Below are 72089 nucleotides of genomic sequence, written 5' to 3'. Positions count from 1 at the left end.
TGAATTTCATTGAACAATGATGAGTAATAATTACAAAACATTATCGCAGTCGCATTTAATTTTCATATATTGTAATATCATAAAACTATATCAAAAATAGCAAGATTTAGTTTAGTTCGCTTTAGTGTGACTAAAATTACATTGTCTAATAAAACATGAATTATAATTATACATTTCTGCATGTGATATTTTTGCGTGTTAAGTAAAAAGGCGATAGGCTAATGGTATTTTGTTCCAAGCCTAGATAAGCTGTAAACGTTTAGAATAAGAGTATGTGAGTACGGAGCAAAATATATCTGACAGATCGTACATGAAATCCAGTCTGTCGTCCACACCCCCACCCCATTTTTAGTGCCACTGTCTCGATAATTTGCAATTCAATCAAACTCATGACCTTGTATTCCAAACTGCAAATGTTTTCAATTGAATGTCATGAGTTTGATTGAATGACAAATTATTTTACCCATCATTCTTGTCAATCCAAACAGGGCTGGATTTGGGGTTCGCTTCACATATTTGTAAATGATCTTAATGTTTGATCAGAATCTAAATACCTGAATACCCTTCCATAAATAAATAAATAAATAAATAAATAAATAAATAAATAAATAAATAAATAAATAAATAAATAAATAAATAAATAAATAAATAAATAAATAAATAAATAAATAAATAAATAAATAAATAAAAACTGGAAGCATTGCATTGTTATATATTAAGTTGAACATTACAACACTTGCAGGGCGAAAAATAAAACTACATGATTGTCGACATGTCTCCAGATCGTGCCATCATTACAGAAATAAATTATGACATGTATTACAGTACAACATTTAAACTTACCATGCGACTTGTGCAAAATAACAAATATGCTTCAAACATGAGAGGCTAGGCGATGATTTCATGTGTTTTTCCTCAAAATAGTGAATGTTGGCAGTCTACATCACGTGACCAATTATAAATAACCACATCACATTTTATGATATATTATGCATTTTGCAGGTTTACTTTGCTATGTCTGAAACAATATTTCGGTCCAAATTTGATCATTTGTTATGCTTACATTTAAAAAAAGACGCGCAACAAGCAGTGGCTGAATATACTGCCATACTTACCAGGCAAGTCAACAACTGGTTGCAAAAGCAGCTGTAAGCACAATGACAGATTCTTGCGTAAGTAAAATGTAAGAATTATTCTACACACACACACACCATGTTGAAACATGTCGAATTTCACATGCGCTAGTTTGGCAGTTTTAAGTAGGGCGCTATATGATTGGTCAACAAAACTCGTCGAAATTAGTCTTGTTGCATTGAGTCAGATGTGGTCACGGCGTCCAAGATACGATACATAAGTAAAGTAATATATTCATAAATAAACAAAAATATCAATAAAAAAAGGAAAGAGAACAAAGCAGGATATTCCGCAGTGTGCTCTCGCAATCGCGGACTTAGTCATTTTTACAAGGTTCGTCATTTTTGATGTCACGTGATAATTATGTAAACAATGACTGTCCAGTTTGTGCGAACTTGTACCTCTATACTTAGGCTTTTGAAATATATAAGCTAAATTACTGTTCTGAACGAGACAACAGACAGAGAATGTTTTATTCGAAAACGTCACAAAACCCTTCTCGCTACCTTAATGCAACTCCATTGTTCTTAAGAAATACGTGTCGGTGTGCCCGAAAGAAGAAAATTTAAAGGGATTTTATTTACAGCCCCTCCGAAAATACGAAGAGTCATCCAAAATCTGGTTCAGCAAACAACCACTAGGCCACAACTTATTGAAACTGATTGTACCGGAGTTATTTAAAGCTGCGGGGATAGATGGGAATTTTACCAACCACAGTTCATGAGCTACAGCGGCTACTAGTCTCAACGAAAGTGGTATTGACGAACAGCCCATTATGGAACATACAGGACATCGTTGAGTTGAAGGTAAATATACTTGTATTATATTACCAATTGCCAGACTTTCATGCACCGCCAGTTACATTCGTATTTAAAAAATGAAGTGATCAAAACGTATCGGAAACGATTCTATTTTTATCCAGTTTTGCTACTGGGCCACTTCCTATGAGACGGATAGAATTAGATAGAATTCTATTGTCGTGTAGTGGAGGGGGCGGCAGCATCTCAAACTTGTACGAGAATTAACTTTGTCCTTTTTCCAATAGGAGTTCGTAGCTATAAACGATCGTCCCAGAACTTGGAGAAGAAAGTCAGCAATATTTAAATGGTGCCAGCTCGTCTTGTTCAGATCAAGATGTTTCAGTTTCCAAGAAGATGAAAACCGACGCAAATGAAGATGAAGCACCGAATGTTTACATCGAAGAACTGTGTTTTCAGTATTATTAATATACACAAATCGATTGATTTCGTTGTTAGTTTCAAATCTATGTAACAATTATAATCAACCATGATGTAATAAATATTCATGATTGTTTATTTGCATGTTTATTCAGAGATAAGTTGCGATATAATTCCTAGGCTTTGCCGCCAAATGATATCACGACCGTTCCGACGGAGTGATAAATTCGAGCCAGGATATCAGAAACGAGATTATTTTCTGATATCCTGTCGGGTGTGGGGTCCTGACGGTTTCGATATCTTCGCCATGCAAGATATCTCCTTCAAAATATCATCCCAATACGTGGTCATTCTCGAAAATATCGCCCACCTTTTCTATTGTTAAATCACTGAGAGGAATCTATATATCATTAGAGACAATGCCAAGCTCGTACATTTACTTTGTACGCAATTATTATAATATGAAGTATAATAGTTTCGTTATTGTGACAAATGGCATAGGTGGAGTTGATCATAAATCAGAATCGCAACAGACAATCGAAACCAAAACAGGGAATCAAGATCAATATATTACCTACCATGTGCCTTCAAGAAAATTGTGTACCTTCCAGACACAAAAGACACAATGACCTACATTGTGCTAGACATCTGAGGGGTGTGCCTGAATTGCTTAATTTTTAGGTTTCGCAGATGTGTGTCAAAATCACCAGTCTGGTTTTAATAAATCATCACACGTTCAATCTTCTCTAAAGTGTTCAACTATAAACAAGCATTGTAGAACTTTTCTTCAATTATATCGTTTGGTTCATGTGGTGAATATTTTTGTACATAATTGAGGTGTTTGCCCATCATTCATAATAGCAATACTGTCAGTAAATACTTAAATGAGGAAATAAAAGCATACTGCAGAAAACATTCTATTAGTGACTGGGAATTGCATACAGATGACTGAATTCATGATGAAATGATTGGTGTCTAATTGTCAGTGACCGATGTCAAAAGATCGATTAGAAAAGTAATGAAGAATCAAATCAAAATCAATCTTAAGAAGACGAGATTGTCATATAAGGGAATATACTTAGTATATACTTATACCTAACTGTAGAACAACATTATGAAGTGCAATGGAAAGGCAAGACTATATAGTGAAACATTGTAATTCATGACAAGTTGTTCAAGCAGGAATTCGAGAAGATAAGTTTCTCAACAGTATTTCTGAAGGATTTTGTAGCATGAGATTGGAGATGATTAGATTTAGTGAATGATTTATTTTAACGGGTTTATGCTATCTTTACAGTGATACAAAGCTGCCTTAAAATATTGAAATCTACTTGGGAGTATTTTACAAGCGCAGTTACAGAAATAGCGTACATAATATCAAAACCGAAATGACTTTAATTTAGGAAGAGATATTAATATATATGTTTGCGTTATATAATTTTCTCTACAAATTCATTAATTTGTATCGATAACGCAAACTCTCTTGTTGCGAATATAGAAAAAAATATTGACTCATTTTAATGGGGAATATAAGTGCACATACAACTGGTTGATTGTGTTTCAATAATTATAGTAGTACCAATAAGCCATTCCACAAATACCAGTAGTCTAGAAAAAATATCCTGACAAAATCGATGGAAGCAAAACATCACTAACCCCCTCAAGGGAATCAGGTGCACGTGTAGGCTAAGCATCTGCTGCTGGCATGCCACACCCGTCGTGATGTTCCAAAGTCATGTCAGGAAAAAAAATGTCAACTCAAGTTTACTGGACAAACAACCACACCAAGTCACAAGGACAGAAATGACCACATACATCAATCAAATAACAAATCTGCAGTCATGTTACAGACAGAAATCCCATAGGAAGCCACCAAATCATGTTGATGACCAAACAACTTCTTAAATGCGCGTTAAAGTCGGAATCTAAATAACTAGAACCTGCTCTTGAGTGACACACAAGCTGTGAAATATAAACTCCATAAGCTGGAGATGTAGGAAAATTGTTATCAATATATATTGATATATCGACACAATAGTCCAAAAAACGTATGAAATTGACAATTTCAAAAATAAAATGAATGGTATAGTTTTAATATTTATGAAAATTCACATTTACCTTTTCTAAAATATTCAGAAAGGATTTTTAAGATGAACACATTTCCACTTAATATTTTGGTTGACATATATCTAAATATATCTACATGGAATCTAAAATTATCACAGAGATATCTCACACAATTGTGTCACTCCCGGTACATAATGATGCACGGAACATTTTTCCTTCGACCACTTCTGAAAATTACGTTATAGATTAATTTCAATTTCACCATATGAATGGAACATATGGAGTAGTAACTATCTAACAGGTGAATCTGGATTTAGTGTGTGCTTTGTCAACTAGTATTGGCCTGGTATACTGTAGAATTGATTACTGCTCTGTGGTGCCACTAAATAATCCCTGTATTCATATTTTATGTACCAGCAAAAATGGGATAATTGTGGGTATTTTAAATGGAAAACCACAAAAAATGTGATCTATCGTGAATAATTATAGAAAACGTTTCTATTTTTTTATTAATATTTATACAATTCAATTAAATATTGCATTACGTGCTAAGTATGAATAGAGATCCGTTTGAAGCACATTTTGACAAGCAAGAACACGGACTAAATAATAATTTCGCTTTATAAACCGTTATCAAAATGCACCAGACATATTGTGAAGGTTGAGCCACAAACAAAGCAATTATATTTTAACGAGCCTTGTGCCATTCTAACTACAGTCAATTTACCTAAGAATGTAACCGAGATAAAATCTAACATGTATAGTTTATAATCTAACTAAATATGTGGTAGTATGACATGTTTTTTCAGATGTATCCAGCAATTAGAAACTGTAGAGTAAATGAAATTATTTCAAATTTGAAGTATGATACCGAACTAACGTCATGATTAATCACAAGTAATGTACATTTACATTTTCATGCATAATAGTTCAAGCCCCGTTGATAATATAATTGTACAATGTCAACCTTTTTTTCAAAAACGTTATCTTGAATTTTCTTCTCACTCTATCGAAGATGGATTGATAATAATTACTCATATCTAAGTCCAATAAATGATTTTTGACAATTTGTGTTCGTAAAATTAGCTTACCGGTAATCCCTACACTGTCTATATTAACATAAAATTAGCATATAGTATGACATCCTTATCGCCCAGAATACCTTGAAATTCATTTCTGCGCAGGCGTACACAACTTTATTTTCATGTTTCACTGCTGTGAAATTTTCATGTTTTTGACTTCTGGGCAATTTATTTTAACGAAATGCGGGGAAAATGTCGTTGACAGTGATATTGATTGGGATTGGGATGACATAATTGAAGAAGGAATCCAGTATTTAGATGCAGGATATATGCATCGTCACCACCACCACCGTCGTCGTGTGTGGCTTCAAGTTGGCCTCTGACCACAAAGAAGAATGAATTTTAACTAGAAAAAACGAATGAAAATAAGAGAACCGCAATCGAAATAATATTTGCCATTTCTTGGGATATCTAACCTCCAAACGTCACTATGTATACGTCATCATCTCGTACTTCAAATGATTTCAACGCGTCTAGAACTGAAGCTGGGAAGATGCTGTCCATCAACACTCCTTCATAATAATATAATTTGTACATTTTGCTTTTCTAAAAACAAACAAACATACTAAGAACATATTATGCAAATAATGATTGTTGTTGTCAGAGAAAGCAAGGTCAGACCCATTTTATTCAAGTTATTTACATTTCAAGTATAGTGTGGGTCGGAAACGCAGTGATAATCAAAGTGATTTGCTTGTAAAATAATGTTGATATTATTTAGCAAGTCACTAATGTATATACGAACAGACTTATTTTTTACGTAACCACTACCGAGTTTATAAAACAATATTGGCTAAATTGACTTTCACAAAGCTCTCTAACGCTTCATTCACATTAAACCTTTCGATTACGTCGAAAGATCATGCAATTTATGTATTACTTATACCAACAAGTGTACTGAGCAATATTTAGCAATTTACACTGATGATTAGACCAAACAAGCAATTATCCCACGCGGATAAAGACGGAGGGAATCAAGGGACATGAAGAAAGCTTGGTCAAAGCAATGTATTAGCTGTGATGTTTTATCATCAATATTAGCTGTGTCTGCGGTTGCAAAGTACGACGCCTAATTAAAGTCATGTTAACTGACCATTTATATTAGGTTTAATTTGTTATTATTATTACAACAAGGCACATGGGTTATATACTGTTGCATGGGAGTTGAATTGTAACTCCAAGAATAATGTGTCACCCGTCCATTGCTTAGACAATTTCTACATATGTTAACCATATGAACATTATAATTGGTGAGAAATCGTGGATAAATAGACCAGTTCATCTGTAAAAAGGTGGCGAAAATCGTTGGTAAGGAGAACAGTTCAGTTATAGATATTTTTAATAATATGTTGTCCCACTTTTCGTGACACAATCGTAGCAAGCAAAGAAATCATATTATTTGAATGTAGATGTTTTACAAATTAACAAATAAAAAAATATAACCCTCAATTCGATAGTTTGTTATATCCCTTCGCGCCATTTCTTTCGAAAGATGCATACATGAATTTTGGTAGATGTTGTAGAAAATTAGCGTGACAACAATGCATCATTTCTAAATACCACACTGTCATTATTGTCACAGACGGTGGTGTCAGATATGGTACACAGTAATGAACGAAACTCATTTTTCTAGCCAAAATTAGGTCCTTAATTAATACATTGCTCTAAATAACTGCGAAAATTCATAAAATAGCTACCTTACAGGTGAACTGATAGGCTGTAATGCAGGAGACTGGTTTGTGGGGTCAATATATAGTTCCGGTACTGTATTTTATGTACATGCAAAAATCAGAAAATATGAATAATTTTAATCGGTATACGATTTGACACGCATCGGAAAATTCAGGTAACGGATAATTATACACCCACACTACTTCAAAAATAGTCAAAATATGACGTTATTTTAAATTAGTGGGCTGTGTCTTGCACTGTATGTGACAACATTTCTTGTTTGACAGTCAATTTATCATGTAAATTAATGAGTTCAAACGTTTCAGAAGGGCGTGGTGCCGAAGGCATATATTAGAAACCGATTTCGGATGGATAGAATTAGCAGGATGAAACTAATATAAATTTTCTGCGCACACTTATATGTTATTATGTTGCGCAAGTTATTTGAAACATCCACTATCATTAGACAATAGTAGTATGAATAAAATTATCCATAAGCTTAATGAATACATACAAGGAAAAGGAAATCTAGCAACACTGAATTGACAGTGTCCACGAACTAACAATTCAAAATATCACATGTCATGTGATTGCAGCATGGTTAAAGGACGGCAGTCAACGCGCCAATCTGATGCACTTTGTGCGATGACTCTTTCCCTTTTAAGTAAATGGTTCAAACTTCCATGAATTAATCATATTTATCTATAAAACGCAAAGGAAGAATGCAATACAATCACGTCAGAAGGTATCACGAGCACATTTCCAACTGCAAATCTATTTTTATAGTGAAGTAAAATTAAAATATAAACAGTATTTCCATTTTTTTTTCATTTTTATTTTTAAGTTTGTTAGGGAGTTAGCTTTATGTAAGATATGGCGCCCTCATCGTCCATACTGATAACCCGCTTGTTTATATACTTAATGTTTGCAGCCTCTTTCTGACCTCAGGGTGGTATATAAAATAGCGTCTTAGATATACTGTCAGTGTTCAGGCACTCGTCTTGTCATTAATTATCTTCAATGAACAGAACCCATCACATGGTGTCAGAAGTGGTGAAGTTTTGGGGAAAATAGTTTGGATCGCAGTAGAAAAGCCTGGATTACAACACAGCTACCAAAACGAAAACTACTCAGCAAAGAGAAAATACAAGACTGGCAAGTTTGACTCCGTACATGTGTTTGAGCACAGATCGTCGTTATTATTGTTGTGAACAGTTTGACAATATCACCAATTGAATATATGTGAGTGCAAACATTTTTTTGAAATATCCATCCTTCAAACTGACCCAGATGTGTGCAGCACAACACTTCAAAACCGTGAGTAAAATCAACATTTCTTGTCAGCGTTGACCCAAGTGATTGATCATGGCAACAAACAATTCCATTCCCGCTCCAGAACCAATGAAGTGTAATTGAAATATAGCAATAAATTGGCAGGCATATCATGAATCATATGAAGATTACAAAACAGCAACTGAGCTTGATAAGAAAGATAAGCCCATCCAAGTTGCCACTCTCAAGATGTTAATGGGTACAGAGTGTAAGAAAATACTGAAAATATTGCAACTCACAGATGATGAAATAAAGGAGCCTAAGACAATATTAGATAAGTTAGAAGCACACTTCGTACCAAAACGCAACGTTCTGTATGAAAGATATGTTTTTTTACAACGCAGAACAACAACCCAATGAAACCATGGACCAGTTCGTAATCCGACTACGTCAGTTAGCAGAACTATGCACATTTGGCACATTCGAAGATGAGATGGTTAGGGATAGATTGGTCCTTGGCTGTAAAGATTCCGTAGCAAGAGCAAGATTATTCAGAGAGCAAGCAAGTGATTTACAAAAAGTCATAGAAACACTTAGAATAGTCAACAGCTAAGTCAAATGGGAAATGATGTCACAGTCAACCCAGTCAACTATGTAAAGAAAGGAGGTGAACATACAGAAAGCAATCGGCATAAATATACTGAGCATCGCAAAGAAAGCCCAAGTATAAGCAAACGAAAGAAAAGTCCTCCCAGTGTAGATATTGTGGTAGCAACCATGAACGTGACAAGAACAAATGTCCAGCCTATGGTAAGACTTGCAGGAATTGTGGTAAGCAAAATCACTTTTAATCTGTACGCAAACAGAAGCGTCAAGTACAACAGAATCTACACCAGCTGCAGAATGAAGTATCAGATTCTGATGATTCCATATTAAAGATAGATACTATTGGTGCAGTTCAATGTGGAAATAGAAAGAAATTCTATATACCAATAACATTTCGTGATACGACTGGTGAAACATGAATAAATTGTCAATTATACACTGGTGCAACCTGTAATGTGATGACATATAATGACCACTGTGACATAAAGCAGCATGGTAAACCAGCATTAGAGAAAACAACAGCGAGATTGCAGCTGTATGACGATAGCATAGTAAATGCTATTGGTGATTGTAACCTGATCTGCAAAGTTAAAGATAAAGAATACACACTGAACTTCAAAGTTATAGCTGGAAAACAGAAACCACTACTATCTGGTGATACATGTACAAATATGGGACTGATTACTCTTAATGTTGTGAATAGTATTTCGCAAGATGCAACCCCTACATGTACACCTAAAGATAGCATCATCAAACAATACAATGATGTGTTTGAAGGTTTACATGCCTGGTGAATACAAAATTGAAATGGACTCAACTTTTAAGCCAGTACAGCATATACCAAGACGCATTGAAATTGAAAGCCAAAATAAATGAAATGGAAAGAAAGGCACCATAAAAGAAGTTACTAAATCCACAGAGCAGTATTGTAGCTGTTCTGAAACCAAACAAGTTGAGAGTATGTCTCGATCCCAGAAATTTAAATCGAGCAATTAAACGTCCCAAATATCATATGCCAATGCTAGACGAAGTTATCCGATGCCAAAGTACTCTCGATTTTAGATGCCAAAGATGATTTCCAACAGGTCAAACTGGATGAACAAAGCTCTTACCTGACAACGTTCTGAACACCTTTTGTCATGTACAGATATGTATGGATGCCATTTGGCATTTCATCAGCTTCGGAAGAATTCCAACGCCGCCTTCATGATACATTGGATAATATTCCTGGTATTGAATTCATTGCAGATGACATACTTGTGTTTGGATGTGGAGACACTTCTCAACAGTACATGGAAGACCATAACAATAAGCTAAGAAATTTACTGCAGAGAGCGAGAGAGGTTAACTTGAAATTAAACAAAAAGAAGCTGAGATTATTGCTCAAAGAAGTACCATTTGTGGGAGAGCTGATTACCACTGATGGACTCAATCCAGATCCTCAGAAAATACAGACGATACAGAATATGCCCAGACCAGATAGCAAGAAAGCAGTACAACGTTTACTTAGATGCGTCAACTACGTTAAGACGCTGAAAGAAGGCAAAGCTGTATTTGTATGGGAATCGCAGCAAGAAAAATCGTTCAGTCAAATAAAGCATCTTATCACACATGCATTAATTCTGAAATACTACGATGTAAATGAAGAGGTAACCATACAATGCGATGCTTCAGACAAAGGATTAGGTGCCAAACTTTTTCAAAACAGACAACCTGTGACATTTGCGTCAAGATCTTTGTATCCCACTGAGCAAAACTATGCCCAAATAGAGAAGGGATGTTTAGCAATCGTTTTCGCATGTGAACGATTTTATCAATACATACATGGAAGAGAAGAAATCACCATAAATTCAGATCACAAACCGCTTGTACCTATCTTCAATAAACTGATACACCGAACACCGAAACGGTTACAGCGCATGATGCTACGTCTTCAAATGTACAACGTCAAGGTACAATATAAACCCGACAACCAAATGCAAATTGCGGATATGCTCAGCAGAGCATATTTAACAGAGAAGAGTACTAGCTCCAACATGCCAGAGTATCAGTTATTTCAGCTGAAAATAGAAGACAAGTTGATTCAAGAAATATAGTCCATTAACCAAGCTTAATACCAACGTGTCAGTGATCCTACTCATCAGAAAATTAAAAAGCTAACACAAACAAATACAACTCTACAATATTTAATGACAACAGTATTAGCTGGATGGCCAGAAAACAGAGATGATGTTCCAATATGTGCAAGAGACCGTTGGACATACAGAGAAGAAATCACAGTACACAATGGAGTCCTATACAAAGGAAATCGAGTCATAATTCCAAAACAAATGAGACCATATATGCTCAATTGAATTCATTCAAGCCACTTAGGTGCTGAAGCATGTATACGGCGAGCACGTGACGTACTATTTTGGCCCGGAATGACAGCGGAAATAAAGGACAAAATCACCTAATGTAGTCCTTGCAAGGAGTACCTCAGTAAACAACAGAAAGAACCTTTTGTAAAATTGTGATTTTAAAATGTAAATAAACATGTTAATTTGTGAAAGACTAAAATACCCAAAGACATGTGACTTGTATTTTTAGTTTTCATGATCGACTCTGACTGTTTCATTGTTATTCGCTGATTATCCTGCAGTATTTTTTGCTTTTGATCTACTGGCTTTGAATGGTTGTACGTGTTATAACATAATGGATGTTTTCCAAACCTTTTGGTAGACCATGTGGTTCATCGGTGTGTAAGAATGTCAATTTCTGGCATTCATCTTGAAAGCCATCTTGGATCCTAAGGCTATCACAGTGAATTGAACAACAAGTTAGCATTGCTGGCAACATGAAAAAGCATACAAATATAGTGAGCATAGTAAATATAGTGAAGTTTACAATGGTACAATGAGAATGATTGATATGTTGGAACAGACTTTAGCTTATAAATAATCCCGACATGAATAGACCAGAATACCAGAACCGAGCAGATTTGGGAAATGTACAAACTTGGATGAGATGCCAGAAATATTTTAATACTGTTATGAGCAAAGCACAACTATTATACAGAGAAACATAATAAATAATTTACCAAATTGAATATTGAAACTGCAGTAACAATTGAGTTTTATTTTTTGCAACCCTTGCGTAATCTAGTCAACGTAAAAGCATTGTATTGACAAGATAAGATTTATTTCATGCCTAGTTGTTACTGACTTGGGAATGCTGTACAATTACTTAAATAATGGCATCCTGAAACCTTAAACTACAAATTTGCATGACAATACACTTTCTCGTTTAATTGATTCGTATACATATCTTCTAAAAAACGAGCAGCTATTGTTGAATTTCATTGAACAATGATGAGTAATAATTACAAAACATTATCGCAGTCGCATTTAATTTTCATATATTGTAATATCATAAAACTATATCAAAAATAGCAAGATTTAGTTTAGTTCGCTTTAGTGTGACTAAAATTACATTGTCTAATAAAACATGAATTATAATTATACATTTCTGCATGTGATATTTTTGCGTGTTAAGTAAAAAGGCGATAGGCTAATGGTATTTTGTTCCAAGCCTAGATAAGCTGTAAACGTTTAGAATAAGAGTATGTGAGTACGGAGCAAAATATATCTGACAGATCGTACATGAAATCCAGTCTGTCGTCCACACCCCCCACCCCATTTTCAGTGCCACTGTCTCGATAATTTGCAATTCAATCAAACTCATGACCTTGTATTCCAAACTGCAAATGTTTTCAATTGAATGTCATGAGTTTGATTGAATGACAAATTATTTTACCCATCATTCTTGTCAATCCAAACAGGGCTGGATTTGGGGTTCGCTTCACATATTTGTAAATGATCTTAATGTTTGATCAGAATCTAAATACCTGAATACCCTTCCATAAATAAATAAATAAATAAATAAATAAATAAATAAATAAATAAATAAATAAATAAATAAATAAATAAATAAATAAATAAATAAATAAATAAATAAATAAATAAATAAATAAATAAATAAATAAATAAATAAATAAATAAATAAATAAAAACTGGAAGCATTGCATTGTTATATATTGAAGTTGAACATTACAACACTTGCAGGGCGAAAAATAAAACTACATGATTGTCGACATGTCTCCAGATCGTGCCATCATTACAGAAATAAATTATGACATGTATTACAGTACAACATTTAAACTTACCATGCGACTTGTGCAAAATAACAAATATGCTTCAAACATGAGAGGCTAGGCGATGATTTCATGTGTTTTTCCTCAAAATAGTGAATGTTGGCAGTCTACATCACGTGACCAATTATATATAACCACATCACATTTTATGATATATTATGCATTTTGCAGGTTTACTTTGCTATGTCTGAAACAATATTTCGGTCCAAATTTGATCATTTGTTATGCTTACATTTAAAAAAAGACGCGCAACAAGCAGTGGCTGAATATACTGCCATACTTACCAGGCAAGTCAACAACTGGTTGCAAAAGCAGCTGTAAGCACAATGACAGATTCTTGCGTAAGTAAAATGTAAGAATTATTCTACACACACACACACCATGTTGAAACATGTCGAATTTCACATGCGCTAGTTTGGCAGTTTTAAGTAGGGCGCTATATGATTGGTCAACAAAACTCGTCGAAACTAGTCTTGTTGCATTGAGTCAGATGTGGTCACGGCGTCCAAGATACGATACATAAGTAAAGTAATATATTCATAAATAAACAAAAATATCAATAAAAAAGGAAAGAGAACAAAGCAGGAAATTCCGCAGTGTGCTCTCGCAATCGCGGACTTAGTCATTTTTACAAGGTTCGCCATTTTTGATGTCACGTGATAATTATGTAAACAATGACTGTCCAGTTTGTGCGAACTTGTACCTCTATACTTAGTCTTTTGAAATATATAAGCTAAATTACTGTTCTGAACGAGACAACAGACAGAGAATGTTTTATTCGAAAACGTCACAAAACCCTTCTCGCTACCTTAATGCAACTCCATTGTTCTTAAGAAATACGTGTCGGTGTGCCCGAAAGAAGAAAATTTAAAGGGATTTTATTTACAGCCCCTCCGAAAATACGAAGAGTCATCCAAAATCTGGTTCAGCAAACAACCACTAGGCCACAACTTATTGAAACTGATTGTACCGGAGTTATTTAAAGCTGCGGGGATAGATGGGAATTTTACCAACCACAGTTCATGAGCTACAGCGGCTACTAGTCTCAACGAAAGTGGTATTGACGAACAGCCCATTACGGAACATACAGGACATCGTTGAGTTGAAGGTAAATATACTTGTATTATATTACCAATTGCCAGACTTTCATGCACCGCCAGTTACATTCGTATTTAAAAAATGAAGTGATCAAAACGTATCGGAAACGATTCTATTTTTATCCAGTTTTGCTACTGGGCCACTTCCTATGAGACAGATAGAATTAGATAGAATTCTATTGTCGTGTAGTGGAGGGGGCGGCAGCATCTCAAACTTGTACGAGAATTAACTTTGTCCTTTTTCCAATAGGAGTTCGTAGCTATAAACGATCGTCCCAGAACTTGGAGAAGAAAGTCAGCAATATTTAAATGGTGCCGGCTCGTCTTGTTCAGATCAAGACGTTTCAGTTTCCAAGAAGATGAAAACCGACGCAAATGAAGATGAAGCACCGAATGTTTACATCGAAGAACTGTGTTTTCAGTATTAATATACAAAAATCGATTGATTTCGTTGTTAGTTTCAAATCTATGTAACAATTATAATCAACCATGATGTAATAAATATTCATGATTGTTTATTTGCATGTTTATTCAGAGATAAGTTGCGATATAATTCCTAGGCTTTGCCGCCAAATGATATCACGACCGTTCCGACGGAGTGATAAATTCGAGCCAGGATATCAGAAACGAGATTATTTTCTGATATCCTGTCGGGTGTGGGGTCCTGACGGTTTCGATATCTTCGCCATGCAAGATATCTCCTTCAAAATATCATCCCAATACGTGGTCATTCTCGAAAATATCGCCCACCTTTTCTATTGTTAAATCACTGAGAGGAATCTATATATCATTAGAGACAATGCCAAGCTCGTACATTTACTTTGTATGCAATTATTATAATATAAAGTATAATAGTTTCGTTATTGTGACAAATGGCATAGGTGGAGTTGATCATAAATCAGAATCGCAACAAACAATCGAAACTAAAACCAGGGAATCAAGATCAATATATTACCTACCATGTGCCTTCCAGACACAAAAGACACAATGACCTACATTGTGCTAGACATCTGAGGGGTGTGCCTGAATTGCTTAATTTTTAGGTTTCGCAGATGTGTGTCAAAATCACCAGTCTAGTTTTAATAAATCATCACACGTTCAATCTTCTCTAAAGTGTTCAACTATAAACAAGCAATATAGAACTTTTCTTCAATTATATCGTTTGGTTCATGTGGTGAATATTTGTGTACATAATTGAGGTGTTTGCCCATCATTCATAATAGCAATACTGTTAGTAAATACTTAAATGAGGAAATAAAAGCATACTGCAGAAAACATTCTATTAGTGACTGGGAATTGCATACAGATGACTGAATCCATGATGAAATGATTGGTGTCTAATTGTCAGTGACCGATGTCAAAAGATCGATTAGAAAAGTAATGAAGAATCAAATCAAATCAATCTTAAGAAGACGAGATTGTCATATAAGGGAATATACTTAGTATATACATATACCTAACTGTAGAACAACATTATGAAGTGCAATGGAAAGGCAAGACTATATAGTGAAACATTGTAATTCATGACAAGTTGTTCAAGCAGGAATTCGAGAAGATAAGTTTCTCAACAGTATTTCTGAAGGATTTTGTAGCATGAGATTGGAGATGATTAGATTTAGTGAATGATTTATTTTAACGGGTTTATGCTATCTTTACAGTGATACAAAGCTGCCTTAAAATATTGAAATCTACTTGGGAGTATTTTACAAGCGCAGTTACAGAAATAGTGTACATAATATCAAAACCGAAATGACTTTAATTTAGGAAGAGATATTAATATATATGTTTGCGTTATATAATTTTCTCTACAAATTCATTAATTTGTATCGATAATGCAAATTCTCTTGTTGCGAATATAGAAAAAAATATTGACTCATTTTAATGGGGAATATAAGTGCACATACAACTGGTTGATTGTGTTTCAATAATTATAGTAGTACCAATAAGCCATTCCACAAATACCAGTAGTCTAGAAAAAATATCCTGACAAAATCGATGGAAGCAAAACATCACTAACCCCCTCAAGGGAATCAGGTGCACGTGTAGGCTAAGCATCTGCTGCTGGCATGCCACACCCGTCGTGATGTTCCAAAGTCATGTCAGGAAAAAAAAATGTCAACTCAAGTTTACTGGACAAACAACCACACCAAGTCACAAGGACAGAAATGACCACATACATCAATCAAATAACAAATCTGCAGTCATGTTACAGACGGAAATCCCATAGGAAGCCACCAAATCATGTTGATGACCAAACAACTTCTTAAATGCGCGTTAAAGTCGGAATCTGAATAACTAGAACCTGCTCTTGAGTGACACACAAGCTGTGAAATATAAACTCCATAAGCTGGAGATGTAGGAAAATTGTTATCAATATATATTGATATATCGACACAATGGTCCAAAAAACGTATGAAATTGACAATTTCAAAAATAAAATAAATGGTATAGTTTTAATATTTATGAAAATTCACATTTACCTTTTCTAAAATATTCAGATGATGATGAACACATTTCCACTTAATATTTTGGTTGACATATATCTAAATATATCTACATGGAATCTAAAATTATCACAGAGATATCTCACACAATTGTGTCACTCCCGGTACATAATGATGCACGGAACATTTTTCCTTCGACCACTTCTGAAAATTACGTTATGGATTAATTTCAATTTCACCATATGAATGGAACATATGGAGTAGTAACTATCTAACAGGTGAATCTGGATTTAGTGTGTGCTTTGTCAACTAGTATTGGCCTGGTATACTGTAGAATTGATTACTGCTCTGTGGTGCCACTAAATAATCCCTGTATTCATATTTTATGTACCAGCAAAAATGGGATAATTGTGGGTATTTTAAATGGAAAACCACAAAAAATGTGATCTATCGTGAATAATTATAGAAAACGTTTCTATTTTTTTATTAATATTTATACAATTCAATTAAATATTGCATTACGTGCTAAGTATGAATAGAGATCCGTTTGAAGCACATTTTGACAAGCAAGAACACGGACTAAATAATAATGTCGCTTTATAAACCGTTATCAAAATGCACCAGACATATTGTGAAGGTTGAGCCACAAACAAAGCAATTATATTTTAACGAGCCTTGTGCCATTCTAACTACAGTCAATTTACCTAAGAATGTAACCGAGATAAAATCTAACATGTATAGTTTATAATCTAACTAAATATGTGGTAGTATGACATGTTTTTTCAGATGCATCCAGCAATTAGAAACTGTAGAGTAAATGAAATTATTTCAAATTTGAAGTATGATACCGAACTAACGTCATGATTAATCACAAGTAATGTACATTTACATTTTCATGCATAATAGTTCAAGCCCCGTTGATAATATAATTGTACAATGTCAACCTTTTTTTCAAAAACGTTATCTTGAATTTTCTTCTCACTCTATCGAAGATGGATTGATAATAATTACTCATATCTAAGTCCAATAAATGATTTTTGACAATTTGTGTTCGTAAAATTAGCTTACCGGTAATCCCTACACTGTCTATATTAACATTAAATTAGCATATAGTATGACATCCTTATCGCCCAGAATACCTTGAAATTCATTTCTGCGCAGGCGTACACAACTTTATTTTCATGTTTCACTGCTGTGAAATTTTCATGTTTTTGACTTCTGGGCAATTTATTTTAACGAAATGCGGGGAAAATGTCGTTGACAGTGATATTGATTGGGATTGGGATGACATAATTGAAGAAGGAATCCAGTATTTAGATGCAGGATATATGCATCGTCACCACCACCACCGTCGTCGTGTGTGGCTTCAAGTTGGCCTCTGACCACAAAGAAGAATGAATTTTAACTAGAAAAAACGAATGAAAATAAGAGAACCGCAATCGAAATAATATTTGCCATTTCTTGGGATATCTAACCTCCAAACGTCACTATGTATACGTCATCATCTCGTACTTCAAATGATTTCAACGCGTCTAGAACTGAAGCTGGGAAGATGCTGTCCATCAACACTCCTTCATAATAATATAATTTGTACATTTTGCTTTTCTAAAAACAAACAAACATACTAAGAACATATTATGCAAATAATGATTGTTGTTGTCAGAGAAAGCAAGGTCAGACCCATTTTATTCAAGTTATTTACATTTCAAGTATAGTGTGGGTCGGAAACGCAGTGATAATCAAAGTGATTTGCTTGTAAAATAATGTTGATATTATTTAGCAAGTCACTAATGTATATACGAACAGACTTATTTTTTACGTAACCACTACCGAGTTTATAAAACAATATTGGCTAAATTGACTTTCACAAAGCTCTCTAACGCTTCATTCACATTAAACCTTTCGATTACGTCGAAAGATCATGCAATTTATGTATTACTTATACCAACAAGTGTACTGAGCAATATTTAGCAATTTACACTGATGATTAGACCAAACAAGCAATTATCCCACGCGGATAAAGACGGAGGGAATCAAGGGACATGAAGAAAGCTTGGTCAAAGCAATGTATTAGCTGTGATGTTTTATCATCAATATTAGCTGTGTCTGCGGTTGCAAAGTACGACGCCTAATTAAAGTCATGTTAACTGACCATTTATATTAGGTTTAATTTGTTATTATTATTACAACAAGGCACATGGGTTATATACTGTTGCATGGGAGTTGAATTGTAACTCCAAGAATAATGTGTCACCCGTCCATTGCTTAGACAATTTCTACATATGTTAACCATATGAACATTATAATTGGTGAGAAATCGTGGATAAATAGACCAGTTCATCTGTAAAAAGGTGGCGAAAATCGTTGGTAAGGAGAACAGTTCAGTTATAGATATTTTTAATAATATGTTGTCCCACTTTTCGTGACACAATCGTAGCAAGCAAAGAAATCATATTATTTGAATGTAGATGTTTTACAAATTAACAAATAAAAAAATATAACCCTCAATTCGATAGTTTGTTATATCCCTTCGCGCCATTTCTTTCGAAAGATGCATACATGAATTTTGGTAGATGTTGTAGAAAATTAGCGTGACAACAATGCATCATTTCTAAATACCACACTGTCATTATTGTCACAGACGGTGGTGTCAGATATGGTACACAGTAATGAACGAAACTCATTTTTCTAGCCAAAATTAGGTCCTTAATTAATACATTGCTCTAAATAACTGCGAAAATTCATAAAATAGCTACCTTACAGGTGAATCTGGATCTAGAGTGTGCTTCTTTTACTTCTATGGCCTGATAGGCTGTAATGCAGGAGACTGGTTTGTGGGGTCAATATATAGTTCCGGTACTGTATTTTATGTACATGCAAAAATCAGAAAATATGAATAATTTTAATCGGTATACGATTTGACACGCATCGGAAAATTCAGGTAACGGATAATTATACACCCACACTACTTCAAAAATAGTCAAAATATGACGTTATTTTAAATTAGTGGGCTGTGTCTTGCACTGTATGTGACAACATTTCTTGTTTGACAGTCAATTTATCATGTAAATTAATGAGTTCAAACGTTTCAGAAGGGCGTGGTGCCGAAGGCATATATTAGAAACCGATTTCGGATGGATAGAATTAGCAGGATGAAACTAATATAAATTTTCTGCGCACACTTATATGTTATTATGTTGCGCAAGTTATTTGAAACATCCACTATCGTTAGACAATAGTAGTATGAATAAAATTATCCATAAGCTTAATGAATACATACAAGGAAAAGGAAATCTAGCAACACTGAATTGACAGTGTCCACGAACTAACAATTCAAAATATCACATGTCATGTGATTGCAGCATGGTTAAAGGACGGCAGTCAACGCGCCAATCTGATGCACTTTGTGCGATGACTCTTTCCCTTTTAAGTAAATGGTTCAAACTTCCATGAATTAATCATATTTATCTATAAAACGCAAAGGAAGAATGCAATACAATCACGTCAGAAGGTATCACGAGCACATTTCCAACTGCAAATCTATTTTTATAGTGAAGTAAAATTAAAATATAAACAGTATTTCCATTTTTTTTTCATTTTTATTTTTAAGTTTGTTAGGGAGTTAGCTTTATGTAAGATATGGCGCCCTCATCGTCCATACTGATAACCCGCTTGTTTATATACTTAATGTTTGCAGCCTCTTTCTGACCTCAGGGTGGTATATAAAATAGCGTCTTAGATATACTGTCAGTGTTCAGGCACTCGTCTTGTCATTAATTATCTTCAATGAACAGAACCCATCACATGGTGTCAGAAGTGGTGAAGTTTTGGGGAAAATAGTTTGGATCGCAGTAGAAAAGCCTGGATTACAACACAGCTACCAAAACGAAAACTACTCAGCAAAGAGAAAATACAAGACTGGCAAGTTTGACTCCGTACATGTGTTTGAGCACAGATCGTCGTTATTATTGTTGTGAACAGTTTGACAATATCACCAATTGAATATATGTGAGTGCAAACATTTTTTTGAAATATCCATCCTTCAAACTGACCCAGATGTGTGCAGCACAACACTTCAAAACCGTGAGTAAAATCAACATTTCTTGTCAGCGTTGACCCAAGTGATTGATCATGGCAACAAACAATTCCATTCCCGCTCCAGAACCAATGAAGTGTAATTGAAATATAGCAATAAATTGGCAGGCATATCATGAATCATATGAAGATTACAAAACAGCAACTGAGCTTGATAAGAAAGATAAGCCCATCCAAGTTGCCACTCTCAAGATGTTAATGGGTACAGAGTGTAAGAAAATACTGAAAATATTGCAACTCACAGATGATGAAATAAAGGAGCCTAAGACAATATTAGATAAGTTAGAAGCACACTTCGTACCAAAACGCAACGTTCTGTATGAAAGATATGTTTTTTTACAACGCAGAACAACAACCCAATGAAACCATGGACCAGTTCGTAATCCGACTACGTCAGTTAGCAGAACTATGCACATTTGGCACATTCGAAGATGAGATGGTTAGGGATAGATTGGTCCTTGGCTGTAAAGATTCCGTAGCAAGAGCAAGATTATTCAGAGAGCAAGCAAGTGATTTACAAAAAGTCATAGAAACACTTAGAATAGTCAACAGCTAAGTCAAATGGGAAATGATGTCACAGTCAACCCAGTCAACTATGTAAAGAAAGGAGGTGAACATACAGAAAGCAATCGGCATAAATATACTGAGCATCGCAAAGAAAGCCCAAGTATAAGCAAACGAAAGAAAAGTCCTCCCAGTGTAGATATTGTGGTAGCAACCATGAACGTGACAAGAACAAATGTCCAGCCTATGGTAAGACTTGCAGGAATTGTGGTAAGCAAAATCACTTTTAATCTGTACGCAAACAGAAGCGTCAAGTACAACAGAATCTACACCAGCTGCAGAATGAAGTATCAGATTCTGATGATTCCATATTAAAGATAGATACTATTGGTGCAGTTCAATGTGGAAATAGAAAGAAATTCTATATACCAATAACATTTCGTGATACGACTGGTGAAACATGAATAAATTGTCAATTATACACTGGTGCAACCTGTAATGTGATGACATATAATGACCACTGTGACATAAAGCAGCATGGTAAACCAGCATTAGAGAAAACAACAGCGAGATTGCAGCTGTATGACGATAGCATAGTAAATGCTATTGGTGATTGTAACCTGATCTGCAAAGTTAAAGATAAAGAATACACACTGAACTTCAAAGTTATAGCTGGAAAACAGAAACCACTACTATCTGGTGATACATGTACAAATATGGGACTGATTACTCTTAATGTTGTGAATAGTATTTCGCAAGATGCAACCCCTACATGTACACCTAAAGATAGCATCATCAAACAATACAATGATGTGTTTGAAGGTTTACATGCCTGGTGAATACAAAATTGAAATGGACTCAACTTTTAAGCCAGTACAGCATATACCAAGACGCATTGAAATTGAAAGCCAAAATAAATGAAATGGAAAGAAAGGCACCATAAAAGAAGTTACTAAATCCACAGAGCAGTATTGTAGCTGTTCTGAAACCAAACAAGTTGAGAGTATGTCTCGATCCCAGAAATTTAAATCGAGCAATTAAACGTCCCAAATATCATATGCCAATGCTAGACGAAGTTATCCGATGCCAAAGTACTCTCGATTTTAGATGCCAAAGATGATTTCCAACAGGTCAAACTGGATGAACAAAGCTCTTACCTGACAACGTTCTGAACACCTTTTGTCATGTACAGATATGTATGGATGCCATTTGGCATTTCATCAGCTTCGGAAGAATTCCAACGCCGCCTTCATGATACATTGGATAATATTCCTGGTATTGAATTCATTGCAGATGACATACTTGTGTTTGGATGTGGAGACACTTCTCAACAGTACATGGAAGACCATAACAATAAGCTAAGAAATTTACTGCAGAGAGCGAGAGAGGTTAACTTGAAATTAAACAAAAAGAAGCTGAGATTATTGCTCAAAGAAGTACCATTTGTGGGAGAGCTGATTACCACTGATGGACTCAATCCAGATCCTCAGAAAATACAGACGATACAGAATATGCCCAGACCAGATAGCAAGAAAGCAGTACAACGTTTACTTAGATGCGTCAACTACGTTAAGACGCTGAAAGAAGGCAAAGCTGTATTTGTATGGGAATCGCAGCAAGAAAAATCGTTCAGTCAAATAAAGCATCTTATCACACATGCATTAATTCTGAAATACTACGATGTAAATGAAGAGGTAACCATACAATGCGATGCTTCAGACAAAGGATTAGGTGCCAAACTTTTTCAAAACAGACAACCTGTGACATTTGCGTCAAGATCTTTGTATCCCACTGAGCAAAACTATGCCCAAATAGAGAAGGGATGTTTAGCAATCGTTTTCGCATGTGAACGATTTTATCAATACATACATGGAAGAGAAGAAATCACCATAAATTCAGATCACAAACCGCTTGTACCTATCTTCAATAAACTGATACACCGAACACCGAAACGGTTACAGCGCATGATGCTACGTCTTCAAATGTACAACGTCAAGGTACAATATAAACCCGACAACCAAATGCAAATTGCGGATATGCTCAGCAGAGCATATTTAACAGAGAAGAGTACTAGCTCCAACATGCCAGAGTATCAGTTATTTCAGCTGAAAATAGAAGACAAGTTGATTCAAGAAATATAGTCCATTAACCAAGCTTAATACCAACGTGTCAGTGATCCTACTCATCAGAAAATTAAAAAGCTAACACAAACAAATACAACTCTACAATATTTAATGACAACAGTATTAGCTGGATGGCCAGAAAACAGAGATGATGTTCCAATATGTGCAAGAGACCGTTGGACATACAGAGAAGAAATCACAGTACACAATGGAGTCCTATACAAAGGAAATCGAGTCATAATTCCAAAACAAATGAGACCATATATGCTCAATTGAATTCATTCAAGCCACTTAGGTGCTGAAGCATGTATACGGCGAGCACGTGACGTACTATTTTGGCCCGGAATGACAGCGGAAATAAAGGACAAAATCACCTAATGTAGTCCTTGCAAGGAGTACCTCAGTAAACAACAGAAAGAACCTTTTGTAAAATTGTGATTTTAAAATGTAAATAAACATGTTAATTTGTGAAAGACTAAAATACCCAAAGACATGTGACTTGTATTTTTAGTTTTCATGATCGACTCTGACTGTTTCATTGTTATTCGCTGATTATCCTGCAGTATTTTTTGCTTTTGATCTACTGGCTTTGAATGGTTGTACGTGTTATAACATAATGGATGTTTTCCAAACCTTTTGGTAGACCATGTGGTTCATCGGTGTGTAAGAATGTCAATTTCTGGCATTCATCTTGAAAGCCATCTTGGATCCTAAGGCTATCACAGTGAATTGAACAACAAGTTAGCATTGCTGGCAACATGAAAAAGCATACAAATATAGTGAGCATAGTAAATATAGTGAAGTTTACAATGGTACAATGAGAATGATTGATATGTTGGAACAGACTTTAGCTTATAAATAATCCCGACATGAATAGACCAGAATACCAGAACCGAGCAGATTTGGGAAATGTACAAACTTGGATGAGATGCCAGAAATATTTTAATACTGTTATGAGCAAAGCACAACTATTATACAGAGAAACATAATAAATAATTTACCAAATTGAATATTGAAACTGCAGTAACAATTGAGTTTTATTTTTTGCAACCCTTGCGTAATCTAGTCAACGTAAAAGCATTGTATTGACAAGATAAGATTTATTTCATGCCTAGTTGTTACTGACTTGGGAATGCTGTACAATTACTTAAATAATGGCATCCTGAAACCTTAAACTACAAATTTGCATGACAATACACTTTCTCGTTTAATTGATTCGTATACATATCTTCTAAAAAACGAGCAGCTATTGTTGAATTTCATTGAACAATGATGAGTAATAATTACAAAACATTATCGCAGTCGCATTTAATTTTCATATATTGTAATATCATAAAACTATATCAAAAATAGCAAGATTTAGTTTAGTTCGCTTTAGTGTGACTAAAATTACATTGTCTAATAAAACATGAATTATAATTATACATTTCTGCATGTGATATTTTTGCGTGTTAAGTAAAAAGGCGATAGGCTAATGGTATTTTGTTCCAAGCCTAGATAAGCTGTAAACGTTTAGAATAAGAGTATGTGAGTACGGAGCAAAATATATCTGACAGATCGTACATGAAATCCAGTCTGTCGTCCACACCCCCCACCCCATTTTCAGTGCCACTGTCTCGATAATTTGCAATTCAATCAAACTCATGACCTTGTATTCCAAACTGCAAATGTTTTCAATTGAATGTCATGAGTTTGATTGAATGACAAATTATTTTACCCATCATTCTTGTCAATCCAAACAGGGCTGGATTTGGGGTTCGCTTCACATATTTGTAAATGATCTTAATGTTTGATCAGAATCTAAATACCTGAATACCCTTCCATAAATAAATAAATAAATAAATAAATAAATAAATAAATAAATAAATAAATAAATAAATAAATAAATAAATAAATAAATAAATAAATAAATAAATAAATAAATAAATAAATAAATAAATAAATAAATAAATAAATAAATAAATAAATAAAAACTGGAAGCATTGCATTGTTATATATTGAAGTTGAACATTACAACACTTGCAGGGCGAAAAATAAAACTACATGATTGTCGACATGTCTCCAGATCGTGCCATCATTACAGAAATAAATTATGACATGTATTACAGTACAACATTTAAACTTACCATGCGACTTGTGCAAAATAACAAATATGCTTCAAACATGAGAGGCTAGGCGATGATTTCATGTGTTTTTCCTCAAAATAGTGAATGTTGGCAGTCTACATCACGTGACCAATTATATATAACCACATCACATTTTATGATATATTATGCATTTTGCAGGTTTACTTTGCTATGTCTGAAACAATATTTCGGTCCAAATTTGATCATTTGTTATGCTTACATTTAAAAAAAGACGCGCAACAAGCAGTGGCTGAATATACTGCCATACTTACCAGGCAAGTCAACAACTGGTTGCAAAAGCAGCTGTAAGCACAATGACAGATTCTTGCGTAAGTAAAATGTAAGAATTATTCTACACACACACACACCATGTTGAAACATGTCGAATTTCACATGCGCTAGTTTGGCAGTTTTAAGTAGGGCGCTATATGATTGGTCAACAAAACTCGTCGAAACTAGTCTTGTTGCATTGAGTCAGATGTGGTCACGGCGTCCAAGATACGATACATAAGTAAAGTAATATATTCATAAATAAACAAAAATATCAATAAAAAAGGAAAGAGAACAAAGCAGGAAATTCCGCAGTGTGCTCTCGCAATCGCGGACTTAGTCATTTTTACAAGGTTCGCCATTTTTGATGTCACGTGATAATTATGTAAACAATGACTGTCCAGTTTGTGCGAACTTGTACCTCTATACTTAGTCTTTTGAAATATATAAGCTAAATTACTGTTCTGAACGAGACAACAGACAGAGAATGTTTTATTCGAAAACGTCACAAAACCCTTCTCGCTACCTTAATGCAACTCCATTGTTCTTAAGAAATACGTGTCGGTGTGCCCGAAAGAAGAAAATTTAAAGGGATTTTATTTACAGCCCCTCCGAAAATACGAAGAGTCATCCAAAATCTGGTTCAGCAAACAACCACTAGGCCACAACTTATTGAAACTGATTGTACCGGAGTTATTTAAAGCTGCGGGGATAGATGGGAATTTTACCAACCACAGTTCATGAGCTACAGCGGCTACTAGTCTCAACGAAAGTGGTATTGACGAACAGCCCATTACGGAACATACAGGACATCGTTGAGTTGAAGGTAAATATACTTGTATTATATTACCAATTGCCAGACTTTCATGCACCGCCAGTTACATTCGTATTTAAAAAATGAAGTGATCAAAACGTATCGGAAACGATTCTATTTTTATCCAGTTTTGCTACTGGGCCACTTCCTATGAGACAGATAGAATTAGATAGAATTCTATTGTCGTGTAGTGGAGGGGGCGGCAGCATCTCAAACTTGTACGAGAATTAACTTTGTCCTTTTTCCAATAGGAGTTCGTAGCTATAAACGATCGTCCCAGAACTTGGAGAAGAAAGTCAGCAATATTTAAATGGTGCCGGCTCGTCTTGTTCAGATCAAGACGTTTCAGTTTCCAAGAAGATGAAAACCGACGCAAATGAAGATGAAGCACCGAATGTTTACATCGAAGAACTGTGTTTTCAGTATTAATATACAAAAATCGATTGATTTCGTTGTTAGTTTCAAATCTATGTAACAATTATAATCAACCATGATGTAATAAATATTCATGATTGTTTATTTGCATGTTTATTCAGAGATAAGTTGCGATATAATTCCTAGGCTTTGCCGCCAAATGATATCACGACCGTTCCGACGGAGTGATAAATTCGAGCCAGGATATCAGAAACGAGATTATTTTCTGATATCCTGTCGGGTGTGGGGTCCTGACGGTTTCGATATCTTCGCCATGCAAGATATCTCCTTCAAAATATCATCCCAATACGTGGTCATTCTCGAAAATATCGCCCACCTTTTCTATTGTTAAATCACTGAGAGGAATCTATATATCATTAGAGACAATGCCAAGCTCGTACATTTACTTTGTATGCAATTATTATAATATAAAGTATAATAGTTTCGTTATTGTGACAAATGGCATAGGTGGAGTTGATCATAAATCAGAATCGCAACAAACAATCGAAACTAAAACCAGGGAATCAAGATCAATATATTACCTACCATGTGCCTTCCAGACACAAAAGACACAATGACCTACATTGTGCTAGACATCTGAGGGGTGTGCCTGAATTGCTTAATTTTTAGGTTTCGCAGATGTGTGTCAAAATCACCAGTCTAGTTTTAATAAATCATCACACGTTCAATCTTCTCTAAAGTGTTCAACTATAAACAAGCAATATAGAACTTTTCTTCAATTATATCGTTTGGTTCATGTGGTGAATATTTGTGTACATAATTGAGGTGTTTGCCCATCATTCATAATAGCAATACTGTTAGTAAATACTTAAATGAGGAAATAAAAGCATACTGCAGAAAACATTCTATTAGTGACTGGGAATTGCATACAGATGACTGAATCCATGATGAAATGATTGGTGTCTAATTGTCAGTGACCGATGTCAAAAGATCGATTAGAAAAGTAATGAAGAATCAAATCAAATCAATCTTAAGAAGACGAGATTGTCATATAAGGGAATATACTTAGTATATACATATACCTAACTGTAGAACAACATTATGAAGTGCAATGGAAAGGCAAGACTATATAGTGAAACATTGTAATTCATGACAAGTTGTTCAAGCAGGAATTCGAGAAGATAAGTTTCTCAACAGTATTTCTGAAGGATTTTGTAGCATGAGATTGGAGATGATTAGATTTAGTGAATGATTTATTTTAACGGGTTTATGCTATCTTTACAGTGATACAAAGCTGCCTTAAAATATTGAAATCTACTTGGGAGTATTTTACAAGCGCAGTTACAGAAATAGTGTACATAATATCAAAACCGAAATGACTTTAATTTAGGAAGAGATATTAATATATATGTTTGCGTTATATAATTTTCTCTACAAATTCATTAATTTGTATCGATAATGCAAATTCTCTTGTTGCGAATATAGAAAAAAATATTGACTCATTTTAATGGGGAATATAAGTGCACATACAACTGGTTGATTGTGTTTCAATAATTATAGTAGTACCAATAAGCCATTCCACAAATACCAGTAGTCTAGAAAAAATATCCTGACAAAATCGATGGAAGCAAAACATCACTAACCCCCTCAAGGGAATCAGGTGCACGTGTAGGCTAAGCATCTGCTGCTGGCATGCCACACCCGTCGTGATGTTCCAAAGTCATGTCAGGAAAAAAAAATGTCAACTCAAGTTTACTGGACAAACAACCACACCAAGTCACAAGGACAGAAATGACCACATACATCAATCAAATAACAAATCTGCAGTCATGTTACAGACGGAAATCCCATAGGAAGCCACCAAATCATGTTGATGACCAAACAACTTCTTAAATGCGCGTTAAAGTCGGAATCTGAATAACTAGAACCTGCTCTTGAGTGACACACAAGCTGTGAAATATAAACTCCATAAGCTGGAGATGTAGGAAAATTGTTATCAATATATATTGATATATCGACACAATGGTCCAAAAAACGTATGAAATTGACAATTTCAAAAATAAAATAAATGGTATAGTTTTAATATTTATGAAAATTCACATTTACCTTTTCTAAAATATTCAGATGATGATGAACACATTTCCACTTAATATTTTGGTTGACATATATCTAAATATATCTACATGGAATCTAAAATTATCACAGAGATATCTCACACAATTGTGTCACTCCCGGTACATAATGATGCACGGAACATTTTTCCTTCGACCACTTCTGAAAATTACGTTATGGATTAATTTCAATTTCACCATATGAATGGAACATATGGAGTAGTAACTATCTAACAGGTGAATCTGGATTTAGTGTGTGCTTTGTCAACTAGTATTGGCCTGGTATACTGTAGAATTGATTACTGCTCTGTGGTGCCACTAAATAATCCCTGTATTCATATTTTATGTACCAGCAAAAATGGGATAATTGTGGGTATTTTAAATGGAAAACCACAAAAAATGTGATCTATCGTGAATAATTATAGAAAACGTTTCTATTTTTTTATTAATATTTATACAATTCAATTAAATATTGCATTACGTGCTAAGTATGAATAGAGATCCGTTTGAAGCACATTTTGACAAGCAAGAACACGGACTAAATAATAATTTCGCTTTATAAACCGTTATCAAAATGCACCAGACATATTGTGAAGGTTGAGCCACAAACAAAGCAATTATATTTTAACGAGCCTTGTGCCATTCTAACTACAGTCAATTTACCTAAGAATGTAACCGAGATAAAATCTAACATGTATAGTTTATAATCTAACTAAATATGTGGTAGTATGACATGTTTTTTCAGATGCATCCAGCAATTAGAAACTGTAGAGTAAATGAAATTATTTCAAATTTGAAGTATGATACCGAACTAACGTCATGATTAATCACAAGTAATGTACATTTACATTTTCATGCATAATAGTTCAAGCCCCGTTGATAATATAATTGTACAATGTCAACCTTTTTTTCAAAAACGTTATCTTGAATTTTCTTCTCACTCTATCGAAGATGGATTGATAATAATTACTCATATCTAAGTCCAATAAATGATTTTTGACAATTTGTGTTCGTAAAATTAGCTTACCGGTAATCCCTACACTGTCTATATTAACATTAAATTAGCATATAGTATGACATCCTTATCGCCCAGAATACCTTGAAATTCATTTCTGCGCAGGCGTACACAACTTTATTTTCATGTTTCACTACTGTGAAATTTTCATGTTTTTGACTTCTGGGCAATTTATTTTAACGAAATGCGGGGAAAATGTCGTTGACAGTGATATTGATTGGGATTGGGATGACATAATTGAAGAAGGAATCCAGTATTTAGATGCAGGATATATGCATCGTCACCACCACCGTCGTCGTGTGTGGCTTCAAGTTGGCCTCTGACCACAAAGAAGAATGAATTTTAACTAGAAAAAACGAATGAAAATAAGAGAACGGCAATCGAAATAATATTTGCCATTTCTTGGGATATCTAACCTCCAAACGTCACTATGTATACGTCATCATCTCGTACTTCAAATGATTTCAACGCGTCTAGAACTGAAGCTGGGAAGATGCTGTCCATCAACACTCCTTCATAATAATATAATTTGTACATTTTGCTTTTCTAAAAACAAACAAACATACTAAGAACATATTATGCAAATAATGATTGTTGTTGTCAGAGAAAGCAAGGTCAGACCCATTTTATTCAAGTTATTTACATGTCAAGTATAGTGTGGGTCGGAAACGCAGTGATAATCAAAGTGATTTGCTTGTAAAATAATGTTGATATTATTTAGCAAGTCACTAATGTATATACGAACAGACTTATTTTTTACGTAACCACTACCGAGTTTATAAAACAATATTGGCTAAATTGACTTTCACAAAGCTCTCTAACGCTTCATTCACATTAAACCTTTCGATTACGTCGAAAGATCATGCAATTTATGTATTACTTATACCAACAAGTGTACTGAGCAATATTTAGCAATTTACACTGATGATTAGACCAAACAAGCAATTATCCCACGCGGATAAAGACGGAGGGAATCAAGGGACATGAAGAAAGCTTGGTCAAAGCAATGTATTAGCTGTGATGTTTTATCATCAATATTAGCTGTGTCTGCGGTTGCAAAGTACGACGCCTAATTAAAGTCATGTTAACTGACCATTTATATTAGGTTTAATTTGTTATTATTATTACAACAAGGCACATGGGTTATATACTGTTGCATGGGAGTTGAATTGTAACTCCAAGAATAATGTGTCACCCGTCCATTGCTTAGACAATTTCTACATATGTTAACCATATGAACATTATAATTGGTGAGAAATCGTGGATAAATAGACCAGTTCATCTGTAAAAAGGTGGCGAAAATCGTTGGTAAGGAGAACAGTTCAGTTATAGATATTTTTAATAATATGTTGCCCCACTTTTCGTGACACAATCGTAGCAAGCAAAGAAATCATATTATTTGAATGTAGATGTTTTACAAATTAACAAATAAAAAAATATAACCCTCAATTCGATAGTTTGTTATATCCCTTCGCGCCATTTCTTTCGAAAGATGCATACCTGAATTTTGGTAGATGTTGTAGAAAATTAGCGTGACAACAATGCATCATTTCTAAATACCACACTGTCATTATTGTCACAGACGGTGGTGTCAGATATGGTACACAGTAATGAACGAAACTCATTTTTCTAGCCACAATTAGGTCCTTAATTAATACATTGCTCTAAATAACTGCGAAAATTCATAAAATAGCTACCTTACAGGTGAATCTGGATCTAGAGTGTGCTTCTTTTACTTCTATGGCCTGATAGGCTGTAATGCAGGAGACTGGTTTGTGGGGTCAATATATAGTTCCGGTACTGTATTTTATGTACATGCAAAAATCAGAAAATATGAATAATTTTAATCGGTATACGATTTGACACGCATCGGAAAATTCAGGTAACGGATAATTATACACCCACACTACTTCAAAAATAGTCAAAATATGACGTTATTTTAAATTAGTGGGCTGTATCTTGCACTGTATGTGACAACATTTCTTGTTTGACAGTCAATTTATCATGTAAATTAATGAGTTCAAACGTTTCAGAAGGGCGTGGTGCCGAAGGCATATATTAGAAACCGATTTCGGATGGATAGAATTAGCAGGATGAAACTAATATAAATTTTCTGCGCACACTTATATGTTATTATGTTGCGCAAGTTATTTGAAACATCCACTATCGTTAGACAATAGTAGTATGAATAAAATTATCCATAAGCTTAATGAATACATACAAGGAAAAGGAAATCTAGCAACACTGAATTGACAGTGTCCGCGAACTAACAATTCAAAATATCACATGTCATGTGATTGCAGCATGGTTAAAGGACGGCAGTCAACGCGCCAATCTGATGCACGTTGTGCGATGGCTCTTTCCCTTTTAAGTAAATGGTTCAAACTTCCATGAATTAACCATATTTATCTATAAAACGCAAAGGAATACAATCACGTCAGAAGGTATCACGAGCACATTTCCAACTGCAAATCTATTTTTATAGTGAAGTAAAATTAAAATATAAACAGTATTTCCATTTTTTTTCATTTTTATTTTTAAGTTTGTTAGGGAGTTAGCTTTATGTAAGATATGGCGCCCTCATCGTCCATACTGATAACCCGCTTGTTTATATACTTAATGTTTGCAGCCTCTTTCTGACCTCAGGGTGGTATATAAAATAGCGTCTTAGATATACTGTCAGTGTTCAGGCACTCGTCTTGTCATTAATTATCTTCAATGAACAGAACCCATCACATGGTGTCAGAAGTGGTGAAGTTTTGGGGAAAATAGTTTGGATCGCAGTAGAAAAGCCTGGATTACAACACAGCTACCAAAACGAAAACTACGCAGCAAAGAGAAAATACAAGACTGGCAAGTTTGACTCCGTACATGTGTTTGAGCACAGATCGTCGTTATTATTGTTGTGAACAGTTTGACAATATCACCAATTGAATATATGTGAGTGCAAACATTTTTTTGAAATATCCAGCCTTCAAACTGACCCCGATGTGTGCAGCACAACACTTCAAAACCGTGAGTAAAATCAACATTTCTTGTCAGCGTTGACCCAAGTGATTGATCATGGCAACAAACAATTCCATTCCCGCTCCAGAACCAATGAACTGTAATTGAAATATAGCAATAAATTGGCAGGCATATCATGAATCATATGAAGATTACAAAACAGCAACTGAGCTTGATAAGAAAGATAAGCCCATCCAAGTTGCCACTCTCAAGATGTTAATGGGTACAGAGTGTAAGAAAATACTGAAAATATTGCAACTCACAGACGATGAAATAAAGGAGCCTAAGACAATATTAGATAAGTTAGAAGCACACTTCGTACCAAAACGCAACGTTCTGTATGAAAGATATGTTTTTTTACAACGCAGAACAACAACCCAATGAAACCATGGACCAGTTCGTAATCCGACTACGTCAGTTAGCAGAACTATGCACATTTGGCACATTCGAAGATGAGATGGTTAGGGATAGATTGGTCCTTGGCTGTAAAGATTCCGTAGCAAGAGCAAGATTATTCAGAGAGCAAGCAAGTGATTTACAAAAAGTCATAGAAACACTTAGAATAGTCAACAGCTAAGTCAAATGGGAAATGATGTCACAGTCAACCCAGTCAACTATGTAAAGAAAGGAGGTGAACATACAGAAAGCAATCGGCATAAATATACTGAGCATCGCAAAGAAAGCCCAAGTATAAGCAAACGAAAGAAAAGTCCTCCCAGTGTAGATATTGTGGTAGCAACCATGAACGTGACAAGAACAAATGTCCAGCCTATGGTAAGACTTGCAGGAATTGTGGTAAGCAAAATCACTTTTAATCTGTACGCAAACAGAAGCGTCAAGTACAACAGAATCTACACCAGCTGCAGAATGAAGTATCAGATTCTGATGATTCCATATTAAAGATAGATACTATTGGTGCAGTTCAATGTGGAAATAGAAAGAAATTCTATATACCAATAACATTTCGTGATACGACTGGTGAAACATGAATAAATTGTCAATTATACACTGGTGCAACCTGTAATGTGATGACATATAATGACCACTGTGACATAAAGCAGCATGGTAAACCAGCATTAGAGAAAACAACAGCGAGATTGCAGCTGTATGACGATATCATAGTAAATGCTATTGGTGATTGTAACCTGATCTGCAAAGTTAAAGATAAAGAATACATACTGAACTTCAAAGTTATAGCTGGAAAACAGAAACCACTACTATCTGGTGATACATGTACAAATATGGGACTGATTACTCTTAATGTTGTGAATAGTATTTCACAAGATGCAACCCCTACATGTACACCTAAAGATAGCATCATCAAACAATACAATGATGTGTTTGAAGGTTTAGGGTACATGCCTGGTGAATACAAAATTGAAATGGACTCAACTTTTAAGCCAGTACAGCATATACCAAGACGCATTGAAATTGAAAGCCAAAATAAATGAAATGGAAAGAAAGGCACCATAAAAGAAGTTACTAAATCCACAGAGCAGTATTGTAGCTGTTCTGAAACCAAACAAGTTGAGAGTATGTCTCGATCCCAGAAATTTAAATCGAGCAATTAAACGTCCCAAATATCATATGCCAATGCTAGACGAAGTTATCCGATGCCAAAGTACTCTCGATTTTAGATGCCAAAGATGATTTCCAACAGGTCAAACTGGATGAACAAAGCTCTTACCTGACAACGTTCTGAACACCTTTTGTCATGTACAGATATGTATGGATGCCATTTGGCATTTCATCAGCTTCGGAAGAATTCCAACGCCGCCTTCATGATACATTGGATAATATTCCTGGTATTGAATTCATTGCAGATGACATACTTGTGTTTGGATGTGGAGACACTTCTCAACAGTACATGGAAGACCATAACAATAAGCTAAGAAATTTACTGCAGAGAGCGAGAGAGGTTAACTTGAAATTAAACAAAAAGAAGCTGAGATTATCGCTCAAAGAAGTACCATTTGTGGGAGAGCTGATTACCACTGATGGACTCAATCCAGATCCTCAGAAAATACAGACGATACAGAATATGCCCAGACCAGATAGCAAGAAAGCAGTACAACGTTTATTTAGATGCGTCAACTACGTTAAGACGCTGAAAGAAGGCAAAGCTGTATTTGTATGGGAATCGCAGCAAGAAAAATCGTTCAGTCAAATAAAGCATCTTATCACACATGCATTAATTCTGAAATACTACGATGTAAATGAAGAGGTAACCATACAATGCGATGCTTCAGACAAAGGATTAGGTGCCAAACTTTTTCAAAACAGACAACCTGTGACATTTGCGTCAAGATCTTTGTATCCCACTGAGCAAAACTATGTCCAAATAGAGAAGGGATGTTTAGCAATCGTTTTCGCATGTGAACGATTTTATCAATACATACATGGAAGAGAAGAAATCACCATAAATTCAGATCACAAACCGCTTGTACCTATCTTCAATAAACTGATACACCGAGCACCGAAACGGTTACAGCGCATGATGCTACGTCTTCAAATGTACAACGTCAAGGTACAATATAAACCCGACAACCAAATGCAAATTGCGGATATGCTCAGCAGAGCATATTTAACAGAGAAGAGTACTATCTCCAACATGCCAGAGTATCAGTTATTTCAGCTGAAAATAGAAGACAAGTTGATTCAAGAAATATAGTCCATTAACCAAGCTTAATACCAACGTGTCAGTGATCCTACTCATCAGAAAATTAAAAAGCTAACACAAACAAATACAACTCTACAATATTTAATGACAACAGTATTAGCTGGATGGCCAGAAAACAGAGATGATGTTCCAATATGTGCAAGAGACCGTTGGACATATAGAGAAGAAATCACAGTACACAATGGAGTCCTATACAAAGGAAATCGAGTCATAATTCCAAAACAAATGAGACCATAAATGCTCAATTGAATTCATTCAAGCCACTTAGGTGCTGAAGCATGTATACAGCGAGCACGTGACGTACTATTTTGGCCCGGAATGACAGCGGAAATAAAGGACAAAATCACCTAATGTAGTCCTTGCAATGAGTACCTCAGTAAACAACAGAAAGAACCTTTTGTAAAATTGTGATTTTAAAATGTAAATAAACATGTTAATTTGTGAAAGGCTAAAATACCCAAAGACATGTGACTTGTATTTTTAGTTTTCATGATCGACTCTGACTGTTTCATTGTTATTCGCTGATTATCTTGCAGTATTTTTTGCTTTTGATCTACTGGCTTTGAATGGTTGTACGTGTTATAACATAATTGATGTTTTCCAAACCTTTTGGTAGACCATGTGGTTCATCGGTATGTAAGAATGTCAATTTCTGGCAGTCATCTTGAAAGCCTTCTTGGATTCTAAGGCTATCACAGTGAATTGAACAACAAGTTAGCATTGCTGGCAACATGAAAAAGCATACAAATATAGTGAGCATAGTAAATATAGTGAAGTTTACAATGGTACAATGAGAATGATTGATATGTTGGAACAGACTTTAGCTTATAAATAATCCCGACATGAATAGACCAGAATACCAGAACCGAGCAGATTTGGGAAATGTACAAACTTGGATTAGATGCCAGAAATATTTTAATACTTTTATGAGCAAAGCACAACTATTATGCAGAGAAACATAATAAATAATTTACCAAATTGAATATTGAAACTGCAGTAACAATTACATTTTATTTTTTGCAACCCTTGCGTAATCTAGTCAACGTAAAAGCATTGTATTGACAAGATAAGATTTATTTCATGCCTAGTTGTTACTGACTTGGGAATGCTGTACAATTACTTAAATAATGGCATCCTAAAACCTTAAACTACAAATTTGCATGACAATACACTTTCTCGTTTAATTGATTCGTATACCATATCTTTTAAAAAACGAGCAGCTATTGTTGAATTTCATTGAACATTGATGAGTAATAATTACAAAACATTATCGCAGTCGCATTTAATTTTCATATATTGTAATATCATAAAACTATATCAAAAATAGCAAGATTTAGTTTAGTTCGCTTTAGTGTGACTAAAATTACATTGTCTAATAAAACATGAATTATAATTATACATTTCTGCATGTGATATTTTTGCTTGTTAAGTAAAAAGGCGATAGGCTAATGGTATTTTGTTCCAAGCCTAGATAAGCTGTAAACGTTTAGAATAAGAGTATGTGAGTACGGAGCAAAATATATCTGACAGATCGTACATGAAATCCAGTCTGTCGTCCACACCCCCTACCCCATTTTTAGTGCCACAGTCTCGATAATTTGCAATTCAATCAAACTCATGACCTTGTATTCCAAACTGCAAATGTTTTCAATTGAATGTCATGAGTTTGATTGAATGACAAATTATTTTACCCATCATTCTTGTCAATCCAAACAGGGCTGGATTTGGGGTTCGCTTCACATATTTGTAAATGATCTTAATGTTTGATCAGAATCCAAATACCTGAATACCCTTCAATAAATAAATAAATAAATAAATAAATAAATAAATAAATAAATAAATAAATAAATAAATAAATAAATAAATAAATAAATAAATAAATAAATAAATAAATAAATAAATAAATAAATAAATAAATAAATAAATAAATAAATACTGGAAGCATTGCATTGTTATATATTGAAGTTGAACATTACAACACTTGCAGGGCGAAAAATAAAACTACATGATTGTCGACATGTCTCCAGATCGTGCCATCATTACAGAAATAAATTATCACATGTATTACAGTACAACATTTAAACTTACCATGCGACTTGTGCAAAATAACAAATATGCTTCAAACGTGAGAGGCTAGGCGATGATTTCATGTGTTTTTCCTCAAAATAGTGAATGTTGGCAGTCTACATCACGTGACCAATTATAAATAACCACATCACATTTTATGATATATTATGCATTTTGCAGGTTTACGTTGCTATGTCTGAAACAATATTTCGGTCCAAATTTGATCATTTGTTATGCTTACATTTAAAAAAAGACGCGCAACAAGCAGTGGCTGAATATACTGCCATACTTACCAGGCAAGTCAACAACTGGTTGCAAAAGTAGCACAATGACAGATTCTTGCGTAAGTAAAACGTAAGAATTATTCTACACACACACACACCATGTTGAAACATGTCGAATTTCACATGCGCTAGTTTGGCAGTTTTAAGTAGGGCGCTATATGATTGGTCAACAAAACTCGTCGAAACTAGTCTTGTTGCATTGAGTCGGATGTGGTCACGGCGTCCAAGATACGATACATAAGTAAAGTAATATATTCATAAATAAACAAAAATATCAATAAAAAAAGGAAAGAGAACAAACCAGGAAATTCCGCAGTGTGCTTTCGCAATCGCGGACTTAGTCATTTTTACAAGGTTCGCCTTTTTGATGTCACGTGATAATTATGTAAACAATGACTGTCCAGTTTGTGCGAACTTGCACCTCTATACTTAGTCTTTTGAAATATATAAGCTAAATTACTGTTCTGAACGAGACAACAGACAGAGAATGTTTTATTCGAAAACGTCACAAAACCCTTCTCGCTACCTTAATGCAACTCCATTGTTCTTATTAAGAAGCATGAACTTCGCAATTTTGTTCAGGTTTCCAGAAGCGCAATAAGATTACAATGCCGAGCCGATGTCTAAGCTGGAGAAACTGTTTGCACAATTTCCACAGGTAATTACATAATCAAACTCGTTTTAATATAGGGTCTTGTCATATACTTTCAGCCCCTGAGGCCAAAGCCACAACGACTTTCTCACCCCTTTGCGTTTTTTCAACTACCATTACCTTTCATTCGATTTTGTGAATAGTTACGTTTAAACACACTATGTAAACAGTTCTGGTGGGTACTTTAGGGAAGGTCGTCGTTAGTTTAGTGAATGGCATCCAGATATACAGTAAGACGTAACGGCTAAACAATTTGTATTATATTATTTGTTTAACCACGCTTGCATTTCTTGGCCAGGTGGCTGGACGAGGCAAGTTGGATCCAGTGTTAGAAAAGTTTTATGAACCGGAGAATATTAGATGATTAGTAGTGCTAGCTGGTCAATAGTATATATCACCATCTGGCATTTGAACATTTAAAAAATATTTTAAGCTACTTGTCTACATTGCCACTCCTTTTACAGATGCCTCTTAATCTTGCATTTCCTGTGGCATATGGTTACCAAAAGAGGGCAACAAGTGATATTATGCAGTGATTAAAATGGAATGAACTATTTATACTATATACACTAGAGTGTATGAAAACTGCCGAATTTGCCTTTGAATAAAACATAACGAGTAACCATATTCTAGAGGCGATTATTGAGTTTTAAATCCTGTGGTTTCAGTGTAACAGAAAACCAATATATGGTCCTAAGGAAATAAATGTAATATAATAATTGATGGTCACGTCGTAGATTTGTTTGTACTTCTTGATAATTGATGCTGCAGTTTTTCCGACCCGCGGCAACAATGATGTATTGTTGATGTATTCATAGTAACATTTGTTATGGGCATGGGGGTATGACATAATGACATATGCCGTCTGGATTGTAATATAAAAAACGAATTACATGTTGACAAGTACAGAAAGTGTGTATTATTAAATGCCCTAGATGTCGCCACTGACGAGTATCCAGGTATTAAATGAACAGGTGCCTTTGGCCAATTAGTGATTGACACAGTAAACTGTGAGACGTCATGATATTTAAAACCTGATTTAAGTTCGTTGCTGCTCGAGATGTTGCCATGCTTTAGATGATCCTGAAATTATGCGAGTAGATCCATGTACTACCATAGCCAAACATACAAATGTACCGATGCTAACTGCCGATCAACTATACGATATACTTTGTTCACCTTGGGTCTGTGCCAACAAATCACCAACATTGAAGTTGAAATGACAATGAAATGCTGCTCATCAAGCACAACATGAAACACTGTCTCACATTTGTTATTAAAATGTCCGAGTCGTCACTGTCCCTGTACTCAAAGTTTGAAAAGTAGGCTATTACGGCTGAGGTAGTTTTTAAGATTAACACATTAACATATATGGTAAATACGGGTCGTCTGGATTTTAATAATTCGTAATTATACAGACATTAAATGGTGTGATTACGTCCACGTGTGCACGGGACGATTTCCATGCCTAGTTCAAAAAAATGTGAACTGTATTGTCAGGACCTGCACGTCACAGTTCTCAAGAGTTCGTCGTAAACCAGCATTTAATTATTTCATACACATATTTCACGGATATAATAAATCATTCACTAATTATTATTAAATGAAATTTAAAACGCTGGCTCTAAATTTTATATTTGAAATCAGTTTTGCGCTGTTAATTCAACGATCGATGTGCATTGCCCGCGTGATTATGTAGCTTTTAAAGGGTCGTTATATTTTGCGGAAACGACAAAAAAAGAAACTAAAAACGGAAATGGAAGGCGAAATGCTAAAACTAGCACATGGGACGAAAAACGACACATATATTTGATATATAATAATTTATATATAATAATGTTGTATATTGTTAAACATTTTACAATTAAGTATAGCAAAGTTTTTTTGTGCTAAACTGTATTGTATTTTTTTTAGTTCATAACAAATAAAGTTGTAGGCGGATGTAGTGGTTTTGGCCATTCTATATCAGATGTGGCAGATCAATCAGCGCATTGACCGATGCTGGTAATGGTGTGGAAATATTAGAAGGTGCAATAGAATAACTTTGGATACTGATCACATTTATTACGACGCCTTAGGTGGCTATAGATTTTATTCAGGTAACGTTTCGGTGTAGATGGTGTAAAAACCTTTATCAAACATACAGAAAAAATACATTACAACAGTCACTCTACTTACACGAAAAAATATCAAGGTCTTTATTGTCAAATATAGTAGTACAATTAGATAGTATTTCATCAAAATATATGAAATAGAAAGTACATATCGGCAAAACTGAAAATGCAATTTAATAGCGGAGTTTGGCTTGGGCAGGGTTTGTACTGGTTAAAAATTTACTGAAACTGCATAACGATAGGTGTGATGCTATATTAGAACAAAGATGGTTGATAGAAACTGTAAATAGTGTAGGGGTGGGTTTGTCACAATAGATGTTAACCCTTCAAATACATTGAGATAAAGATAATTACACATAAATCAGAACCTCATTATTCATCATTCAATCTATTTTATATTGAATTGTACATGATATTGCAACAAATTGTTGTTTTCATACGATTATGTTGTGGACTATATATCCCAAAATTACATGACGCACAGGTCAATGTGGTACGAGTAATGGTTAATATATTAATGTTGTAAATAAAATTAACCAAGAAGAGTAATTTATTTAGCAATTAAAACATATTCTAACAAAATATTGTCACTAATATACAAAACCTCCGACAAAAGATATTGAAGACAATGAAATAAAATCATTTATGAAACATTCTCGTCATACGATTTAAAAAATTACACATGCGGTTCATTATTCATTACTATCTGTTCGTCTTTCTTGCCCGCTACCATTTCTTTAATGTCCTCGAACATTTTATCAAGCCTATGTAGAAGATAGTAACAAATAAAGCGATTGAGTCACGTATTTTGAGCATTTTGTCACCTGCAAATAGTTTATGCGCTTTTGAGACAATACAGTAGTGCCTGGTTTATAAACTATCTTTCTCTTAAATGTTGATGTTGAAAGTCGACTTTGAAAATAAAGATAAACATATACTGCTATTCAATACAAAGAAGATCTTCGTGTTCAATGCATGCTCCGTCTACCAAAGTCTGGTAACAACTGTAATACTATTTTAATATTTACCAAGACGTTGTAGTTCTTACTATCATGAATATATTGTACACACTGATAATGTTTCATATAAACATGTATTTTCATGATTATTACTGATTTTGTCTCAACAACAAGCCACAATTTCTTCTTTCCTTGAAAACGATTATTAACAAGTATTAACAGTATTGATAAATTTGGATCATAAAGAAAATAAAACATTATGTATAGTATAGTCGTTTATTTTTAAGCACCTACATTCCACTGAAATCTTTGCAATGGATTTATGGTACGAATAATCTTAACAATGCAATATTTTGTTTTGTTCTTACCTGTCATCGGTATAGCGTATTATCAAACCGAGAGCATCATTTACATTCTTCGATTTTTTCACACGTGTAAAAAACCTAATAAAGTACAATATACTACCAATTATATTGCCAATATATAGTTTAGTGTGCGCAGAAATTGGGGTCGAGCGATTATGGAAATGACTCCATGCTATAAATGAGTTTAATAACAGGATTGATTGAGTACAATTTCTCAAGAAATAGAGTAGAAACTTGTTAGGGGTATTGTTACCTTTATAATGAATAGAATAACTAATGATATAATTACCTTTGTCCAGCGGAAGACGTAGTTTTCATCGTTAACTTTTTATTGTACTCATCAGTGCACTGTTTTTCAAACTTGTTAAGTCGAACATTTTCTTCATGGCTAAGATGACGTTCTGCAATTGTTTAATTTGAAAAATCAAAACTTTATAAAAACATCCATTAACCTGGTGAGCGTTTTAATGCTCATTTAGCAATTCACCGGGATATCTGATACATTCTTATACATCGGCTTCCTGGTGAGCCTGCCACGTTTAATTAAAATATAGCTACATTGTAGAAATTCTCGAATTCCAGGCTCGAATTTCTGGCTGTAGTTAAATAATTGTTTCAAACCTTTGCCTCATAGTTGTGACGAGCTGTTTAGGACACCCTTTGTAATTTTATTAGTATTTATCCATTACTAAAACCAAGTATTCCACCTCTACTTTCAATATGCCTGCAACGCTATGTGGCCGGAATTGATTGGCCTGGGGTCACACTGTCAGGGAAACCCCTATTCGGGCCTCCTCTCGACGATGTGTAACTCAGTCAATAACAGTTACAGTAAGCACAATCTTGGATCTAGACTCTACTAGTTTGCTAACACTCCCCATTTATGCCGGAAATTCGTGTCACATATTTTGGCGCCAAGGTCTAACATTATTTGTGCTAGACAGGCAGAGCCGGTTGTTCAACTGTAATGTTATTGATGTCATTGTATATTCAAGTATCGTATTAAAAATGTAAACCCACACGATTTGACAATGAATGTACAGTGCCAATGGATTAACAATATAATGCACCCTCTACAGGCAGCATACCCACCGTCACTATAATACACAAGAGTATGCACAACTGTAATATCAAGGCCAGCCACCCATTCTATACACCATGTCAGAATGTTTACCAGTGGCAACAACAACGCACTACCACCATGACAGTCAAAGCCATATTCCATCAATTCAGCCTGCCTGTAGTGCTAAAGCCATGGGTTGAACCACATTAGGTCATCATATTTACGATATTGCAACATTTGCCCGTAAACTCGGTGATGCATTTGCCCAATGGCCAACAGTTCGTGGAGGGCATAAATGATGCTGACATCTACAATAGAGCCAAAGCAAATGACATTCCAAAGTTTACAACCAGAACTCAGACAAATAGCCAGAGAGAAGAGAACCATACCTACTGCATAAGAGTCTGCCACAAAATAGTCACTACATGGATAAAAGCCCGACTATTTGCAATCATGCAGAGGTTACATCTCTACTACACAAGATAGTCTGAACGCAGCAATCCTGAATGTCAATCTGCGCCCGGCAAAGTAGACAAACCAGTTTCAAGCACTCGGTTATATAGTGCTGATATAGTTTGCCGTCGATAGGGACAATTTGAAGACATTGTGATTGGAAGTCGTAATACCAAAGCACCAAAGGAAGGTAACAAGCCTTTCAATTTGACTATTTGCGGGTGTCGCTAGAGTTTAAAACAACATGGAGTGCTGAGCCAGTGCAACAACACTGTATCAAAATTCAACGGCGTAAATTTGTCTATTTGATATGTTCAGTGCAAACAACGGACATTCACAATGTGCTGTCGTTATATACTGATCTTAAGGAAATAATATATCAAATTGCTTGATTTTTACTTTCATTGTAAATTGACGACAAAGGAAAACATCAATACTGTTCCTGTTGAGGGTCACTTTAAGGTTCATGATTTTGTTTCTAGAACCTTTTCCAGGGCGTAATCCCGTTTGTCCTTTGTGGAATTTCCTCGTTACGCAGATCATAGTGCAAAGCTTGTGATCGTCTCTACATTCTTCCTTCAATACTCAAGACCCCATTATTTCCGTGTCTTTTACTAGCATGATGTTATTTCTTGGCTTGCTTAATTTCTTCAAGAATTGGTGGTGGTTCATTCGTTCTTTGCCAGTGAGTTTTTAATGATACAAGTTCTTCATTTTCTAGAGTTTTAACAGCAATCTTCACTATCAGAGTATCGTAAATCGTCACCATTGATTGAATCTAAAAGTTGGCTGGTATTTCTTGACACCTTTATATGAATCCTTCGTAGGGTTTAGGAACAGTTTCTTTCTATTTTGTGACACTTGTTCTGCAGTATTTGTTCAATTGGAATTCTGCTGATTACAGATTGTTTTCTCTAACCTGTCCTTTGTTCAACTTCTTGTAATGTCTCATCTGAAACCTATTTGTTGGGTTCCCTTTTCTTATTGCTGATGGTTTCTTAAACAATTTTTAACATGATATTTACCCACTTCGAAAGTGTGTCTGAGAACAAAATACTCTTGATTACAAATGTTACGTAATTGTTTTTTTTTATAAAGTCTATAGTGAAAATATTTGTTTTCATGAACAACGAATTCGTTTAATGTCACGGTACATATGCATGCATGACATACATGGAAATTGTTTATGCTCAACGTAAATTATATAGTGGATATATTAAAACTTGCACATCATTTTATAGATGGATATATACCGTTCCCGATACATGTAAGTACAAAAGCATATGCCATATACCGTTAACGTAATGATGTGTGTGTCATTTCAGTTTTAACATAAAACTGCTTGTGTATTTGCATTTATGTTTCTTCCATCCGAAATCAATCAGCAGTTATTTAGAAGTATGCATTCTAAACGCAATGGTTACGTACGGTTTTACATCTTACTGAGAAAGAACATTCCCTCAACTTGATTATGATAATACCTCAACAATCCTAGACTAGATTCCATCCTAGACGAATACCACCGTCTCAGCAGAAGGCTGGTGCCAGCTGAAATCAGGTATACAATCCATGCCTAAATTGGGCATTCACGGATGAGTTCGCACCTTCAATGGATTGACAGCCAATAACCACCTCGTCTATTTACAGACAACTGCAAAGTTGTCACACAACAGGGCATCATTGGGTGTCAGATGGCAGGAAAACCAAATATTAAACAGATTTGAACAGTAGGACTATGATGATAATGAGCAATGGGACAGGCTTTATTATTATTATTTATCCATTACCAAAAGCCATGGATTGAGCGTACCACAACGGGACGAAATAATTTTAGATACACTTATATAGAACAGAGAAGTCTAGCTCTGTTCTATTTTCAATACTCCTGCAAAGGTATGCGGCCGGAAGTGATTTACCCGGAGTCACGTTGTTAGGAAAATCCCTTACCCGAAGCTCTTTATACTCGAAGGCGTACAACTCATGAGTCGTGCAACTCAGTCAATGAAATTTATACTGTATCTAGAATCTATTATTTTACTGAAATGTTGCTGGAATCCGTGTCACATTTGCAAAAACACATTGAACGAAAGGGAATAGTGTGTTTTTATTCTCTATTTTAACTAGGCATTCAAATTACATATATCCGAGGTTGTGAACATTTACTCTTCAACTTAAATATTATGTTTGATGTACTAGTAAAATTTCAGTGAAAACAATGCAACATTTGGTTCAGCATGTTCTAGCACACAAGCTCACAGAAACGGAATGAAAATGGAATGAATGTAAATATAATCTGTACATTGCAAAAAATGTGTACTTGACTCAGTTGTTACGAAAATACGATACGTTTGTGATATAATTAACTTATGCTTAATGTACTTAATATTGATGTTGTTATACGTTCATTGCATTTTACTGAGACCCCTTTATGACTATGGAAACGTGTACAATATATTTATTTTTTTCCAATATATACTACACATTAAACCATATGATTTATCAGTTTGTGACCAATCGATTTAAAAATGTTGTTGCTGTTAATCTATCAACCAAACGATATGGGCAACCATAATATTTTAATGCGCTTCGTGTGCAATCAATACTAGCATATTTTGATGACAGTATTAGTGGTTGAAAAGTAGTTGTAAATAGTTCATATTGCCTTTTTGTAAATTTAATATTGCTGCAGAAAAACGAGACAAGCTTTCAAAACACATTTCTACGACTGTGACTATAATGATGATTTGAATTTGAATATACATGTATACAAATGCATGTAGAAAAACAATATTCCGACCAAATTAAGTTATTTCCCAAAAATGAACTCGGATCAATTATTTTGCTATTTTTCGTGAAAATTCAAAAATAGCGGCAAAATTTCGACATAAAATATTTTGTTCGTAAGAAATTCCGAACATAAATACAACGTGTTTGCCATCGAAATGAAGGCATGTTAGGCTATCTTTTAGGTTGGTAGCTCATACACCAACATCAATACGACAAATTTATGTTAGTGCCTAATGTAAAAGTCATAGAAAAAGAAATAATCCTAATGATTACATGAACGTAAATTCCTTATTAAATAGGCAACATAATGGAAAGCATAACTTTAAAATGAACAAATAAACACATTTTGAGGAACTTACGTAGTGGATGCAACTTTTTTATTTCTGAAAAGTAAACACAAATTAATGAAATAAGTCTAACGAAAATGAAAATCAATAGTTATTAATATGTATAATGGAACTTTATTGCCATTAATAATGAAAAAAAAATTAATACAGAAATAAATACAGAAATACAGAAATAAATACAAAAATAAATACAGAAATACAGAAATACAGAAATACAGAAAGAAAGAAAGAAGGAAAGAAAGAAAGAAAGAAAGAAAGAAAGAAAGAAAGAAAGAAAGAAAGAAAGAAAGAAAGAAATACAGAAAGAAAGAAAGAAAGAAAAAAAGAAAGAAAGAAACACCAGAAAGAAAGAAAGAAAGAAAGAAAGAAAGAAAGAAAGAAAGAAAGAAAGAAAGAAAGAAAGAAAGAAAGAAAGAAAGAAAGAAAGAAAAAAAGACCAGAAACACCAGAAGGAAAGAAAGAAAGAAAGAAAGAAAGAAAGAAAGAAAGAAAGAAAGAAAGAAAGAAAGAAAGAAAGAAAGAAAGAAAGAAAGAAAGAAAGAAAGAGAAAGAAAGAAAGAAAGAAACACCAGAAACACCAGAAAGAAAGAAAGAAAGAAAGAAAGAAAGAAAGAAAGAAAGAAAGAAAGAAAGAAGAAAGAAAGAAAGAAAGAAAGAATGCTATTGCTTTAGTAACAATAATAGTTTTTCTTCAAGTTTGAAATATTTTGTTAACTTACCGTGTATACATCGGGAGGGATAAACAATAAATTCATATGCAACAGCAAATATGACTAGTGGAGCAGGAAATGGCGGTTTTTCAATGTACTCCTTGATCAGATCATAGCGATGAAAATACCAGAGAGTTCTGGAGTTCTCTAAAACTGTTTGTATTGAGTAGCTGCATTTAAAATATAACGATGAACACATTGTTCATTACCTAAAAATTGTGATACATGAAGACTTAATGTATTTGGGTCAGTGTTAAAGTGACGTATTTGTTAGATATGTGATGTATGGACGATGCATCGGCACAAGTGCAAATTTAAACTCTTTACCTGAAATCCTTACCTGAAAATTGCGATAATAAGATTGATCAGCAAAATATTGGAAAATAACATATACACGGCTGTTAGTACTGGTACAATCCAGGTATAACTAGGACAAGTGTCAATGAGCCTTGGGTCATCACCACAAGTTTCACTGTTCACTAAACCTAATAAAAATGAGAACAAAATGAACTGAGCATTTTATTATAAACGTGAGAAACACTTTGAGTGTTCGTTCTATGTACCTTTGCATTTATTTAATGTATTAGACAACAAAATACTTTAGGCAGCCCATATTTGCTTGCAGCAACTAGCCATACTTTGTTGGTGTTTTGCTTCATTAACCTTGCGAACATTTCTACTTATATTATGATGCGGGAAAATCATTGCTCCATTGAACAACGTCATGACAATTTACGAGGTGATAAGTAATTTATGACCGATATATAGGAATGAGAAGCCTACCTGCTAGGTTGTTTATTATGGGTGAGAATACCGCCAAAATTAGCTTGGTGTCATTATTCGAACATTTTTTAGTTGTTTGGTCTTTATTTGGAAACTTGTTTGGTTATTAATTGGTCATTATTCGGTTATTTGGTATTTATTTAAACATTATTTTGCGCTTATTTCATTATTGTGTTATTACTGCAGCATCGTATTGCTATTGTTTCATTATTTCAACTTTATTTCTCAATTATTTCATTATTGTGTAATTGCTACAATATTATTTTGTCATTGTTTCATTATGTTATAATTATGTCGTTATTTAGACATTATCTTGACATTCAATTGTCATAAGATTCGGTTATTTTCCCGCTAATTTTGGCGGTATTCTCACCCCATAGTTTATTAGCAAATTACACAATTAAAAGTTTACACATTATTGACAAGAGGGTAAATGTTGTGCAAGCACGATGAATACCAGTAATAACTAGGAAAGTACTTAAGTTGGTGAATTCCAAAACAAAAGTGCTAATTCCAGCTTATCAAAAATTGTAACTTCACGTTTCAAGCACTACATCAACTACTTCTACATACAAAAAAATCAAGCCATCCACAACTTTATTCGCAACAATATCCGTCAAGCTAATCGCTGTGTTCCATAATATGTGGCAAATTTAATATGACTCACATTGTACTTCAAGAAGAATGAAATAATAGTAGTTATACAGTAAGAATATTTAAAAAAGCTTGCAATGAACCAACAAATGCCTTAGAAAATACAGAGCGTATATACAGACTATATTTTTCCGTTTTCGATCATTTCATTTTAACTCTACACTACATTAGAATCAGTGTATATTGTGGATTCCATGAAGAATACTATCGAGTTTTTAAGGTGTTTGTAATATTCAGCAAAACAGTAGTCACAACTGCGTTTTATAGAATCCGAGCTTTATCAACATCTAATAATGCGTAAATGAAACAAATATTGTAGATTTCGTACACTGACCTTCAACTTCGTCCAGAAATATTTCTCCGTATAACTGCCAATATGGTTTATATAGTGCTTTCACAAATACCAATGGACTTGAGTCCAAGTTTGGATATAGTATACCCTCTATAGCAATACCGAAGCTTAGGATGAACACAGCCAATATCAGCATAAATGAAAGAAGGTCCTTTAACTGAACAAAGAATATATTATTACACTCGATTATGCAGAAATGAACGCATATTTCAGTTTCTCTGTAATAAATATTATAATAAAATGAACAACCCGTACTCTTTGTATTATTAGTCAACATACAATCGGTGTTACATCATCTAAAAATCTTGCTTTGAATGCGAACAAATTGATTCTAAGAATGAACAACTTACCATTTCATATATCATTATAATCTTAGGCCCAATATGCTTATGTACTAGTCCCATTTGCAAAAGCCGGAAATAAAATAACATCAGCGATAAACAGTAGAAGATTCTTGCAAATGTGAACTTGTCATTCGGGAGTACAAAACGAAGGGAAACAGCTAAAGTGAATGAGACAAACATGGAACAATCCAGGATATTCCATCCCTCAGAAATCCATTCTTCTAACATATGACGAGCACTCTGTGCATCGCGTATAACTAACTGAAAAAATAAAAATTTAGTTATTTTCACCAGAACAACGGTAGATGGGAAACCGACGTGTTACGTAGTTACGATTTGAAATGAAGACTGAAAAGTGTACTGTGTACTGATGTGTTCAATTAACTTGAATACATTGCAGATTTCCCAATGTGAGTATCGCTTTAATGGATTCATAATCATTTTGCCACTTTACCTGAAGGGTTAGTTATTTTCTGACGCGTTTGACGGACCCACTGTAAAGTGTTTTTACAGATGATAACGTTTGTTAACTGTCCCTTCACCAGCTATGTGTTGTTTTCTTGGGCAGCTAGGTGGGAATAACTTTCTTACAAAAAAATGAACATTTGTTCAAATGTTTCGGGTTGTATTTCATAAATATTTATGTATGCATTGATTTCTTTGTCGTTTTTTAACATTGCTCTGCTTACTCACTGTTTTGTCAAGTTGGTTAAAAACAAACACAAAAAAGGTGCACAATGGGAAGCCATATTAAAACACATCAGCTACACCAAATAACTATTATTTAACAAAACGGTTTTATTACTTTTTTGTTGCATGGGCGTCACTAGTACAAATAGTTTGCCAAATTTTGTCAACATTATAAATTCTGATTTTAATGAAACATTGTGGTTCAATCGTATTTTAAAATGGATTCAAGTTATTGGTTGGGAACTAATATTGATGTTCATCCTATATTGGTACTGCACATTGTTGTATATATCTAATACCGTGTGCGTGGTTATGCATAGCACCAAATATATGAGCTAGCAAGTAATTACTATATATTTTATATAAAATTTCATAATTCTTGAAAAAATGCAGATCGCAATAAAATCAAGACATTCACTTGCTAATAATGTACGGCGTCATAAAAACATTCCTATCAAGTAGATTTACCTGTCTGATTTCTTCTACAAACAGTGTACACACCCAAGCAATTACAATCCATTCTTTGATACTTGGAGAATTTGGTTCAGATACGGGTCGTAGGTCAGTCAAAATAAACCAACTAAATACACCCAATAAAATCAAATATGATATCTAAGAATAAGAACGTAGGGTTTATTGTCATTAATATATCTATGTTATTATTAGTTTACATATATTGTTGCTGAATGTGAATATGATTCAATAACTTCACACGACCTTAGATACGTTTCTGGGTAGCAAGTGATAGAAACTGAATATGTGCTTCAGTCTAATGGAATATGTAATTTACAATTTCCGCTCATACGCCAGCAGTGTATGTTACGCTCGATTTAAAAAAAAATGAATGCTGGTTAGCCACCCTTTTCTATGAATACCACAAGGGTTACATGGGTCGCTATTGTGCTTGCGTGTATTCACTCTAATAAGGTAAAATAAGAAAAACAAATGAAATGTTTATTCAATGATTTTTTTTACTCAGGCAGACAGTTTTATTTAGTAGAATACGTGCGCGTGCACGCAACGCTTCCTAATATTTTTGTTCTGATTGATACACGGAAATTTGCCATCTTTGTAACACATTGTATTGAGTCCACACATACAACTTACATTGTATTTATTTTCATTAACGTCGACGTACCGGGCAGCCTATGTTTCTGTTATAAGTGCAAGTCCCTCATCCAATGAAAACTCACACAAGTGACACGCGCATTCTTGCAATATGACTCAGCGACGACACACACACGATTGTTCACACCTGGCTAAAACTATCAGATCAATATCGAAACAGTAAATAAGTGTAACTTACACAGTTGTAGGCAAATTTGGTGATTGGTGAAGTAAAAAAACACTTCAACTTCCACATGACAGGATATCGATATTTTCTTTCTGTCTTTTCACCAGTGATTGTGATTCCGAAAACGAATATAATCGGAAAGAGTAGTGCCAGAAAGAACTGTGGAAAAACAGTTATTGTTATTGTGGTACCGTTACACAAAATATACTATTTGTTTCCCTTTCCCTCTCCCCTGTCAACGTTGACACACAATAAAACAGCTATGCATTTGGACTGTAATAATAGTTCAAACTTATTTTCGAATTATGATTATATTTCATAATAATAATGAACATAAATCACGACTTAAATTTTAACGTTATGTTCTCGTGATTACAAAACTTTGTGACATTACAGTGAGAATATGTAATACAGTAGCTTGTCTCGCCTTAATCCACTGAAAAGTGGTGTTTATAACTAATTTTCCTTTCCAATTGCTTTGCAAAAATACTTGACAACACTCATGCTCCACGAATCGCATCTGCTTGGAGACGTTGGCAATCGACAAGCAAGTAGTGTTATTCCACTGTTTTAGCTTGCGGACAAGCCCATCCTCTGATAACTGTCTTTTCGTACTGTAACATGTGTCTAAAACTCCAATAGCCAGGTCTTGAAAGTCACTAATAAGTGGAAAAATATGCGACACATTTATTTAAATAAACGTACAGTGAATTTCAATGTATTAAACGGTGCTTCAACTTATAATGCTGGTAAGTTTCATCATACCGTTCACCAATACTATGAGGGACAGATGCATAGGGATCATACACAATGTGAAATATACATCAAGTTCAAGTTAAAAAGGTAAAATTGTACCTATTATAATAATTATATAGTAAGGCCTGGCAAATATTACAGAATAAAAGACATGTTCACAAGAAATATGCATTGCAACCTCACATAGCATTCTACTTACTTAGCATTTTGCAACAGAATTTTACTTAGAGCATGTTCCTCAATATCATCGGCAGTTTCAGCCAAAGCGGTTAACATTCTGCTAGCAATTAGTGCTGCCCCTGAAACAAATACAGTTAAACTACTATAATGTATAATGTTATTCTGATACATAAATGGTTGAATCGAGTGACATCATGAATTCTTTTTATGTGATCTTCGAACATCTTAATTGGATTTGTTGATCCGGTTTTCTGTGCGTTTGAAAAGCATACAATGAATAGGTTACTTGTCATTGTTAATCAATTGATCGCCTCATTTGTCAACTAATTTTATTTTTGAGCTATTACATTTAAATTAGCACTAATTTTAAAATCAATTCACGTATTGGCATTTACATATTCCATGACAAAGTCTTCATTAGACTTCCGTGAAACACATCTTCTTCTTACGCGGGTAAGTTGAAATTTAGAAATATTCTGTAGTCACCTTAGCTGATATGTAAAATGGCCAGATATACTCAAATAATCCCCACACAAAAGATGTGAAACCACTGCACTGTCAAGGTATTTTCAGGATTATCCTTTGCTATATTATTATATTATCAGTGTGTCTGCATTGTACCATGCATATCACTCTAATTGTTATTTTGTAGTAGTGACAAATCAAATGTGAATACATATACATTGAACTGCCAGTATTCAGAGATACTCACCAATATTTCCATTATCTAATTCTTTCCAGAAACATAGGGCCATCCGTTGCCGATTCATTATCAAGGCCCAAAGAAATAAATCAGTTTCGGGGAGATCAGAAAGTTTGTTGTCCTTATATAGATCCTTATTTATATCATGTACAAGTTTCTTCATCACATTTCTCAAAGGCGTCAATCTATTATCTCTACTACCTGTACTGTTACTGAATATCTAATGAACAAGAATAATGTGGATATTAATAATAAGGATTAATAATATATTATATAGATCATTATACTATTAAAATATGACAATGTATATACTAGTTAACGTTGTTTAATTCCACTTTCTGACTAGAGTAAATTGTTATTAATATTATCACATTCAAAGCCATATTCTTTGTTGCTTATTCTATCAAAATATGTATGTTGTATATGATAGGTTTAATGTAAAAAATGATATGTAAATTTTAACCGATTTAATGGTCACAATTTTCATAGCGAATTCACACTCTGTTCAAACTCGAAATTAGAAAATAAATGGTAACTGTATTTTAAAATGTTCATGGAAGTGTGGTTAAGCACCTCCATTTAACAGTGGTAAGGTAAATATTAATTAAAATTTGCTCATGGTTTAATTCTGAATTTTAAATCCTGAAATGGCAGATTAATTAACCAGTAGTCAAGTAGTTTACCAGTCTGAGAAAAAAATCGATATCATTACTTCGAAAGATGGTTACTAAAATCATTTAAAGTTTTGGTAAAACTATTACAAATATAGACTTACCTTATAACGCTCTCTTAGAATACGTCTTGTGCTAAAACGAGCATTATTCTTTTCATTTGAATCTAAAGACTTGAAGAAATGACATAAGCATATATTTAGGCATTGTGTGATTTGTTTAGTATTATTTCCGTTATCTAATGATGTAAACGTAGGGTACCAATATGAATCATTTGTATTTATGTAAATCACTCATGTTAAGTCATCAATAAACACTATATATTCATTGTTTAGAAAATTGGTGACGTCATTAACAATGCTGAATACTACAGTTACAATAATAAGGATTTGGGTGACAAAGTTTTAGTCCCCATAACCAAAGACTGCACAATTGTACATTACATAAATGAGCTCAAATTTTCACAGTAAACTTGAAAACGGGTAATTACAGTATTTATTACGTAAAAAACAGCAAATGACGATACTGTATGGCGTGAAAGTTTGAGCGTTTCAAAGTTTCTTACTTGCTGAGCTGTTTGGGCAAGCCTGGACCCAATGCAAGTAGAGTTTTCTTGTTAAAACAACATTTGCTCCAAAATAGTTCTTATTCATTTTGTTATGACAGATGACTTTATTTGTCATATGTTTTGTACGTGTGTCATTAATTACGCTTATTGTATCGTATTTTAGTTATGATTCTAACATTCACAGCTTAGTTGTGTATGTTCCTCTTAAAACACATTCAACAACTTGTTATTAAACATCATTGCCATTGTCACACTCACTTGACTCAAATTGACGTAAACGAAAACAGTCTGCTCGATGAAACGTTATATTATTGCTATAATGTGACAACGCAGTGAGTTTTTAACTGCAATAAAACACAATTTTATGACTGCAATAAAATAACGTAATTTTGAAACGACTTTCAGTTTACTGCTATAATTTAATACTTACCTTTTTATACAATGTAACAAGGCGTTCGGGAGTCAAAAACTTTTTCAAATTTAATCCATCTTTCAGAAAGTGCTCAACTTTTTCCACTGAATTAGATACAAGTCTTGATTCCAATTTTGGGAAGTCTTTTTCCTGTGAGGAAAATATAGAATGAAAAAATATCTTTGAACCGCCATGTTTCAATAATTATAATAATAGTATCAATAATAATAATAATAATAATAATAATATAATAACTTACTTTAGCTATTGCGTCATCAATGGCAGATGATATATTTTCGCTATCAATGTCATTCTTTAATTGAAAGGACGTTAACTGTACAAGGGAATAATTGTACAAACGTTAGTAGTAGGCGTGGTGATATGTAATTCGCAATAGGGCAAGAGACGACGACGTTAAGCTGTATATAAGTCGATGTCAGGACAGTTTGATTAGAGAAAAGAATGTCAGTGATAACAGTTTGTTTATATGTACATTTTATAAAAAGGAAGTGCTAATGACACAAAAATGACGTGGCGGAGTAAGCTTAAATTTGAAGCTAAGTGCGAATAGCACAACAAAACAAATGTGGTATTTAGGCCATTACACGGTATTTAACAGTATTGCTCAGATCTTGAAGCATAATTTCCTCTACTAACTTATCTTTTCACTTACTTTGGAAGAAACCTTGTAAAATGTCTGTCTACAACAGAAATATCGGCGGTTGTGTTGATATTTTAGTTTGTAGTTAGACGAGGACAAATAAACAAAATAAAATATAGCAGTAGCGCTAGTAGTATTTAGTGAGACCCTCCGTATATTTTACATTTTGTTAATGAAATGTGAGCGTAAAACAATCAAGTACGTAATACAATGCAATTTATGTTGCCATAGCAACATAGATTGTTTGTCGAAATTAAGATATCATGTGATTACCTTGATTTACATCAAATTTACATATTACAAATTAAAATATAACCTTACATTAGTCTTGTATTCTTGTATATCATTCACCATTTCTTTAATTTTGTCGTTTTCTTCTTTGTTTTCAATTCCTCTTTTCTCTTCTATTATTTGCCCAATTGTTGCTTCATCACATGAACCCCTACCGTAATACAAACTTCATAATGAGTAAATTGTAAGTAAACAAATTATTAGAATTAACTATTGTACGAAAGTATGTAATGAAAAGAAATAAACAGCATAAACCAAAAAAACATGCATGAGCGTTGAGAAATGGGGATCGATATAATTAGTTATCCGGGCAATCATGATGCATTGCAAGCAAAAATTCAACTGCAAAAAATAATTATTTTGACTGAATGAAACTCACAAAATATCTAAATAACATTAGATTGTGTTTAGATATTATGATTCGGGTGACAACTCGAGTTTAGCAGAATAATCATATTAATAACATAATGTTAAACTCACTCATTTTGTAGGGTACGAGCAACTATGTCAGCTATCCCTCCACTTCCCTCAACAACAATGGCTGGTGTATGTTCACTTGCATGGTATAACAACCTATGTAATGTACTGCAATCTCCATTCACGACAATCAGTACAAGTGGAATCTCTAGGCAAACATTTTTTAGATTAAAATATTAATTGAGTTGATATAATTTGTTTTAAAGCATTTCAGCATCTATATACCAGTTCAAATATTAAATAATTAATTGTTGTATTTATGATTACAGAATATAAGTAATCATGTAAGAAAAAAAATCGCATTATTGGTTCGACCATGCGCTATTTTCGTTGTTAGCTATGAATGACCACTTTATCGCTGTCAAATCCCACCGTCATTATGGACATAAGTGTTATATACAGAATGATATAAATAATTATAAATGTTTAACGATTAGAATATGACGGAACGCTATTGAATCTTCCAGACGTTTGTGGGATATGACAGCTTGTATTTATTACATTGTCACGCCAACAACTTCCATACTCCACAAACGTCAATGAGGCTATAGCGTTCAGTTATTGTTACAAATGTTCTTGGACTTTACACAAATTGCCAGGAATGTCGTAACAACTTCATTTCCATATGAGTGCGCGTTATTATTAATTTTGAAATTCGGTTGAAGAGCCGATGGAAACCTCTTAAGAGAAAATAGCACAAACTCAAACATGAGACAATCCTGAACAACAAGTTTTCGACAGTTTTTTTTATTGTGATTGCTAGGCGGTAAAAACTACCGGATGTTCGAACCCGAGAATAAAATACAATAACCAGAGAATTACAAATCGCTCACGTTTTAAGTCACCAGGTCTATTAACCTCTATTTTTTCACGCTTACTCGGGTGGTATTTTACATCACCATCACCATCATCATCATCATCATCATCGTCATCATCATCAACGAGAATAAAATGTGTATGGTTCTCATCCAGTTTTACGCCACTGTCTTGGATTTGACCACCTTCATATTTTGCTGGCCACTGCCCAGTTCCCTTGAGAAAAAGACCGTTTAATTATAGCTAACTTGACGTAAAGGTCAAGTGACATGGTATTATCTGTTGTAAAATGTCATTCATCAGCCATCGTTGCATTTATTTATTGTGAGGTAGGTTAATTTTCACAAACACAAAACACATTGGACATTTTTACCAGCATAACCACATAATTGGACATATTTATTTCATTATTATCAAATAAACCAATGGCCAGACGTACTACAAAATATTAAATTGATCGGTTCAGGCACTCGTGTACGGCAACCATTTCAACAATTTATTTACATTTTGAAAATCCATTACTATTTTATAATCCATTTTTAATAACTATTCGTGGTTCTGACATCGATTATTAAAACCACACACGTTTATGTGATCTGTTTTCATTTTCGAAATCAGTTGTTAAAATCCATTTTCATTTTTAAATTCAATTTCATTTTTAAAATCCATTTTCGTTTTTAAAATCCGTTTTTATTTCTAAAATTCATTTACGTTTTTTTCTTTGAAGCAAATTTTCCATCAGAATTTACTTTTTTAATTTTTTTAATTTTAATTGTTGTTTCTCGTCTATTAACTTTTAACATAATAATTTTAATGAGATTCCCATTGAGATTCGTTTTTCGATATCATTTCAACTTTCAGTTTCAATTTGACCTGTGATCACGAAAAATGCATTGGACGTTACAGAGAAAGTCTAAAAATGAAGCGAAGAACCCTCTATCGACCCTAAAACACTGCGAAATCACCGTGAAAGAATGCTCATTCGTCGATTGTGCACTCTGTCGACAGAATGAAAAAAAATATTTGCTTTGAAAAAAAACAAACAGAGAAGGATAACTCGTCATTTGCAGAACGATCGCCTGTGAATAGCGCTAGATGCTATTTGTCAATAATGAAGATGGTGAAGAGCTTCTCTACTATAAACGGGGCATGATTTAAATCTCGTAAGAGCACTTTCGACCAACATGCCTGAATCAACATGTTCACTAACTGTGGTCACATTGGTACTGTGCTGTAACGTGGCAGCCATGGTCAGAGGAGCGCTCACAGCCCTCTTCTCCAGTCCCTGCTCATATGATAGCATACTATAAGCGTCTTTATTATTCCATTGAATCTGGCATTCCTGCAAACAAACTATTAGACCTAAATTTAAAGTGAACTAATCTATTAAATTGTGGAAAGTAAAGAACCGAAATTAAACAATATTTGCTATTATGCGGCTAGTTGCTGCGTAATGTTTGTTAACTAGCAGATTCGACTATGTCTCAGGAAACACTGAGTTGAGTCCTGTGATACATATCTCTTAATGCATACATGGCTATGATATGCATCTACAAATACCCATTCAGTCCCACTGGAATACAACAATATACACACACTTTATCCACAGAATAATCAGTGGTTGGGAACTAAATGCAGTTAGTGCAGAAAAATAAATTCAAAAAATAAATTTGTTTGGTGTTTACGTTGTAGATTCACAACTCGCGACTCGAAAATGTGTATCCTTGATTATACATCGTAAACGATCTTTATTACTGTGAATATTTCACTAGCCCTTGCATATTTTCAAACTCGATTTGCTTGAGCCAATTGGTCATTGCGAATGGCGCATGCGCATTTTGTTTTTGCGAGGAAGTATGGAGTTGCCGCCATGAGGTATCATTTATAACAATTAGAGGTTATAAACGGCACGCGAGGGTATTTGGTAATTAGCATATTTGGGGTAAATAATCACCGAGCGCAGCGAGGTGATTATTTCCCACCAAATATGCTAATTTCCCCCTGAGAGCTCTTATATCCGCTACCAAATACCCGAGCGTACCTTTTATCATCTTGAATTTTCAAGGTGAATGTTCCGGCGAAGCACTCCACTATCACCTTGAAGTATTTCATTGGGACTATGTGTATGTGACAATGCCCTCACGGTTTAGAATCAGTTTACCAACAGCCAATCATATTGCTTCTTTCTACAACGCGCTTGGAAAGCTCTCAAAATCTTCAAGGCGGGCAAAGTCACGAGACGCGCACCACTCTACCATGTATTTCTATGGGCTCTGTGCGAGCCGGTGAAAATAGCTAAAATCGAGGAAACAGCACAAACATAAATTTGAAGAAATCCTAAACAACCAAATTTAAATATGTTGCATATGTAGGGATAATCTTGTTACACTGTTCAGGGGGTGTCAACAACCGTCCCAAAATACCGTTTTCTGCCAGGCGGTGAAAATGCCTGACCTGAGAATGAATGTCGCTGCGCACAGTGGAAGCTTTTTTGGCTTGGATGTCGAGGCAATACAGCGACGACGTCCATACATCATGCAACTCACAGATATTCAGACCAAAGCTATTCAAACTATATACTTAGTGCCGAGTCTGATGTGTTTGTTTTTTGTCGCACTGGAAATAGTAAATCCTTATGTTATTATGGTTTACCGGTCTTTCGACCATCGAGCGTGGTAATAGTGTTGTCGCCACTGCTGAGTATTATAGAAGAATAGGTGTTATATTTCAAAGCTCATGATGTCACTGCAACATATATTGGCAGAAATGACGCCAAAGACATCGGAAACGCAAAGCTCCAAGCGCTTACTGGCAGTCATTGTAACAAAGCTTTCTATTGGTCGGTAAACTTTTTATCGCGCAACCACGTGACATACACGGTTATGAATAGAATTACCGCACGGTGTTGTAGAGGGAGGAATGTCCGAACGGAGCAACACCGTGCAGGCGGACGATGACCTTTTATAACCTCAGCGAAGAGCCGGTGAAAATTCGAGAAAACACAGGAACTCAACTTTGAAGTAATCCCGAACAATCAAATTTATATACGTTACACACGCAGGGGGTAATCTTGTTACACTGTTCAGGAGAGTCTCAACAACTATCCCGAAGTACCGTTTTCAGAGAGTTTTCGGCCTTTGTTTTCACCGTAATGGTTGCCATGCGGTGAAAATGCCCGGATGTCCACCCCCGAGAATAGAAATCACTCCGAGACACGTTCGCACAATCATGTAATTCCAAGATAAAATGATAAAACAGATTATTATAAAATTGCAAATGCTCAAGTTTATTACTTAAAGTACATCGTCAAAAAATAGAAAAGGTTTATACAAATAACAGAAAAAATATACACATGAATCGACATTATAAATATCGCGGATTAATACATTAACATTTGTTAAGAGTGGTAAACTTGAACATGGTGGTTTGAAATTTTCAAGTTGTCGTTTTTGAGGATTTTAGTCTGGTTTTGGAGAAATATAATTGCAAGTATACACATATACAGAACCTCCGAAATTGCAGTTTTGAACAGGTTTTCTGTGGCGACTGAGCTTGAGCATACCGTTTCACTTGTGGATACATTCTCTGACACTACTTGAGCCATGCCCGATGTTAACGGCCGAACGACATTGGAACTGGGGGCCATCGGAAGGTCATTTTTACCACGCTCATCGACGGTAGGAACACTAACTTTTGACATTAAAATGTCACTATATTGACGTTTTTGTTCACTAGAACTGTCGCTACAGTAACTCCTGATACACTATTAATTCCGTTGGCCACTTAAAATAATTATTATCCGTGTTGGTATTCCAGCGTCGTGCTGTATTCTTTCCCGTCTCTAGCCCTGATATTTCAATATTTTTGTCAGCTTTTGCACTTCCACAATTTCGAAGGCTGGGTCAATTTTCCGTTCAGAACACCACACTATACAAAAAAAAACCACATGATTTTAGTACGGAAATAGGGTCATCATGGGGTCAAACGTTCAACCCATTGTTTACAAACAACGACAATGGCGGCGTTCGCCGGTGCAATCTATAATTACGATAAGTTTTTTTTTTTTTAATTTTGACATTTATCACACTTACATTTGAGTAATTACACACCCCATTTTGTGGAGGCGTTAGTGTTCACCTCATTTTTCTTTGCTGCCAAGTTTTCGACCATTTTTTCAGAAAATTCAGGGAATTTTTGCCCTTCGGCAGATACCGGCATCTGTTGATCTGGCTCGTTATTACCGCCGGCGTTCTGTTGCTCCCATTCAATTGTAGCTTGAAGAAGTTCTTAATCAGTAGCGTCAATTTCATCCAGCTGGTCCCATTTGAAATTGAGATCAAAATTGATCTGAGGCTTGTCGTCTGACACAATTACTATGTGCTGAAGATTCCGCTAGTGACTTGCAGACGACAATATTTATCATATTTCAATCCAGTTTATTCCAGTTTTTGTTTTATTAATTATTCATGAAACAGAGCCCGAGTCATGTATTGCCAGATATAAACTCTGGCTTCAGTCAATCAAATGGCTAGATTCACACTGGTCATTTTATAATAGCCGCTTATTATGCCCGGATGTGTTGGGGATATCCCTTGTCTGAAGCTATTCCAGACGCACAATACAAACGATGGGACTTGTCATATAAACTTCTATAAAACATTTGGAAAATGGAAAATATAATAAAATAATTCAAAATTGTAATGAGTACAAAAAGTTTAGCTATTCCAGCAGCAAATTATATGAAAAAACAGCTTTAGTATCAGACAGCCACTTCACAATTGATTTTTCACTTTCTAATTTAATATCACCTTATGACTAATTTTACACGTTTTTATCATGTCTGCTGTTATTTCCCAAGCCTCTTGCATCTTGTTTAATTTCTGACGTTTTATTCATGTAAACAAATATAATGAGAAACAAGTTAGGAACAGTCGAAGTAATGACCGTTGGTGCTTTGTTACAGTTAGCGACGCATTTTGATTCAGGCATGCTGGTCGAAAGTGTTATTGTGGGTTCCGAATCATGCCCCGTTGATAGTTAGAAAAAAACTGAATCGCTATTGACAAATAACATTTTTGCGCGATTCACGGTCTGCATATGACGAATTTTTCTTCTGTGCCGCCATTTTTCGGAGCACTCAATATTTGTTTCAATTTGTCTACAGAGGGCGCATTCGATGAAGGTGCTTCGATTCCTCCAAATGCGAAGGCGTCAAATGGAATGGCTTCAAATGACTGACCACAGAATGCGATGACGTCAAATGGCATAACGCATTGTGAAATTGCAAAACAAATGCTCAAATCTCGTATTGTTGAATGTCATGACGCATTGTGGAATTGCAATACAAATGCTCGAATCCCGTATTGTGAATTTGCAATACAAATACTCGAATCTCGCATTGTGGAATTGCAATGCAAATACTCGAATCTCGCATTGTGGAATGGCATAACGCATTGTGGACATGCACTATAAATACTCAAATCTCGCATCATAGCATGGCAGGTTGATGCGTCAAATGGCATGACATACCATTGCATGGCATATTCTAATTTTGGCAGGAATACGGTGCCATAAACAACTATTTCGTTAGAAGTTACCTGTGATAATAACATACTCACATCAGTCCCCTCAAGACATTGCTTTCCAGACAAAATAGACCATTTTGCAATCCCTAGTAAATATATATATCCACAATTTTCCAAAGCCAGTGATCCATCAGTTATGATCCAAGCATCTGTACAATAAACACAATATTGAAGACGACATATCGAGTGTAATTGCAACACAAAAATACTTCAAACAAAAGTGTGAACATTTTATTGTCAATTAGTTTCACAGTCACGTTGACGTATTATAAGACATCTGGAGAAAATTTGGCTGAAATATGTTAACAATAAGTTCTATTTTTTCAGAACATTCCCCAAATACACATTTGCCGGAAAAATTGAAATCATATTTCTTGTTCAAAGAATTAGAGTGATTATAAAACCAAGTATAACAATGTGGCACAGTTAAATAAAAAAACACATTAACTCACGATTTTCTCTTGCTGTCTCAACTAACGCTTTCAGCAATGTTGTGTTTTTAGAATCTGATTCTCCAGATATCGAAATAAGCAATTTGGGGGTGTCCATTTGCCATATTTCAGTCATTAGCTTCCACATAAGTTCATCTTTAGTTCCACTGTGAACACGAATATACTACAGCAAAAAACATTCATTAAAAACAGATTCATTAAAATTTATATTGGAGTTGAATGTTTACGGTATACGGTGCTCATGCAAACTGAATGTGCATCATGTGACTAAATATTTTGAATCCAATGGCTATTCATATCATATTTCATCCAACTAAGAACTCTAAACGTAACACTGACACGTAATCTAGATTTCAAAGTAATAGTAAATATTGCCCATAGATTTGTCACAAATAATAGATGTTGAATTAAAAGAGGACAGTAGAATGATTCGAATGCATTCTACAAAATGCTCGATTCATCCTGGCTAAGAATTTGGTGGACACGACTGAACATTCGTGTTCAATTCAGCAACCCTCGTCTAGTCGTGGCTATACAACTTTGTATTTTTTATTATATTTGCGTCCCCCCTCTCATGACAAATGACATACTTTTGATGTATTCAAATATCTAAAAAGAATATCATGTTTTAACATACAAAACACATGCGTATTGTACTCACCAACGAATTTGTTCTGTCTTCATCAAATTCAATTTCTCCATATGATTTTGTCACTTTTGTCTTGTTCTGCCTGATTTGATTTTCTTTTATAAATTCAGTAAATAATTCTTGGGTCTGTTGAAATGAAAAAAAAATAACCAGAAACTTCTTGAATTTGAAATGCGACAGCTCCTTTGTACATTTAAACGTCACCCAAAAAACATTTTACTTACATCATTCTGCCATATATAATACAAATGATTGTCATCGGTTTCATCATCTGACCTCTCATATCTATATTGTCGATACAAAATTGGGTTATTAGTTAGTGTCCTAAAATCGCACTGACAAGGGAAGCATTGTAGTTACAGACGATGTAACTTATTATTTGGCGTTACAATTACAGGAGTGTGTAGAATTGATGTGATATTTACCCAACTTTTTCACTGAGTATGTTTATGTCGATATTTTACATGCTATTTTTATTGTGAACTACTGTATTGTAGCTGGATTTAAAATGCATTATGGGTGTTTTGTTTATTATTTTTATATTTTATATGTACAGAAATATTGTCTATACATTTCTATAAATGCTCTACCGAGTATTGTCACTTTTCGTGCACAAATGTATCAACACAGTGAACTATTGTTTTTTGTCATCCTGATTTTTTTATATGGAAACAATTTTCCAAATCCAAATAAATAAATAAATAAATAAATAAATAAATAAATAAATAAATAAATAAATAAATAAATAAATAAATAAATAAATAAATAAATAAATAAATAAATAAATAAATAAATAAGTATAAAAAGAATACTTACTGAGATTCCTCGTCATTCTCGTCTTCTGAAGACTCTTCGACCGGTGTGGCTACAGATCCTGCTGAGTCCTCGTCTTCGTTTTCCATTTCTGTATCCTGCCCGGGTGTAACTTTATTTGTGTGCAGCTGCAGCATTTCGTATGCTTTTGCAACTAACAAATAATAGTATGGAAACGATGTGTTGTAGTACAAGACGAAGTAAATATTTGTAGAAAATAAAAATGTAATAACAACTAGTCCCTGTTAAGTATTAGCTGTATTAAAGTTAACACAGATTATAGATTGTGTTACATAGAAACTTTGAACTGAATTTGACTATATCTTACAGAATAAATAGCATGAAAGAAAAACGCAGCCATTCGGGTATTGTTGTTCAAATATCCCCAAAAGAAACGTGGCTTGCACCGTAACCATAATATGTGAGATAAAAATACCCTATTCAACTTTGAAATAAATCAGGCCATATCGCACTGTTCAGCTCCAAGAACGGTTTCGGACATGATACAGAATGATACTTTACGTTTTTTTTAACAAAATGGCCACCATTTTGACAAATTTGATTAAATTTCAAGACAAAACATTGTTGTTATGTTACCTTGGAGTATACTACCTATGTACAAACTTTCAAGTGAATCAAGCCATATCTTTCAGAGAAATTGGCAGAAAAGGAAAACAAAAAAAAATGGACGCCAGTTGGCCATTTTGGTCCAAATTGACGTGCACCTATGACCCAATATGCATGATCATCATACGATAATTTATTGAAATCGCCCTGTTCATCCCTGAGAAACAGTTCCGGACACGTTAAAAACTGTGATCTTAAGATAATAAACAAAATGACCGTCATTTCGACAAATTTGATCAAATCTCAAATCAAAACATCGTCTTTGTGTTATCTTGAAGTATAGTACCTATATACAAACTTTGAACTAAATATGACCGTATCTTATGGAGGAATCAGCACAAAAACGAAAAAACAACAACAAAATGACCGCCAGTCGGCCATCTTGGACCGAATCTCGAAAAAAAGTGATGTGCACCTATAACCCAATATGCATGATCACCATACACAGTTTGATTGAAATCACCCTGTTCAGCCCCGAAAAACACTTTCAGACACGTTTAAATATCAGAATTTAGCACATTTGAGGGACAAAATGGCTGCCAGTCAGGCATATTTAATCAAATCATAACGAAAATTGGCGTGCATATGTCATCATACATTGTGTGTATGGCAAGTTTGAACGGGATCAGTCAAAGGGTGTCCGAGAATTGGCTCCGGACGTACACACAGGCGCACGGACACACGGACGCACGGAACCCAAATCTGAACGGGGACTAATAAAATATCAAGCATAAATGTTAACAAATTCGAATTCACGACAAGCTCTAATTATGGACGAGAATACAATAGTCTATTTTTTTCGGATTGGTGTAATTTGATTACGTTCCGCTTATAAACCATTCATCTATTAATTAATTAATAGATTACTACGGTGGATAAAAACGTGAATTTCTTGCATTTTAGATTTAGATTAAAAATTACAGTAATATTTGAATTCCTTCTATGTCTGGTTAGTGGTAATCAAACAACTTTCACAGTAATCATGTGAACTGCTGAAACCTTTTTACACTCGAAGCAGTATAAAGCGCTAGTCCCAAATACATCTCTCCGATGTGTTGACTCACTGGAATAATGCCAAGACGACGATGAAAGCGTTACGTGTTGGGTGACTTTAGTCCATGGCAAAATACATAATAGAAAGCATTCACGAATGGTGTATTACAATGGGTGATTGTGTGTCCAAGGTGTAGTTACAAATTCCACGAACTCAAGCACGTTGTCATGAAAACGACGCAATAACAAAGAAAATACACAACAGCGGAGAATGTGATACTGGATGCCATTGTACATGATATGTATTATGCGCTAATGTACAAGTAGACTACCAAATTCGATGAACCAAATTCATTAAGAATTATAACCAGTTTAAATATAGTACTACTGCAAAGTGACTGCTTTCTGTTTCTGACACGTTTCGTTTTTTGCAGTAGAGATCGAGTTGACGATACTGTAATATATATGATAGTATCACTGAATTTCAACTTTCATAAAATTTACAAGATCGAGAAACATACATATCAGTTATTTGATATATATCACCAATACAAACCAGCCTACCAACCATCAATGCAGAGAACACAAAACATATTAGATACACTCACCGATTTACAGCTGTTCCACCTAATTTGCAACGACTGACTAAACTGTGACTAAGCAGCTTACACACATCAACACAGACGCCTAATATATCACCTAAAATATCATCGCGATCGCATAAAAGCCAAACTTAACTAAGCAGTTCTTTATTGTGTTGTCTACTGTCTATTTTCGTCACCGTGAAAATCATAAGGCTTCGTATACTCAAGTAATAACTCCCCGCCGAAGGCAGGTATAAAACGAGATATTGCAAAATTCACAACATATATGCACGAGCCGCTATTTTGTCAGCAAGAATTCGAACGCCACTACGAGACTCCGGTTGTCATTGGTTGCATACATTTTTTTCTTTGCCTCGTAGTTTTTTTGTTTTTTGTTTTTGCATTTGTTCGTCATTCATTCCCTCAACTTCATCTACTTTGTCACCAGTTAAATATAAAGACCATGTTTTCTTTGTTTGAGGTTCGCAAACTATTTCGAAGCCACAACACGGGGAACACAGCATTCTATCGTTCGTTTAGGCACCGTCCATCACGGTGTTGAGGGACGTTGGTTTAGGTTTGTGGGGCGAACGACGATCAACCAACGACCGACGCTCATAACTTGGATTCTGACATTAACAAAAAGCAATATTATGGTTATATAATTTTTCAGATATTTTTAATTCGGTAATTATTCCAATATTTTTCTAAAATTCAACCACTATATTACCCTGAAAATAAAATACCGTATTAAACGTGTAGTAAATTAATGTTGCAGAACCACTTTGTTTAGCTGTACATTACCAGCACACAAAATTTGCATATGCAATTAATAGTATATTTAAGCAATAACCCCTCGAAGGCGGGTATCCCACGGGATATTGCACAACTCTTGACACATTTGCACGAGCCGCAGGCAATTTTGTGCAATATGCCCGAAAGCGGGTATACCACGTGACATTGAACGTTTCACGACATTATCAGCCAATATACCATTAATTGCATATGCAAATTTTGTGGAATAACACCAACAATATACTTGTATAATATAATATACAAATAATGTTCATTACAATTGCTCTTCGGTAAATACAATGAATAAAGTGAAATGAAATCTTGCAATGAAACCTTACGTTGTTCTATTAATTGCGCCATCTAGCAACAAACCGCATAAATAAGTGTTCATATATCGCATCACAACAAACGAATGATAAAATGAAATGTGAGAGAACACACACGCATACACACACACATATATATGTATATAGAAAGTTAGTCGATTATTCCAGGTGAAAGTGCTCGATACTAAACGATGAGTTTATAGAGCAGAGTTACTTACGTGGACTGAGAAATTAAGACACGACTACATGAGTAAAGTTTACTCTACAGTACTGTTTCGTAAGGTACATGTAGTACCTCACTCACCAGGAGTTAAGACTTTATTAAATAAACCACGAAAGCAGACTACGTTATAAGCGTTACAGATTTGCATAACAATGGAGTGTGTTTACGATATTTAAAACCAGTTGTTGCATAGCAACGATCTGGCTGTGTCCACAGAAGAAAAAAGCTCATATATATTCGAAATCACAAATATTAAGCAATGGCAGATGTTTTAGAAAAAATAAGCGCGATTATTTGAATGTTAGATGGATTGAAAAAAACGTAGCCGAGTGTAAGTTAACGGCACTATTGCAAATATATCCATAAAATTGATAGATATAATGCATAGCAAAATAAAATAAACACAATTTTTTGCGAAATGTTTTTATTTGTTTCCAGGAGGTTGTATTAAAAATTATTGGTAATTATGTCGAATCACAATCTCCCGTTTATTTTTAAACTGGGTGTGGCTCGTACGTAAAAATTCATCTAGTGCTTCTCGGTAAATCAAAATACACAAAACACATTATCAACACATCTTCTGCTTCAGGTCAAATTTCTTTTAAGTATGTTTTTGTATAAATCTTTGTTCTTGTACTTTTGAATTTTGATATCGTCACACTAAAAATAACACACTGTTTCACCATGCTGAATAAAGGACAACAACTGGGTTCGAACTCGAAGATCACATAAGGGTCTACCAGGGTTACACGGAATACTTTTATTTACTTTCTATGAGACAAAAACAAATTAAAACAACGCAATAAAAAATCTCCCTAATCTACAAGCATCCACACAAATTATCAATTATCACAACTAAAACTCATCACCAATCCCGATCACTTTAAGCGAAATACCTAATTTTATGTATTAGGTGTAAATACAATATTTATAATTATGAATGAAAATAATTGTGACAAATATTGGTTATAATAAAATGTAACACTAATAAAAATAAATGCAAGCAATGACAGGCATAATGCATGCAATCAAAATAAAGTTATAAACCCTGAGAAAGACGATTACTGTCAAGTCAAATGTTCAACCCTCAAACATAAACTGGACAAAATAACGTGGATGTCATAAGATAACCTTATTACAAAATGCTGAGCTGTGTCTGAAATGGCGTCCAATGCGAATGCCGTCTACCACAAATGATTTGTACTTGCTGGTCATAGTAGTCAAATTAGGCTAGGAAATCATTATGTGAAGCACACGAAGTAGCAAATTCTGGTCCTATGTCACTGTATTTATAATTGTATACTGTAGGCATTATTTGCGCAGAACACATGAACTAACCTCGACAATGACATGCTTTGTTATAATTTTTACTAATGAATTTCAATTTATTATTCTGGTGCAAAACCAAAAAAGACTTATTTACATTAGAGAAAGAATCACTCCATAATGGGTTATGTAATTCAACTAGTCGAGATGGCATGGTAGCTCCATACAACTTGTCATTCATACCGTGATAGCATAACGAAATTGTCATTTAGAGTTTGACTTGCCTAACGTTGCACGCCCAAAGTGTACACACTCGGATTTTTCAACAACAATGTATACTCTTGTGAAGATTGTTCTTCACCTACCTGGATATTTTCATGAGACCTATAGGAGGTGTCGATTTTGGAAGGCGACGGTACTGCCATATGACCTGTTTGAATACACATACATAAATACAACGGGGAATGCATTGCATACGACATGCGGTCGAATTATTTGGTCGAATGTTTGTGGAGGCCACTGATAGGATGCTACCATACACGTTGCATAGAATCTGATTAATCTCTGTACGGATCTCACTGATTAGAAGATTTGGACAACACCCAGTGTACATACTATGGTACAGGGATTGATGTCTATATAAATCGTTGGTAAATGCATAATTTGTCTGGTGACTTGTCTGATTTCATTTGACTTGTGTAACACGTTGTGTAGAACCAAGGTGTGTATTTTGTACCCGGCGTTCTGTCTAAACCCATGTATTAGCGGCTTTATATTACGGAACGTCCTAGCATGATGTGAAAACTTATGACGTAATGCTCTGGCAAATCACTGAAACCCGAAACGCTGTGTTTGTTGGAGAAATTTAGCCTCGGTAAAACTACAAAAGGGCGGCTCGGTCTTGTCCGAGTTCACGAGGACCGTCACAGTTTTTTCCTAATTTACCCGAATAGTGGTTACTGTCAGGCTGTTAACAGCCAGAGGATTAGACTGGCAAAGTCGGGACTTCTTTTTGTTTTACAAAAAGAAATAATTAATTGTTATTTTAGTTTGTTTTAGAGTGATCACGAAAACTAACCTGACCGTTAAAGAAATATTTTTAATCCCGACTGGACGCATTAACATAGACGAGATATGACGTATACAGCTGCACTCTGATTCCTTGTCAATGCAACAACTTTTAATTAGCATAATCACCGGAGTGTAGTACAGTTATGGGCAAGGTTACCAAGGAAACAGCATTTTTTAAAATAATTTGTCATTTATAACTAAACAAATTACTGGCGGATTTTCATAATATTTTAAAAAGTTAATTAAGTGTGAACCCGGAAATATTTTTTAATTATAACTTAGAAAGTTATTGATAGATTCTCTTAAATTTATTGGAGAGGAGATTGATAGAGATGTGAATCTGGTTAATTTCGGAACGGACGAACCGACAGAACGACGAATTAATCCACCGACTGAAGTACTCACTTACTGATTACTAGTTCACAATAGCGATTGGGGTTGGAGTTTTATTCAGTATATGCTCCTATCCAAAATGAAATATGCACATTAATCATGTACATTGTAGAACACTGCGACGCTCTCGAAGCAATATAATACATTTGTCCCCATACACATCACTCACTGTGTTGACCAATTTATCTGCCTAGATGCTGAAGAGAGTTTCTTTCAGATTCGACAGACATACATTCAGTTCATGCTTCTAACTGCCGCTGGGGTTTTGGCATAATAACCGAGGTCATCCACGCTGACAGGGTTACGCGTCGGGTTACTCTTCTAGTGCAGTGTACATACTACGAGTCGATCTCCATCGAAATAACACAATAGAAGTTGCTTACAAAAGGTGCATTCACAAATTCCACGAACTCGTTGTCATGAAAAATAACGTCTGTGTTACTCAGAGGCATTATATATCATATTAAGCTACAAGTAGTTCAGATTTGGTAAAAATATATTACGAGTTCTCACTACTCGAAATATAATACGAGTACCATCAAATTTCAATCGAACGTTGAAAATTATACATACGAAAAGTGAAAAACAAGAAACCTACCAATCTGAGAGCCAAACTTATAGGCATATTAAATACACTCACCGATTTTTAACCTCTTTGTTCAAGCTGCAACGACTTGAGTAGCTAGTAAATAAATATCGTGCATTTGTGCCGTGGTGTGTGTAAATACCCGGAACAATAGATAAAATTCATCGAATGATATTGGCTAGTGTCATGTTAGCCTACACTGACTTATCTCGACACCTATCATAAATCGAACTATTATCCTGGTTCTGGCCGTAGCTATACACCTTTGAGAAGGATAACAACCGCATCATTTCTATTTTGGAGATATGTATTACTTATTAAAACTGAGACATAAACAGTTCAATATCACAAGAATATGTTCAATATCAAATGATTATGCCATGGTACAATCATTCGTAAAGCATGGTCTAT

The 72089-nt window shown here is 34.5% G+C and overlaps 1 protein-coding gene across 2 annotated transcripts; it reads right to left on the bottom strand.

The window, feature by feature from the left end:
• Positions 1-41039: 41039 nt before the first annotated feature.
• LOC102805882 (transient receptor potential cation channel subfamily M member 2-like) lies at positions 41040-68471 on the bottom strand. Of its 2 annotated transcripts, none has more exons than XM_085494997.1 (25): positions 68358-68471; positions 64818-64968; positions 64226-64286; positions 64014-64127; positions 63353-63515; positions 62934-63049; positions 57333-57531; positions 56503-56647; positions 56053-56188; positions 55330-55404; positions 55089-55220; positions 54195-54263; positions 53429-53639; positions 52736-52835; positions 52208-52439; positions 51793-51939; positions 50955-51098; positions 49803-50057; positions 49435-49609; positions 48004-48148; positions 47673-47833; positions 46966-46989; positions 42593-42704; positions 42307-42381; positions 41040-41743 (listed from the first exon to the last, which is right to left on the bottom strand). In XM_085494997.1, exons 2-25 carry the CDS (start codon positions 64949-64951, stop codon positions 41656-41658), a joined length of 3213 nt encoding a protein of 1070 aa, XP_085351123.1. In that variant the 5' UTR covers positions 64952-64968; positions 68358-68471; the 3' UTR covers positions 41040-41655. The 2 variants fall into 2 exon arrangements, with proteins under 2 accessions (XP_085351123.1, XP_085351124.1); XM_085494998.1 differs by having other exon boundaries at positions 56053-56173.
• Between the last annotated feature and the right edge of the window lie 3618 nt (positions 68472-72089).

The sequence above is a fragment of the Saccoglossus kowalevskii genome, chromosome 21, assembly GCF_978046115.1.
Source record: "Saccoglossus kowalevskii chromosome 21, keSacKowa6.1, whole genome shotgun sequence".
NCBI lineage: Eukaryota > Metazoa > Hemichordata > Enteropneusta > Harrimaniidae > Saccoglossus > Saccoglossus kowalevskii.
The sequence above is the reverse complement of the archived record's forward strand: the minus strand, read 5'-3'. Positions and strand labels throughout refer to the sequence as shown.

Bases quoted from the DNA above. Each gene is read 5' to 3' on its own strand.
- LOC102805882 (XM_085494997.1), bottom strand. From the start codon at position 64,951: ATGCTGCAGCTGCACACAAATAAAGTTACACCCGGGCAGGATACAGAA. The intron at 63,516-64,013 runs GTGAGTACAATA...TTTTTGCTGTAG, and splicing joins AAGACAGAACAAATTCGTTG to TATATTCGTGTTCACAGTGG. The intron at 41,744-42,306 runs GTAAGAACAAAA...TCTTCTACATAG, and splicing joins ATACGCTATACCGATGACAG to GCTTGATAAAATGTTCGAGG.